Source organism: Micrasema longulum, unplaced genomic scaffold, assembly GCF_059751315.1.
Source record: "Micrasema longulum isolate JH-2025_06_02 unplaced genomic scaffold, ASM5975131v1 h1tg002775l, whole genome shotgun sequence".
NCBI lineage: Eukaryota > Metazoa > Arthropoda > Insecta > Trichoptera > Brachycentridae > Micrasema > Micrasema longulum.
Window position 1 is genome coordinate 103,561 of NW_028279901.1, and position 72,089 is coordinate 175,649.

Genomic DNA, 72,089 nt, shown 5'->3' on the forward strand with positions numbered 1-72,089 from the left:
CTGATCAATATGATCTTTGAATCAGGTAACATTTCCCCTTCATGGAAAACCCAATCCATCATTCCTATCCTTAAACCTAACAAGGACCCAAATTTTGGTACTTCCTACCGCCCCATAGCCCTCTCCTCCACACTGTTAAAAGTTGCGGAACATATGGTGAGACAACGCTTGGACTGGTTTGTGGAGAGCTCGAAAATTCTCCCAGAGTCTCAATTTGGATTTAGGAAAAGAAAGAGCACTATTGAAAGCGTATCGGTTCTGACATCCGATATCAGAGCCGCTCTGACACATAAAGAATTCCTAATCGGCGTCTGTCTGGACATAAGTGGAGCATATGATAATGTTATAATACATATTCTGGAAGCTACGAATTGGAATCCCGCGAAAGCTCACTTCTTTTATAGAAAACTTGATTCTCTCCAGAAAGGTAGAAATCAGTGTTCGCGGTCATGCTGTGGTGGAGAGAGAGTTGGGCAAGGGACTACCTCTGGGTTCTGTCCTGAGCCCGATTCTCTTCAATATCTATACGCATGACATCAGCAGAATTGTTCCCTCAGAGACAAGTTTGCTTCAGTACGCGGACGACTTCTTCATGTATGCATATGGGAAGGACCCAAAGAATCCGGAAAATGTACTAAATTTAGGTATGAGAAATATCAGGAATTGGTTAGTGGATCATGGCTTAGACCTTTCGACTGGTAAAAGTAATGCCATAACCTTCTGTAGACAGCGAAAAATCCCAACCATAAAAATTCAGCATGGAGATGAGATAGTCCCTTTTACGACCCAGATTAAGTTCTTGGGAGTAATTCTGGACACTCATCTTACATGGAACTCATACATAAATCATATAGTAAACAAGTGTCAAGCCGGATTGAATACGTTAAGAGCAGTCTCGCGAGTATGGTGGGGGAGCCACCCTTTTATGCAGAGACTTTTTTATACTGCGTATATCCGGAGCCATCTCGATTATGCCTCGTTCCTTTTAGAACCATGTTCAAAAAAGAATCTCCAAAGACTCGACCGGATTCAATCCCAAAGTCTGAGACTAGTCATCGGAGCAATGAAGTCCTCTCCAATTAACGCTTTACAGGTAGAGGCCTCTGATGTCCCACTCGGAATGAGAAGACAGTATTTGGCGGATAGGTTTTTGATAAAATGCTCCGTCCAAAAGAGTAACCTGCTCCTCAAAAAAGTAAAATCCCTCTCTGAGAGTGTGACGTCATCATCTTTCTGGTCCCATAAACCTCTCCCTTTACTTGTCAACAGCTTTAACATTAACCCTAAAGACCTTCTTCCCCTTTATCGTTTTCCATTTAAAGTTTCTATATACGCCCCAAATATTAAACTCACATTTGGAGTTGAAAGTCACTTACAGCCCCGGTGCACATTCAACCGTATTCGGTCGTCAAGATGGATAGGTTGGAGAATTATCTACACTGATGGATCTCGGTCAGATTCACCAACCCACACGTGTGCGGCCATATATTGTGAAGACGACGACTATCAAAAGTTGTACAAATTGCACAAGAATGCATCCGTATTTACAGCGGAATGTATCGCAATCCGAGAAGCTGTCAAATACGCTTTAAGCTCACAATATAGCAAGTTTCTTATCCTGTCGGATTCCCTGAGTGCCTTACAAAAAATTAAATCCCCCCATCCTCATATCCCGAGGACGAACTCTGCGTGGAAACTCGATTTCTTCTTTCTTTATCAGAGGCATCCAATAAAAGCATTTTTGTGTCTTGGATCCCTAGCCATTGTGGTATTCCCGGCAACGAGAGGGTGGACGAGTTGGCAAAGGAGGCGGTCCATTCCAGGGATCCTGCCTATAGTAATTTTCTACCACTAGGTGATCTCCTCGTTATGACAAATGAGAAGCAACTTCACACATGGCAAGAATATTGGGTAGCCTCCTCCCAAGCCAAGGGAAGACACTTTTTCCAATTGAAACCAAATGTAACAGAAAAGCCTTGGTTCTCCAAAGTGATTCTGAACAAATTTGAGACATCTTCCATATGCAGAATCCGCATTGGACATTGTTGCAATAGTTCTCATTTGTTTAAAATCCATGTCCGGGACTCTGCGAATGTCAGCTTGAGGAGGAAGATCTGAATCATGTTTTCTTTGGATGCCCCATAAATGATTGTTTTTTTTAAAAAAATTTTTTTAATTTATTTACAATTTTAAAAAACCCGTTAGGGTTACATTAGAAATTTAATATTGTCTAGTCATTTTATGTCTCGTCTAGTCTAGTTAGTTCAGTCATCATGTGCTTTTTCAGATTGATTTTAAATTTGTCTCCATTAAAAGTTTTCAAGTAGTAAGGTAGGTCGTTGTAGTGTTTAAGTCCATTATGTAGTATTTTTGACTGTCCTGTGTTTGTCTTTGCTTATTCAATATGATAGTGTTTTTGTTGTCTGGTGTTATATTTATGTATGTCAGCATTTTTGACTAATATTATGTCGTCGTCTTGTATGTTTCCCAGTGTTATTTTGTGCACAATTTTTAAGGTCTCAATTTTAGTCAAGTAGTTTATGTCAAACTGGTGTGTTTTTTTGTACAGTTCAGTCGTAGAGGTCAGGTAGGGTAGGTTGTATGTTAGTTTAAGAATTTTATTTTGTTGTCTTTGTATTCTTGTTATGTCTGTCTTGTTACCAGTTCCCCAGAAGGCGATCATGTAACTCAATTTACTTTTGACATAGGCTTCGTACATCATAATTTTTTCCTTTCTTGATATAAAATCTTTAATTTTGTAGAAGAGGCTATGTAGTGATGCCATTACTTTAGTGAGTCCGTCTATGTGTTTTGTCCATTTTAATTGTCTGTCCATTGTGGGTCCTAGGTAAGTCACATGTTCTAGTTCTTTAAGAGTTTCGTTGTTTATTTTTATGTTCATGTTATGGTTCTTCTTTTGTGTTTCGAAATGTATTATATTGCATTTCTTGGCATTTAGTGTTAAGAAGTTTTTGTTTGTCCATTCTAATAGTTTTTGCACGTCATTGTTGATGGTTTTAGTGGTTTCAATGTCATTTTTGTTTTCATATAAAATTCCTAAGTCGTCCGCATAGATTGTTTTTTTTCCCATTATGTCACTGTGTATTATGTCGTTAATGTATATTATATAAAACAATGGTCCTAATATTGATCCCTGAGGTACTCCAAATTGCATTGTTGTTATTTCACTTTTGTGTTCTTCAATTTTCGTAAACTGTTTTCTTCCTTGTAGATAGTTTTTAAATATTTTGAGAGCTTGTCCCTTAACTCCTGTATGTTGTAGTTTATCTAGAAGGGTATCTATGTGGACTGTATCAAATGCCTTCTTGAAGTCAAGTATGAGTGCAGTCACTGTATTTCCTTTATCAATTTTGGTTTGTATAAAGTTGAAAACTGATGTCATTGCTGTGGAGGTACCCTTTCTTTTTTGAAATCCATGTTGGTCTTTTGCAATAAAATTAAGGTTTTCAAGGTGTTGGTATAATCGATTGTGTAGCACTTTTTCAAATATTTTACTTAGAATGGTTAAGTTTGCAATGGGTCTGTAGTTAGAAGCTAAGTTTTTTTCTCCTCCTTTGTAAATTGGTGTTATTCTTGCTAATTTCATTACTTCTGGAAAGCTTTCGTTTGCTATATGTTTATTTATTAATTTCACTATTGTCGTGGTTATTTCTTCCTTTATTTTTTTGACTGTAACAACTTTTATTTCGTCATGGCCAGGTGATGTGTTGTCTTTGAGCTTTGTTATCCTGAGTTACTATCTGACCTCTCCAAAATCAGCGTCCTATTCCCCACTAATATTTTAACTCTCTTGTCCTCACCCAATAAACAGATATTTAAAATTTTATGTAAATATGTAGTTATAAATGGAATTAAGTTGTAAATAAGTTATATAGTATGTAAAGTGTATGTAATATAAATACTAACACACTAACTTGTATGTATAGTACTAACAAATGTGTAAATATTTCAATAAGATAACTTAAACTTGACACTGGCTAGAACACCCCAGTTAGGGGTGAAAAAAGCCAAAAAAGAAGAAGAAAAATACAATTTTTCTGCCATTTCTTTGAGTCTACTGTTATGATTCCAGTGGTAGATGATTTTTTCTATGAAAATTACTTTATTTGTGACATTTTCCTTCGCTATTTCCTTTTTAAGCAACTCCCAAACATTCTCTATTGGATAAAGGTCCGGGGAATTTACCGGCCAGTCCAACAATGAAATATTGTTCTCCTTCAGAAAAATTTTAACCGATTTAGCCGTATGACATGGTGCCTCATCTTGCATGAAGGTTTTTTTGTCATCTGGAGACTTTTTTTCATCCCTCTACCACATATCATGGACCAAATCATCACTAACGTTGAGTGATGCAGCTGGATAAATAATTTTTTTTTCACATTTTGTGCCTTCTTTGTCAATACTTGGAAAATACTTTCGTCGCCAAAGCAGACCTAAAATGCAATAACTTCATTAGCAATTTCAGTATGTTGGTGAAAATTGGTAAAAAACTCCTTCAGAAAAATTTTAACCGATTTAGCCGTATGACATGGTGCCTCATCTTGCATGAAGGTTTTTTTGTCATCTGGAGACTTTTTTTCATCCCTCTACCACATATCATGGACCAAATCATCACTAACGTTGGATGTTTAACCGTCTGAGTGATGCAGCTGGATAAATATATTTTTTTTCACATTTTGTGCCTTCTTTGTCAATACTTGGAAAATACTTTCGTCGCCAAAGCAGACCTAAAATGCAATAACTTCATTAGCAATTTCAGTATGTTGGTGAAAATTGGTAAATTATTGTTTTTAAAATGAATCTTACCGATTTCTAATCATCTTCAGTTAAGTTCCTGTCATTTTTAATTACGCATTTATCATTGGACGTTTTTCCGGCGATTTTAAAATTTTTAATATTGTCGAAGTGTTATACTCAGTTTAAAGGATAAACTATTGATATGCCACTGAGGAAAAAACATTAAAAATGAGTTTTTGTTGCACTGTCACTCGACAAAACCGTCTTGTCAAGAGCTCTTCAAAAGTAAGTATGATATTAATATCTCATCCACTGCATAATGCTTACAATAGTTTAAACTGATTAATCATTAAATATCACAAACATTATACTATTATTGAATTGAATTGATTGAATTATGTTTTATTTACAGAACGAATAGGCCGTTGATAATATATCGATATAATAAACCAATACTTTAACCCCAGAGGCTCTTATACTTCACAAAAGTTAACAGATGGAAGAGTTGAGGAAATGAAGATGTTTAAACATAGGCAGAACGCTTAATGTTATACAGTTTGTAAAGTGGCCACTTCAACCAGCCAATGACAGTACATAAGCCCAGTAAATACCTAGACTTCCATATGTCCTTCCCAAAATGTTTTCCCTATGTTGCAACAAATTTTGATTTGAATATCGGATACTTTTTACCATGAGAAATCCCGCTAGTCGAAAAACTAGTAAGTCATAAAACAGTTTTATTTATTTGTTTCAGAGTTGAGAGACAAAAGAATGCACCGGACTCTGATCTCCAGTCAATTGACATGCATTATTTGTCTTCACATTATCTGACATCACATCATATGACTTTCTTGGCAAAAATAGCCCGTAATTTTTATTATTTATTCAAAATAAATATACTGAGTAATAATAACACGATATTTTATTTAATATTAATATTTTTAAGAAGCTTCGTGTTTTTTTTTTCGTTTTTTTTTTTGTTTTTTCCTTTTATTTGTTTTTTTTTCTCAATATTTTTGTTTTTGTTTTTTTGTTTTTCTTTGCTAAATAAATCCAAACTTGCATGATTTTTTTTTTTTTGAAAAAACAAACATGCAAGTTTGTTGGATGGTAACTAGGAAGTTTGCTTTAAACTTGCCTCAAGTTTACAGAGTTGCAATCTCAAACTTGGGTCAAGCTTGAACTCTTGATACTTCAAACTTGATACAAGCTTGAGGCAAGTTTAAATTGCTATCTGGGCACGCGGTGTAAAGGTGTCGTTTTTTTGTGTCTAAAAAAGTTTGTTTTTGAATGTTTACAAACAGCATTTGTTTTTTGTGGATCTCAATCAGATTCTTTCCTTAAATTCCTTATAATTTCTACGCATTTATTTCTTTTTACTGGATTTTTTGGTAAAACTAAAATAATATTAAATTCAATACATTTCAAAAAATCGTATTCCAACATAAGTACACCCCCGTGTTGGTGAGAAAACCGAAGTTCGACGTTTGCAAAAAGAATACCATATTTGAAAAAATATTAATTTTATGTTTTGCAATTCAACCATAAACAAGTACCTACTTTAATTCAATATTTGAATATTAACAATTTTTAGTTTTGGAATTTAATCACAAACAAGTACCATTTTGGACTATTACTACAGATTTTTACTATTACTAACGATCAAACAACCTGGCCTTAGCCAATCGGCGCAGGATAACAAGGTATTACACACTTTTTTTGGTTTTGCTTTGGCAACAGCAAATCACACAATGACGAAACGAAAATATTAAAATGTCACTTAGTATATAGTTTATCGAAAATTCGAGTATCGAAAAAATGTTTTCTGAACTAGCCAATGGCAGGCAAGCTAATGTTTGGGCAGGACAACGTCTGTCGAGTCCGCTAGTATCAAATGAAATTTAATCAATAAAAAAAATAGGACAATTTAACAAAAAATATTTTCAATATACAAAGAATAAAAGACAATATCAATAATAAAGGACATTATAGTTGAATTATTCCAGTAAAATGGCTAAATAGTGCAGAGCCGATTTTACCATCTATAAAAAAAACATATTTTATTTTTATATAACAATGTAGAAATAACTTATATTTGTATGAAAAAAAAATAGTCTAAATAAAACCTTTAGCCACTGCTTACTAAACGGAATAAAGATTTCGGGTTTGAATCCCGCTTAAAACGCTTTAATTGTAAATAAAAAAGCAATCATGTTGCAATTATTTATTTCAAATTTTAAAGTGAAAATTTTGACGCTATGTTTTTAGCGATATTAATATTAGTTTACAAAATCATTAAACAATAAAAGAGAATAAATAACTATTCTCACACGGTACTTAGGAGAACACAGCATACTAAAAGATTGAGTAATAATCCGTTTTTAGAAATAATGTTATCAACGAAAACGTAATTAGTAAATAAAGACCATTTTTTTTCAATGCATAGGTTTCATGTGACTCCTCCACAAATGAACTGTTTATCCCGATTCAAAATTTATTTAGATTTATAGATAACTTTAAAACAAGAAGAACACAAAGTATTCACAGCACGTGTAAATAATGAAAGGTTTTTTACTATTACGCTAATAAGTTAGTTATGTTTGGGGCTCGCGGTCGAAATGCTGAAATAATTTTGTTCACTAAAAAAATGATTATTATTACTGAAGTATGTCAAATGGACGGCAAATTATATTACATCAAATATATATGTACAATCGCATTATAGGAGATAACGTTTTATGAGCGGCATGGAGCGGAGAGACGGGCGTTAGAAGATTCTTTCTTCTTCTTCGTTTTTTCATGGCCTTTTCACATCTCAACTCGGGTGTTCTGGCCAGTGTCGAGTATTTTTGTTTTTTATATATATACACATGTGTTAGTAATATAATATGTACAAGTTAGTATGTTAGTATTTAATATAATATATACATATAATAATAAAACATATTTACAGCTTTACACCATTTACAACTAGATATTTATATAGGATTTTAAATACACGTTTATTGGGTGGGGACAGGTGAGTAAGAATATGAATAGGGAATGGGATATTAGTATCAGATTCTTCCGGATTCTTTGGGTCCTTCCCATATGCATACATGAAGAAGTCGTCCGCGTACTGAAGCAAACTTGTCTCTGAGGGAACAATTCTGCTGATGTCATGCGTATAGATATTGAAGAGAATCGGGCTCAGGACAGAACCCAGAGGTAGTCCCTTGCCCAACTCTCTCTCCACCACAGCATGACCGCGAACACTGATTTCTACCTTTCTGGAGAGAATCAAGTTTTCTATAAAAGAAGTGAGCTTTCGCGGGATTCCAATTCGTAGCTTCCAGAATATGTATTATAACATTATCATATGCTCCACTTATGTCCAGACAGACGCCGATTAGGAATTCTTTATGTGTCAGAGCGGCTCTGATATCGGATGTCAGAACCGATACGCTTTCAATAGTGCTCTTTCTTTTCCTAAATCCAAATTGAGACTCTGGGAGAATTTTCGAGCTCTCCACAAACCAGTCCAAGCGTTGTCTCACCATATGTTCCGCAACTTTTAACAGTGTGGAGGAGAGGGCTATGGGGCGGTAGGAAGTACCAAAATTTGGGTCCTTGTTAGGTTTAAGGATAGGAATGATGGATTGGGTTTTCCATGAAGGGGAAATGTTACCTGATTCAAAGATCATATTGATCAGTGATAGGATGTAGGAGAGGGTAGGATCACTGTTATGTTGTATGAAGCTATATAAGATACCGTCTATCCCTGGAGCTAAGTCCTTAAGCCGTGTCAGAACAGTCTTCAGTTCATCTGAACTAAAGCTATGATCCAACCAGCCTCTATCTGTAAACTGGTACCAATAGGGAGACCCATTCCAGTTATTAGCAGTCTGCGGGGTTAACTTGTTGGCGAACTCCTCAACCCACCCAAGAGACTCAGGACATCTCACAGGTGGAGTGAAAGAACCTCTAAATCTGCGTATCGTGCTCCAAACGATCGATATTGGCACATCTCGCGACAAAGAGCAACAAAAGTTTTTCCATCCTTCCCTTTTCTTGTTTCTTAACAGGCGTTTTGTTTTGGCTCCTGCTTGTTTGAAAATCAATAGATTTTTCAGGCTCATGTTTAAAGAGTAGACTTTGGCAAATCTGACCGAGATCCATCAGTGTAGATAATTCTCCAACCTATCCATCTTGACGACCGAATACGGTTGAATGTACACCGGGGCTGTAGGTGGCTTTCGACTCCGAATGTGAGTTCAATACTTGGGGCATAAATAGAAGCTTTAAATGGAAAACGGTAAAGGGGAAGAAGGTCTTTAAGATAAATGTTAGATTCGAAAGATTTGTAAAAATGAAAACTGTTGACTATTGAAGGGGGTGGTTTATGAAACCAAAAAGATGAGGATGTCACGCAGTCAGAGAGAAACTGAACCTTTTTAAGGAGCAGGTTGTTTTTTTGGACAGAGCATTTTAGAAGAAATCTATCCGCCAAGTATTGTCTTCTCATACCGAGTGGGGGATCACAAGCTTCTACTTGTAAAGCGTTAATTGGAGATGATTTCATGGCTCCGACGACTAGTCTTAGACTTTGGGATTGGATCCGGTCAAGTCTTTGGAGATTCTTTTTTGAACAAGGTTCTAAAAGGAACGAGGCATAATCTAGATAGCTCCGGATATATGCATGATAAAAAAGTCTCTGTATAAAAGGGTGGCTCCCCCACCATACTCGCGAGACTGCTCTTAACGTATTCAATCCGGCTTGACACTTGTTTACTATATGATTTATGTATGAGTTCCATGTAAGATGAGTTTCCAGAATTACTCCCAGGAACTTAATCTGGGACGTAAAAGGTACTATCTCATCTCCATGTTAAATTTTCATGGTTGGGATTTTTCGCTGTCTACAAAAGGTTATGGCATTACTTTTACCAGTCGATAGATCCAAGCCATGTTCCACTAACCAATTCCTGATGTTTCTCATACCTAAATTTAGAGTATTTTCTAGATTATTTGGGTCCTTCCCATATGCATACATGAAGAAGTTGTCCGCGTACTGAAGCAAACTTGTCTCTGAAGGAACAATTCCGCTTATGTCATGCGTATAGATATTTAAGAGAATCGGGCCCAGGACAGAACCCTGAGGTAGTCCCTTGCTCAACTCTCTCTCCACCACAGCATGACCGCGAACACTGATTTCTACCTTTCTGGAGAGAATCAAATTTGCTATAAAGGAAGTGAGTTTTCGCGGGATTCCAATTCGTAGCATTTTAGCTTCTAGAATGTGGATAATAACATTGTCATATGCACCACTTATGTCCAAACAGACACCTATAAGGAATTCTTTCTTAGTAAGAGCGGCTCTGATATCAGATGTCAGAACCGACACGCTTTCGATAGTGCTCTTTCTTTTCCTGAATCCAAATTGAGACTCGGGGAGAGTTTTCGAGCTCTCCACAAACCAGTCCAAGCGTTGTCTCACCATATGTTCCGCCACTTTCAACAGTGTGGAGGAGAGGGCTATGGGGCGGTAGGGAGACCCAAAGTTTGGGTCTTTGTTGGGTTTAAGGATAGGGATAATGGATTGGGTTTTCCATGAAGGGGGGATGTTTCCTGATTCAAAGATCATGTTGATCAATGCTAGGATGTAGGAGAGGGTAGGATCACTGTTATGTTGGATAAAACTATACAGTATACCGTCAATCCCTGGAGCTGAGTCTGTGAGCCGGGTCAGAATAGTCTTCAGTTCATCTAAACTGAAGCTATGATCTAACCAGCTTCTATTTGTAAACTGGTACCAATAGGGAGACTCATTCCAGTTATTTGCGGTCTGCGGGGCTAGCTTGTTGGCGAACTCCTCAACCCACCCTAGGGTCTCAGGACGTCTCACTGGTGGAGTGAAAGAACCTCTAAATCGACGTATCATGCTCCAAACAGTTGATATAGGCACGTCTCATGATAAAGAGCAACAGAAGTTTTTCCATCCTTGTCGTTTCTTGTCTCTTAAGAGGCGTTTTGTTTTAGTTTCAACCTGTTTAATACTCAACAGGTTTTCTAGGCTCATGTTTAATGAGTAAACTTTAGCTTGTTTTTTCCTTTTCAAAACTGCCTCCGCACATTCGCTATCCCACCATGGGGCAGGGGGGGATTTACTTCTATTGCCTTTCTCCTTTACAGGGACATGTTTGTCTGCTGCTTCAACGATGCATGATGATAATGCTTCATAGCACTTCACTACATTCTCTTTCGTTGAGGTGGGTAGCTCGTTCACTTTGAGTTCAATGTCGTCAGAGAAGTATCTCCATTTAACTCTTTCTGTAATGTATCTCGGTCTTCGTCTTCCCCCAAGGGATAGGCCATATTGGCAATATTTATGGCTGGATATGAGGTTGACTACTATAGGGTAATGATCACTACCAATAGTGTCTTCCTTTATTGACCATTGCACTGATGGTGCCATTGCAGCGCTGGAGATGGTGAAATCCACTGCACTGGGTCGCTGATTTGGAAGCTGAAGGCGCGTCGCGGAGCCATCATTAAGGACAGACATATTCAGATCATCCAAGAGATCAACAATATCTCTTCCCAACCTGTCGCATGTCAGAGCACCCCACAGGGCATGGTGAGCATTAAAGTCACCAAGGATAAGGAACGGAGGGGTCAATTTTTGGAACAAAGATAAAAGTATCGATTTTGAGGGTTTGTTGGTTGGAGAGATATACATGGAAAGGATGGTCAGGTCATTAACCTTTGCAGCTGTCACTTGGAAAGGGCAGCCATTAGTCTTGACATTAATAGGGATAAAGGGAAGGGAGTTTTTGATGAGGAGGGCAGAGCCACCCTTCCCATTCTCACGATCATCTCGCAGACAGTGGAATCCCCGAAATCTAATAGTAGATCCCAGGACCATCCACGTCTCCGAAATGGCTGCAATTGAAATAAATTCTTCTTGCAATGTATGCAAGAGGTCTTCTTTTTTATTTAAAATGTTATGGCTGTTCCACTGCAGAATCCTCATCTGAGGAGCCATGGTAGTGGTTAAGTAGGGAGGTTATATTTAGGAGTTGATGGGCGACGTTGGACGGTATTTGTGGATTGTTTTGAAGGATAGATACTAAAATACTCAATATGGTAGATATAATTGTATTGTTTGATGCTGGGACTGTGCTCGGAAAAACATTCCCATTAGAACCAGATGGAAGTTGTCCATTCGGGAAATACAGAAGTGAAGGGTTATGATGAGGAACATTAGGTTTGGAAGGTAGTTTTTTTGACCTCGACTTCCTCTCTACTGATTTTTTGTAGGATATTGGCGCGGAGGGCGCAGGCATAACAACATTGATATTCGGTTTTGTCGTTTTAGAGACGATTTCTGCATAGGAAATCGTCGCTTTTCCGAACATTTTGGAAGCTTCTATATATGAAATGTTTCTGTCAGCCATCGTGTGTTTTATGTTTTGTTGCCTTTTAAGCTCAGGGCACAGCTTGCTGGTGGCAGAGTGGTTACCAGAACAATTGAGGCATTTTATATCTTCTGCCGCCACCGTGCAGGATTCCCCATTGTGTGAGGAGCCACACTTGTAACAGCGCACAAGGGATCTAGAGACAGTCTTTGTATGTCCGTACTTACAGCATTTAAAACACTGAATAGTCGGAAATACGTAAAGTTCTACGGAGAGGGACACATTGAAGATGGAAATATGGGAAGGTAGAGATTTTGAGTCGAAGGTCAAAACCACCGTGCGGGAGGGTTCCCATTCGACTACGTCACCATTACTCGATCTGTAATTCAGTCGTCGAGCCTTGATTACTTTTCCGAATCCATGAGGTACCTCGGCATTCTCCACAATGTCCTGTTTGGACCAGTGCGAAGGGATGCCTTTGGTAACAAAACCTTGTTTAGTTACTAGGAAAGTCGGAATGAAAACGTTATAATGATCTTTTTTAGCTATTTCTGATTTTACAAACGCATTGGCTTCGTTTGCCGTCTTAAACTCCACAGAAATACGGTTACGGCCGACGGACTTGATTCCGTTCCAGGCAGTCCAAATATTGTTTCTATGAAGAAATCGACCGAAGTCAATATCGTACAAGTTGGTTTGGGTGACGCCGTCTACTTGTACTTTTGTTACATGTACGATAAATGGAGCACGATCCATTCAATTGTACATGCGGGATTGGAATTTGGTAGGTGTGGTAATAGGCGATAAAGTGTTTGTGACCTCTGGAGTACCTGGATTTGTAGAAGCAGAGGGTCGGGGGCTAGGTGTTTTGTGTGGGAGGGGGCGGTCTGACTCAGAACTCGATTTCCTCTCAGAATTTATCAGTTTGAGTTTTTTTGATTTAGGCCTTATTGTAACAAATTCTGCGGGATCTGGAACAATGTCCATTGTACCGCACGACGAATCTGATTGAGATCCATCCGGTGGATCCGGAGGTTTCTCTTTATCGTTCATTTATAACAAATAAAAAAAGAAAAGTACAAAATAAGTTGTAAAAACAAAAAAAAAATTGGCTACACGTGCATGGAAAATATAATTGTTACCTGGTTATTAGGTTTCGGGACAGAGAACGAAAACAAACACAAACTACTGAAAACACTTAATAATAGATAAAATTTTATATACACCACTGTTTTTTTAACCAAATTAGTGAATTATTTCGACTTTTTAAGGAAAAACACAATAATTATTATCTAAGATAAACAAAAACGACCGCCACCACTGTTAGTCATAGACAATCTCCGGCGTTAGAAGATAAAACAGTAAAAACGACACTGGCCGGCCGGATGGCGGCAGTCCGACAGGAAAAATATGGCGTATAGTACGTATTCTTAGACTATTTGCTTCGCTTCGATATTTTTAATTTTAATTAGAAAAAACGTGAGAATTCTTAAAAAAAAACTTATGAATTGTCATCTCTTTGCTATAAACTACATTTCCATGATTTTTTAAATAAAAAAACACCACGAAACAGGCCCAAAAAGCGACTTTTTAAACTGGATCTGAAAAGAGCCACTTCGCCACTTAAGTTTTTTTTTCGAGCACCGGGCTTTACGAATTTCTGCAATTATTTGGGGTGATAATTTTTTTTCTTGCCCATATTTAAAAACAAAGAACATACTATAGTAAAATAGTTTAGTATTTGTTTAAACACACATATTTAATCAAATATTGTATAAAACATAAATATTTTTATGATCAGATGTAGAAAAAAGTTAACAAAATAATATATATTAACCGATTTCAGTACTTACTTCAAGTATAGCATTAGCAATTGTATAAATACTCTTGAGTTAAATCCACATGCACACTAAGAGAAGTTGGCTTAATAAGGTGGCGTTGTAAAAAATGGCTGTCAGGAAGAGCAGTGTTGCCAACAGCACAAAAATGCACCAATTATTAAGTGATCAAACTGTATTTTACACCTTCATATACATTAAATACAATAATTTATCACTTCAAAGTTAGAAAAAGAGGAAATCATTTGAATATTTTCAATTTCATAAGGTGGCCATAACAAATTGTCATATGACTGCAGCTATGATTCTATTATCACCGAAGCGAGAGGTGCTGGGCGTGAATTATTCGCGTAAATTTTTACTGGTTTACACCCTTTATCAATCCAAAATGTTTCACGTTTTCCTATTTGCATAATTACTGTAAATAGTCCAGCCCATTTGACTGCGAATCCAGCGTGAAAACCATGACGATCTGATAGCGGATATTCCCTAACTAGTACCTTTTGACCCGAGTGATAGGTAACGTTTGAACGAGTTTCCCGGAGCATATCCCAGATAGCAGTGAAACGTGGTACAAACTTGATTTAAGATTGGTGGAAATTTGAAAAGGAAAATTTGACGCGACAAGTTTTTATCAAAAGTTGCTGGAACATTGTTATGACAAATTTGAAGAGACAAGTTTTGACAAAACTTGCTGGAATCTTGTTATGTCAAGAATGGTATTCCAGAATCCGAAAGTCTTATAGTGGTGATCCATACATTGCCATATACATAAAAATATGGAGAGAATTCCTTTTTTTATTTTTTTAAATTTAAACTGTTATATTTAATCCCAGGACTTTTTTACAAGACCGATTTTTTTTTTGGCACCACAACAGGCCATGAGGCCCAATTACAGTGGTGAATTACAGCACGGTACGCCCAGCCTTAAGAAAATCACATTTAATTTTTGTGTTCTCACCAGGAATCGAACCCAGAACCTTCCATGTGTGAGCCAAATGTCTTAACCACTACATCACGGAGGCCGCCGAATTAAATGAGTGCATGACAAATATCCAAAAAAGTGGTTGATTCCAAACAATATTCAGATTAGCAATACTATCAAAGTCATAGAAAAATGATACATTTCACCGTTTTTGTCCGTGGGTTTCATGTCATTTTTCATTACGCATTTATCATTGGACGTTTTTCTGGCGATTTTAAAACTTTTAATATTGTCGAAGTTTTAATACTCGGTTTAAAGAATAAACTATTGATATGCCACTGAGGAAAAAACATTAAAAATGAGTTTTTGTTGCACTGTCACTCGACAAAATCGTCTTGTCAAGAGCTCTTTAAAAATAAGTATGATATTAATATCTCGACAAAAGAATGCACCGGACTCTGATCTCTAGTCAATTGACATGAATTATTTGTCATCACATCATCTGACATCACATCATCTGACTTTCTTGGCAAAAATAGCTCGTAATTTTTATTATTTATTCAAAATAAATATACTGAGAATAAATATAAATAACAAGATACTTTATTTAATATTAATATTTTTAAGAAGCTTCGTGTTTTTGTTTTTTTTTGTTTGTGTATTTTTTTGTTTCGTTTTTTCCTGTTTTTTTTGTTTTTTACTCTATTTTTTTAGATTTTTTTAATATTTTTTTTGTTTTTAGTTTTTTCTTGTTTTTTTGTTTTTTTTCTCTCTATTTTTTTGGGTTTTTTTTGTATTTTTTGTTTTTTTTTGCTAAATAAATCCAAACTTGCATGATGTTTGTTTTTTTGTAAAAAAACAAACATCATGCAAGTTTGTTGGATGGTAACTATTAAGTTTGCTTTAAACTTTTTTTTTTTTTTGTAGTTGCAAATTATTTGTACTTTGCTTTTGTTATGTGCAAGGTTTTATCGAATACATTTATCTTTAATTATATTCCTTTGACTTCAACATTTTTCACCGTAGACTTACAATAATAAAAATAAAGCAGAATCAGAAAAAACAAAATAATTCTAGAAATATTACATTAACAAATAGTAAAAAATAATAAATCGTAAAAGTTGGACACAAAAAACAAAAGGAGCTAGATACCACCATTGAATAACTTAGCCTGCTTGATCGTCCCTGTAATGAATCGAACAGTCTCTCTTCGTGTATCATTACAGTTCAGGAGCTCAGCTAGGTTATTAGTCGCAGCAATCCGAGTGTTTATTTTGCATTCAAGCTCCCACCTCGGTCTATCAAACATTGGACAGTATACAAGAAGATGTTCCACAGTCTGCTCAGTGATGCCATCACATGGACAGCAACTATCGTCTCGCAGCCCAAAGCGATGCAGATATTCCCTCATGCATCCATGTCCCGAGTGAGCCTGAGTTAATTCATATGTAGGCGTTTCATGCTTCCAAAATGTTTTGGCCTCGTCTGTGCTTCTCAAAAGTTGCTTGATCCACTTATTGGCAGTTTTTTCTTCATAAATTTTCCTCCACTCATTTAATTTATATTTTGAAAGGGACCACCTTACATGGCTTATTGGGACTTCATCAAAGTTCGGCCTCATTTTTTTGACTGTAGCAGCCTTGGCTAGCTCATCTGCTCTCTCATTTCCGATTTCTCCAACATGAGCTCTAACCCAGCAGAATCGAACATATATGCCTTGTATGCTGAGAGCATAGTGAAGTTTTTGAATGTTGCTTATAATGGCATTCGTGGAGTAAACAGATTTGAGCGCGAGCAGTCCAGACATACTATCGCTGTGAATTGTGATAATTGCGGGACTAGTTATTTTTCTTTGTATCCATAATATTGCACTTTCAATACCAATCAGCTCTGCCTGGAAGACTTAACACTCATTTCCAAGTTTTAGTTTTCGCTGGTCTATCTCCTTTTGTTCCTTGTATACAACAAAGGCCGCTCCAACATGCCCATTTAGTTTGCTGCCATCAGTGTAAATATGGATAAGGCTAGTTTGAGTAAGTGATAGCGTATTTGTATTTTCCTCTAGATTCACTTGTATATTACCACACTTAGCGGGATGTGGTAGTGAGCAATATTCAACTCGGCGCTGACATACACGGTCATTTGGAAGTAATTCGCTTACTCCACTACGTTTCGTTTCATCTAAAGACACGATTTCAGCAATTTTGAGATCTATGGGCTCAAGATCTGCAATTATCAGAGCTGCATAAAAAGATCTCGTTCTATATCCCATGCATATTTGTATAGCAAATAGTCTTTGTAAGGATCTGAGTTTTGAAATGTTTTTTTTACGTTTTATCGCAGAACCCCATACGGCAGCTGCGTACGTTATTACAGGAACTATTATCATATTATATATACATCTTAAAATATTCGGATTCAAACCCCAAGTAGATCTTGTTGCTCTTGTCAACCGCTGAAATAATTTGTAGATTTGCATATAAGGTATTTAATATGTTCATTCCATGACAATTTTCTGTCGATCTCGACTCCCAAGAATCTGAAGTTTGAGACAGTTTGTAACGCTTGTCCTTGCATGTAAAACTTAGGCGTTATACCACGGTGTCTCGTACAGATCATGACATTGTTTTTTGCGGTGCAAAGTTTAGTCGAGCTCGATGTCCCCATTCTACTAATTTATTAAGAGTGTCATTACCCACATATTCCAATTTGTCAGTGTCATTGCCAGATATGAGAATAATAATGTCGTCGGCATATGCCTGTATGTGAACATCTGGATTTTCACTATTGACTTTCAAGGCTTTGTTAACTACGGCGTTCCATAGCAGTGGTCCGAGAACGGAGCCTTGAACACAACCTATATTATTTTTCTTAGAGCATACACTATCAGATATACTCAATGTGATATTACGATCCCCAAGGTAACTTATAATTATATTATACAAGTTTTTAGGAATTTGAGCTTCTTTCAATTGTTCAAAAATGTAGGGCCACCAAGCATGGTCAAAGGCTCCTTGGATATCTAAAGATATCACAACAGTTGATATTTTGTTTTTTGTATTGCTATTTATTCGTGTAATCACCTCCATTAGTGCATCCGTTGTACTTTTTTGTGGCATAAATCCAAATTGGTATGATGAAATGAATTCTCTTTGATGGAAGTGCCATAAGATTCTTTTGGAAATGATTTTTTCAAGGATTTTTCCAAAAATTGATAATATCCCAATAGGGCGATATGATTTCGGTTCGCTTGGGTCTTTTCCAGGTTTTTGGATAACGATGATTTTTGCGATTTTCCATTTTCTCGGAAAATATCCCAAAATCAGGCATTTATTAACAATACTGTGATAAATGGATAAATTCGTGTTGATGGCTCGATGGGAGATATCTGCAGTAAAGAAATCTTCTCCTGGTGCCTTTTTAGCATTGAAAGATGACACAGAGTTCATGACTTCTAATTCAGTAATTTGTGGATCATCGGGTATTTCATTTTTTCATGCAGATTTTGCACCAATTCTAGTGGTCTTTTGTTCATCTGTATCATCATCGGAATTATCATCGGGGAAAAAAGTGTTCTGCAATAATTCGGCTGTTTCCCTGTGAGTTTTCGTGTAGCCATCAGAAGTTTTGAGTGAGCTTGGGGTGTGCCTAGAAGTATTTGAAAGTATTTGCTGTACACCATTCCAAGGATTTCGGTTATCAATATTTTCGCAGAATTTGACCCATGAAGATATTTTTGCTGTTGCTATTGCTGTTTTGTATATCTCCCTATCCACTAGTAACCTTTCAATTAGAAATGGTCTTCTTAAATCACTGGTGTTCCTAATTTTATGTTTCAGTTTAAGCAAGTTTGCCTTCAGTTCGTTTAGGTTATCATTCCACCATGCACTGGATTTATTTTTTGTCTGTTGTTTCAAGGAAGGGATAGCAGCTTCACATGATTCACGGATTGATTCCTCATAGTTATAAATGACACCTTCTAGCTCATTTTGGATGAAATCTGGTTAATGTTATCAACATTTAAACCATATTCAATAAATTTTTTCATAAGAATTCCGGTAAATTGGTTCCAGTCAGCTTTGTTGGTGTTGTATTTTCTAGTTTTACGTTCAGGACCTTCACTCACTTTTTGGAAGCTTACTCTAAAGGTTATTGCATTGTGGTCAGACATGCTAATGACGGCACGATTAACAGACCAGTCAAACACTTTTTCTGTCATATTACCAAACGTCACATCAATAATACTGCTAAGAACCAAGGACCCCCTAGTAGTTTCAAAAGTTGGCGTGGTTCCCTGGTTTGCAATAAACATATGATTGCCTGCTACGAAATCATTTATTTGATTTCCTCGTGAATTGTTTTCAGGACAACCCCACCAAGTACTTCTTGCATTTAGGTCACCACCGATTATTATTTTCACGGGTTTCGAATGTAAATACATCTCAAGAGGCCCTAGCAACACTTCCGGGTCAGTGGAAGGTGTTATATATTTAGAACAAATTGTAAAGGTTGCCCCATTATTTGCAGGAAGAGTCACTAAAACTAAACATTTGTTCATATACTCACTTATACCGACCGATTTCAGTAGGGGGTTGAAAATAATGATGGCAGATTTGACAGGATTTTCCCGCGACGCCCCATTAGTATCTTGAAAATTTTTTTGGCATTTGATAGAACAGATTCCGTTATTTCCCGTGTAAGGTTCTTGTACAAGCGCCACGTCGAAATTATTATTCAATTGTTCAAACTCAGAAGTAGCCGCCTTTGACCTTTGTAGATTTATTTACAAATAATACATAATACATTACACGCAAATTACTTCCAATGCTGCATTTATTTGAGTTGTTTTCATCCTTGGCTTAACAAAAGTAGCTCTGGGAGAAACTGCTTGGGTAGTTTATATTTTCACGGCTGAGCTAGTCAAAATATATTCTTGTTGGGCAGTCATGACTAAACGCATTGTGTTTAGCCTCTTTTTTGAACTTGATACAGTTGTGGCAGGTTTGTTCTGCTCCTTTATTGGGACAATTCCAGGTATTATGGTCTTCCGCACAATAACCACATCGAGATACACCTGTGCAGTACTTTTGGGTATGTCCGTATCCCATACAGAAATAACATTGCACCAGGGGTGTCTCGTCTTCGACAGTCACCCTCTGGTATCCGATGTTGGCCTTGCCTGAAGATGTTATAGTTAACCACGTGTCTGGTGAACACTCACAAATTATATTGGCAAGAAGAGGGTTTCTATGTCTTTTGTTGTATAATATTTTAATTTTATCTTTAATAACAAAGCTGGAATTTTGTTTTACGAGTGACTCGTTTAGATCTGTTTCAGATATTCCTTTGATAGCTCCTTTAAATATTATTAAGGGATTTTTCTTTTTGCCATCAACTGCCAACAGGTTTGGGCATTTATTTATCTCGTTTTGCATAAGATCTTTATCCTTAATAATGGGAAACTTTACAATGACACGCTCTTTGTTGATTTTCTTCATCGTTTGGATGCCTATACCTTGCATTCGAACGTTTACACTCTTTCTTATATTGTTGCAGATGTCTTCGCTGCTACTGTTTAAGTTTTTGCTAGATACAATAATTGAGTGCGAACTTAAAAGTTGTCGTATTGCCGGGCCAAGTTTAGGCCATCCAGATGTGTTTACTTGGTGATGGGGTGGAACGACTGGATGATGATGAGGAACGGCTTTGTTAATAAGTTCAAGTTTCTCATTCTGAGCCCCAATAAGATCCTCCAACCTTTTATGAAGGTTCGGCAGAGCGGCTATATGTTCTGACTGTTCTTTGATAGCTCTCTCGATATTAACAATACTAGCTGTGGACTCATTTGTTACAGTTGTAGCCAGTTTTTTAATGATCTTCTCAAGGCCCCTCAAAGAAGCCAGGACCTGCTCGCGGACCTCTTTCTTGAGTTTGCTTACTGTGTTCAATGAATTAACAGCTGCCTCTATTAGAGCTGTGGATTCCTCAACTGGAAATTGTATATTCGTTCAGAAAACTTTTCCCCCCAAGGTTCGGCGAGGCATTACGAGATCCTGGTGCCGATCGAGATCCACTAGCTGGAATCTTGAAGCCGAAACTCGTACGGAGAGGTTTGCTAGCCATATTGAGATAAGAGCTGATTTCGCTTGAGAACTCGAAACTTTAGGACGTAAACGGGCGAGTAATTTCGCTAGGGCAGACGCGAAACCCGAAAGCAAGAAGGACTTGAAAGGAGGTCAGAACAGAAAGCTCGGAAAACTCGGTTTCCTGGATTTCCTCGAATTTTTCCTAGCTTTTCCAAGAAAGTTAAACTATCACAGATTTCCCTATTTTCCAGGAGATTTTCCAAATTTTCCAACTGATTTTCCGAGCACCAAACTATTTTCACTAAACACTTAAAAACAGGACTGAACACGTCCGCACTGACTGAAATGCTTTAAACTTGTCTCAAGTTTACAGAGCTGCAATCTCAAACTTGGGTCAAGCTTGAACTCTTGATACTTCAAACTTGAAACAAGCTTGAGGCAAGTTTAAAGTGCTATCTGGGATTGTTCTTGGTACGCTTGCTGTGTCTAATGAATCTCTTCATCCATTCTACTGTGGTCAAATTGGGCCCTATTACGATTTTCCTCCGTTGATCGCAATAATCGCCCCTCACCTGGGCTTCGTGATTCATAACCGTAGAAAGCTTGATTAAGAGTGAAACCCGTCTCATCGTTTTGCCGACTGCGTAAAGATCTCATGGATAGCCATACAATATATAGGCAAACTTTTCGGAATCTCCTGATTCCATCTTTCTACAGGATTCGCTCGCGGGTGATGATTTGCGGTGGTCCAGTGCGACGTTTGCCATCGTTCCATAGCTTCGGTCTATTCGGTGAGAATAGCCGCAGGATATCCATACCGCGGAAATACGTTCGCCTCACATGTTCGAAAATAATGTGTGAGAAAATTCTCTGTTTATGAATATTTTGGACATTGAAGAGGAAAAAAAAATGTACGCTCCACCCATTACCCATGCTTGAATAGACATGAACTACAATGAACGTATGAACGTAGCCCTAAATAAAATAATTTTGACAGCAGCTGTCAGCTCATGTCAGCTGTTGGCTTTAACTCGCGTCCGCATGTGCCGTACCGATATCTTTTGACTTTTGACTCTGGAACGTCTTCCTGAATTCTTCATCATTGTTGATTTTGTAGACAGAATGTTTCGTTTTTAGACTGTGCCATTGAGAGCAAAATTCAGCTATTTATTATTAAGTAGTCAGTGTTTTGTAATATCGTTTGCTGTATCTTCGTTCTACGGTAATAACTGAAAGTTCAATGTTTTTACTATTCATATTTGTCGAAAACGTGCGTTTACTATTTGCTTAAAGTGAAGAGCATGTGTTGCATGGATTATTGGGATACTTTATGATATAAAGTTTTAAGGAAACCTTATCTGTTCCAAAAGCTAACACCATATTTATGTTTTTTTCCTACAAATCCCGAATTGAAATAATACTGAAATGCCTCTAGTCATCATGTGTGGTATTCCCAAAAGCGGAAAGAGCACTAAAGCTCTAAAGATTAAGGAATATTTAGAAAGTCATAATAAAAATACTTGCATTATATCAGAACTCGATGAACTAAACAGAGCTGGTTTTGAGAAGAACGCTTTTTATGCGGATTCTCAGAAAGAAAAACTCATTCGCGGCGTTTTGAAATCTGAAGTGATGCGACTGATTGATAAAGAAGATGTTGTTATTTTGGATTCCGGAAATTATATTAAAGGTAGGTCGCATTATGTCAATAATAAAGTACTATCAACTTTTTTTAATCTACACAATATATTTCAAATGATAAAAAAATACGAATTTGTGTTTTACTTAATGTTGCTACCTATCTACTAAATGCAGCAAAATGCTCATATTTAGAAAGAGAGATAAAATGAAGAAGTTAGTATGGGCAATTTATACACTTGCGTTGCGTTGCACTGTGGACACTCAAATTATAAGGAAATCTGTAAAATAGTAAAACCTGTATTACAAGTTACACTTTACCATACAAGCTATTATTAATTATTTATTCACTGAAATACTTGGTACGAAATACTTTGAAATGTATCAGTTTTTATCATACTCAAAAGGTGTTTTAAACAATCACAATTGATAATCATAAGTAAGAAAAATATACATGCCGAAACATTAAAGAATAAGATAGTATTTTTGTCCAAATAATTGGATGGGGATATAAAAATGACACACTGATCAAACGAATACGCTAAATCAATACTCACTTATAGATTCAAAAACTACTCTTACACATACAAATAATATAATCACTAGATCCTCAACACATAGACAACTTAAACAAATACAAACTAATACCACTTTCGGACAAAGGGATTTTGAGTATTATTCAATTAAAATCTATAACCTACTTCCACTATCTATTAAAACAATTAGTAACAAGAAAATGTTTAAAAAGGCTATAAAAAAATGGATAGTGGAGCTAGGTAGAAGTAAAATGGATTGTCTCATTCGCCCATACCAATATTGAATCAACTGCTCCACAACTGTATAGCTTATGTTAGGTTTTTGTTATTTTCATTGTGTGTTTTGTAATATAAATAATATAGGTGTACATAAATACTTTGTTTTTAAAACTATCTGAATATTTGTTAATTATGTTTGTTTTTTAAGTTAGTCTTCTTTGTTTATTCTTAAATGTAATTTCAAAAAAGTATATTGTTAAGTGTCCTCGGCACGGAAACTCCAGTGAGGTCACATTATTTTTATTATTAAGTATAGTTTGTAAGCAAAAAAATATGAATCAATAAAAACAATTGCACAAAAAGCTTTAATAAAAAATATCTTAAGAGTCCTAATCAGAACTAGCTCCCTCGGTATATTCGTAAATCTTCATGTAACATCTATAAAACAACTTTACGTAAAAGCTTTGTTACTATATGCACACAAACATTATTCTCTACCTTCCATAACTCCTTTCACAAGTACAAGAGTTACTAGATACTCCATCCTGATGCTGCAAGAACAATTAAAGATTAATACAACCTTCGGTCAAAGAGGATTGGCCTACAACTCGGTTAAAGTGTACAATCTACTTCCATTATCCATAAGGACAATTAGTAAGTACTCACAATATAAAATTGCTATTAAGAAATGGATAGTGGAGGTGGGTTGCGCACGGATCGATTAGTGGATCAAGCCAAATAGGTAAAATTTGTGTGCTGTTTATGAAATTCGATCTACAGGTCTATATGAGTTGGTTATGTTTTTTATGATTATTTTAGTTTATATTGCTTATTATGTTAATGATAATTAAGTTAATTAGATTAATTACGTTTTTTATTTTATTATTATGTTAACTAACTAATTTAAGACATGTTTCACTTTTTGTAAAATGTCTCCCTCGGCACGGGACACCCCAGTGAGGGAACATTATTCTGTATAAAAAAAGAATACAAACGTTGTAAAAGTGTAAATAAATTAAATCGGGACCTGGAATAGCTGGACGTGGAGAGTGCTCTTTTGTGGAATGTCGGGATTCAAGTTCCTATCAGAACAACTTATTTAAGATTTTTTAAAAAAGATTTATGTTTAACCCACTTCCTATTTCTTGTTCAAAAATGTTTTTTTTTACTTAATGTCTTTTTTTAAAATATTCGTTTTGAGTCGGGAAATATTCTAACTGAAGAAGCCGCAAGCATTATATTATATAAGTAATTATTGAATAAAAATAACCATTCTTCAGAATGTGCCTACACCACCTCTGGTCATATTTTTATGAATATTTTAGCAGCTTACCTATCTAAAAACCACCATCATCTTTATCATAATCAGCCCGTGTTGGTCCACTGCAGGACATGGGTCTCCCAGTCTCTTCCCGGTTCTGCGCTGTCCTCGTCCACTGCTCGCCGCTAACCAGTCTACATATTATGAAGTATCTGTGCACACACTGTACCTTGTATGCATCGAAAATGTGGCGGGTTTTGATAGTAAATGTAATTTTTTGTCCCAAATTATGCTAAAATGTACCGGAGATTGAAAAAATAAATTATTGAATCAAGTATTTCATTTTTTATTAAAGTGAATCTCGCGGAGTTTAATACTAGGCGACAATTCATTTCATCACAATTTTAAATGAATGCATTTTAATGAGTAATTATAAAACTACAGGTAACCCAAAAGGGTAATAGAAATAACAAACTCTCTAACAACATGGTTTCGCTCTAACACTGCTACATGTAGCAGCTTTACAGAAAAGCCAATTACAGTTTTTTTGGTTTTTTTTTTCAATACATCTCATATACCTATCTTTTATTTTGGCATGATTTCTACATGACTGAAATAAAAGTTTAAAATTAGGTTTTTTTATTAATTCAAAAAAAACTTTAATTTTCTTTTCTGTAAAGTTTACAACATGTTGTTCCTTAGGGAAAGTTTTTCATTTTCACTGTCGATATTATCATTCAACAGAAAAATCATTTACGGTTAGTTGTATCGAGCAGCGATGAGGAAGAAAATAATTCAATCGAGATTTAACAAATTGAAAAAGTCATTTTTTACTGTTAGACAAATAAATATTATGTTAATTTTTTATTAAAATTATATTAACCGAAAAATACTTTTGTAATACTAAATAATTTTTTTGGAACCTAACCTCCTTTTTGTACATATTATGAGTAGCTGCGAGTCTCATAAAACACAGCATTTTATAGGAACTTATCTACCGTGTTGCAGTAGGGTTACCATTAATATTTGAATAATTAGGCTTTGTAGGATAAAGCTAAATGTTTGTAATAAATATTAATATTTTAAAGTTATTTTGAATTGAACAGGTTTTCGTTACGAGTTATACTGCGCATCAAAAGCTGCCAAGACTACCCAATGTACTGTATTTTGTATTGCAAACATAGATGTTGCGTGGAGCAACAACGAGTCCATCTCCCCGTACAACAAGGAGGTTTTCCACGCTCTTGTGAACAGGTTTGTCCATTTCTCTATTACTTTAACACAGTCATGCAGAGAATCTGGCTAATGTCGAGCTTCTCCCGTTACAATTGCAGGTTTGAGGAGCCCGTTGCGCAGCACCGGTGGGACAGTCCTCTGGTCGTGTGGGGAGAGGAGAATGGGGAAACAGAGCTACAAGCGCTTCGACAGATCGACGCCGCTCTCTTCCAACGGACACCGCCCCCGCCTAATCTCAGCACACAGAATGTATATACTTTTAGCTATTCCGTATAGTGGTAGTGTAGTGGCTTTCTGGGTTCAGTTCCTTTTTGCGTATTTAGTATTATTTTTGTAAAAATGATCAAGTTTAAAAAAAATAAATATTGTGTCTTATTGTGGGCATGGAACTAGAGTTGTCTAGTTCGCGAACGACCCGATCATACTGACAAGGTCGGAAACATCGAACTAGAGATACGTTTCTCACATCTCGTTCGCGAACGAGAAGAGTGCCGAAATAAATGCATCTTCGTATCTGCGTGTCATTTGTATCTCTAGTTCATATAGTTCGTTCATTGGCTATTGTTGTGTCCTTATCTCCGCGGTAGATTAGGTACCTACATATACGTTCTGTATCTTTAATTGGTACTTACATGCCAATGCCGGCTTCTTAGTTCTTGATGACAATATACTAAATTAGTTGTTAGAGCCTTATACCCGTATGCAGAGACAAACCTTAAGGTGAGGAAAGTACATTCTATTTTCTTCAACTTCGAGTTATACTCTGCATTTGAAATTAGAATGTACTTTCCTCACTTTAAGTTTTGTCTCTGCATACGGGTATTATTTTGTAATAGTAGGTATTCATAGCTATTATTAAACATTGATATTTTTTAATAAACAAAAATGTAGGTATGCAGTTATTGCAAAACAATGTGAAAAAAATAGTGTTTATTTATTATTTAAAAATTTCATTTTTTATAATTTAATTTATTTCCAGTCATCAGAATAATTTTCATTTCGATATTACGAACTTAGCTAAATCTGTAAAACTGACCCATGGGTTGCAGGTGTTAATTTTACAGACCATCTAGACAAATGTAACTAACTAACTAACTAACCATCACGCCATTTCCCTGGAGGTGTAGGCAGAGAGGATAGAACGCCACACCACTCTGTCCTGGCACACTTCCTTTGCTTCCTTCACATTCATACATCTTCTCATGCACGCACGTCGATTATTCCGACTTTTCACATGACCACTTTCAAGAATTTGTTGTACTTGATCATGCCATGTCTTTCTCGGCCTTCCTCGACTTCTACAACCAGACACATTCGCATCATAAATCTTTTTAGCCATTCTTTCATCATTCATTCGCTCCACATGACCGAACCATCGCAAAAGACCTTTCTTAATTTTGTCGATAATGCTTAACTCAGCCTTGCATTCTGCTCTAATTTCGACATCAGGGCACCTATCATACATTGTTTTTCCGCACATTCGCCTGAGGGATCGCATTTCAACAGCATTCAGTCTACTTTCGTCCCTTTTTTTCCAACTCCATGCTTCGCTTCCATACATTAGGGTTGGTACCAGAACTCCATTATGAACTGCTAATTTAGCCTCTTGCGATAGACACTTATTTGCTACGACAGACTTTAAGGCACCATTAACTCTTTTACCGGCACTAACCCTCCTTTCAATATCCTTGTCCATATTTCCATCTCTAGTAAACATACTACCCAGATATACAAATTCTTCGACCTGTTTCAAACTATCTCCATTTACTACAATATTACATTCAGTCATAGTTACATTTCTCTCAAAGACCATGACGTTCGACTTTTGCACATTCATTAGCAAATCACTCTCCTTGCACACTTCGTAAACCTTTGTAACCAAGGATTGCAGTTCCTCTTCGCTGTCAGCTAGGAGGACTGCGTCATCGGCGTACAGAAGGCAACTGACAATAAGATTACTCATTTTCGCTCCCACATCCATACTTTTCAATTCTTTCATACATTTATCCATGTATATGTTGAATAACCACGGTGACATTACACATCCCTGTTTGACTCCTTTAGGGATGTCAAACCAGGAAGTTAATGACCCATTTACCCTTACACACGCTACACTATCTTTGTACAAGGAAGCAATAGCGCGGACAAGGTTGTCACTCACTCCATACTCCGATAGAACCATCCATAATTTTTTCCTATCAACTCGATCAAATGCTTTTTGCAAATCAACAAAAGCGCAAAAAAGCTTCTGGTTTTTCGCCAAAAACTTTTCTGTCATATTGCGTAATGCAAATATTTGATCCATACATCCTCTACCATTCATAAATCCATTCTGTATATCCCATACTTTCTCCTTGGTCACGTTTCTTACTCTTTCTATCAGTATTCTTCCATACATTTTGCCGACAGCGCTCAGAAGACTGATAGCTCTGTAATTCCCCCACTCCACCTTAGAACCCTTTCCCTTGTATAACGGCATAACAACTGCCCTCCTCCAATCAGGTGGAGTCCTTTCCTCCTTGAGACACAAGTTAAAAAGTTTATGTAGCCATGTGAGAATTAATTTGCCACCCGACTTAATAAACTCTGCTGCAATACAGTCATACCCTTGCGCTTTACCATTCCGCATACATTTGACAACACTGATAATTTCTTTCATACTAATCTGACTTACCTCATCAAGACAAATGTGGCAAGACAAATGTGGCAGACATTATAGCATGCACCGAGCTCGTGTTGTGCATGTGGGTGAAGAGAGAGTAAATTAGAGTCCATAATTTTTTTAATAGGCATCTACATATCGTCGACGGGTAAATACAGTTTTATCATAAAGTGACTTTATGTTTGCAAAGCTATTAGACACAACTAGAAATTACACAATCATAAGCACCTTTTTGGATCGCATAACGGAGAAAGTGTTTTTTTCATTCTTGGATGAATCTCTTGAGATTGTTAAAAAATAAAGAACAGTAGATTTATGGTAGTGACATAAAGTCACTACCATAAAGTCACTAACATAAAGTCACTACCATAAATCTGCACTTAATGAGTTTTACCTGTCAACCGATGATATATTCTAATGGTAAATAACTAATCTGAATACAAATGAAATCAAAACATTCCAGTTTTATTGCAAAAAAAAAAAACACAGATTTGGAATAACCAATGAGCCAATGACTAGTTTCATCGCCTAGTCTCGAAAATGTTGCAAAAGCGATGAAACCGGTTACTTATTCCAAATTTATCAATTTAAATTTTTGTTGTTTAAAATTCAAATAATTTTTTGTGCAAAGATAAATATTTTTAAGCAGAAATAAAAAAATTAAATCATAAAATAGAAATCAATATAAAATCTTCAGTGGTCTACTATAAACTATAACCCAATACAAATTATCATCAACAAACCTAAGGATTTTGTGTAAAGAAAAGTAAAACCTGTATTTAGTTGTATGGTTTTCTGATGTAATAACTTATATTTACATATAAGTTATTAATTTAAAAAATACTTGGTACACTTCCACTTATTTATTTTGACCAATTAGCGCTTTCACCCTTTAATGGGCATCTTCAGACTGGTGAATATTATACAGTGTATGGATAATTTATATAACACTAAATATTATCTTAAGTGTAGGTACATTTAAAAATAAGTTGAAAAAAATACAATACGCAATATTGCAATGGAATAGAGTGAGACAAATGATCGAAACACGCGTTGGCGGTGTACTTTAAGAGGATATTCTATGTTATGAAAAATATTTATTGTTTTATTACAATGTACAGGGTCTAACTAAGGGGGCTAATAAGGGTGAGTTTTTAAATTCTATCTGCTGATTTATTAAAATTCTATCGCTCTTATTTTTTATTCTATCGCTATTATTTTTTATCCTATTTATTTCTAAAATTTCTAATCTATCTAACTTTTGACCTTTATTTATTTTTTTTTATTTTTATTTTCTTTTATTCAGGAAACATACAGTACAGTTACAAAGTTTAATATTTTACACAATTGGACTTAATTCTAATGGACCAGTGAAGTTTCCATATTAAAAAGCAATTAAATCTAATGTTAATTATGAAAGTATAAAAAAGAGAAGGAAAAAGAAAACATAAATGAAAGTTGTTTAAATATTTAAATTTAAGTGAAAAAAAAATATATTTTAAGGTTTGTAGTTTGTAGTGACTATTTACAAATGGAAATAATATTAAAAATGAAGAAAACTTGTAAGAGTAATTAAGAATTAAGAATGGAAATAAAGAATGAAAAAAATACTCAGATGTAAAAATAAAATAAAATAGTAATAACATTTTTTTTTTTTTTTAAAAAGGAAAAACATAAACACATATTTATTTTAAGAGATTCAAAGAAACGATGAGAAGAATCTTTAAGTGAAATATAAGACAGTAAATTTAAATTTAGGTCAATTTAAAAAACATCTTCAAAATTAATGACACATTATAGTAAGAGCAGCAATATATTGATTTTATTAACATATATAATATAAGTAATTAAAAGTAGTTTAAAAGTATAACAAGTATAAAAACATGCCAATGGCAGCAGAGAAAAAAGAAAAAATAAAGAAGGAATAACAAGTATGGCAAGTAATCATTTAAAATTTGAAAAAGCAATCTAAGGAGAAGATTTTAAACCAAGAAAAGTCGATAAAATTTCATTAAAGCGATTTTAGAAGTAATACAAAATTTCAAAAGAGAAATTTAATTTATAATAATAATATGAATGTATGTAATTTGAGTGATATAAGAGAAAAAGGGACCAACCGGAGTTTTATTCAAAAGTTTTCAATACACTATTTTTAAATAATTGTAATCCTGTATGATATATATCTATATGGTTAAAAAAGCTGTTAAAAGTGGAACACGATCTGTGTAAAAACGAATTCTGGCAATAGTTCGTATTGACACTAGGTATTCTAAAGGTTGGGTGATTTCGTAGGGCACGTGATGGACAGTTAATTTGAATTTTATTTAGGAGCTGGGATGAATCAGCTAGACTGTTAATAATTTTATAGAGGAATGTGAGGTCCATTAATGTTCTCCTTTTTTCGAGGTTAATCAGTTTGTGAAAACGTCCAGATAAGTCATGATTTGGAAATATAAGAGAGCATCGGAAATTCAAATGTTTTAAAAATTTGTTTTGTACTTTCTCCAGCCTGTCAATATAAGTAATGTATTGTGGATTCCAAACGATAGACGCAAATTCAAGATGGGTTCTTACATAACTATAATAAAGATTTTTTATTGTTAGATCATTTTTAAAAGGCTTAGATACTCGTATAATAAAACCTAACATTTTATATGCTTTTTCAATAATTTTATCAATATGTGATTGAAATGTCATTTTTGAGTCCAGAACTACACCTAGATCTCGTATTTCTTGGACACGGTGCAAGACTGTACCCGATAGAGAATACGAATAATCTATCGGATTTTTTATTCTCGTAAAGGTAATTGTTTTGCATTTAAGCGGATTTAATATGAGCTGATTATTTGCACAGTAAGTAGAGAAGTTTTCAAGATCTTCTTGCATATCAAGACAATCTTGTAGGGAAGTAACTTTCTTGTATATTTTTGTGTCATCGGCAAATATTTTGTATTCGGAAAATTTAAAGACGTTACCCATATCATTAATATAAAGAATAAACAATAATGGACCCAAGTGGGATCCCTGGGGTACACCGGAATAGCATTGTTTAAATGAAGACTGATAGTTTAATAGTGCAACTGATTGGAGGCGATACTTTAAATAAGATTCAATCCAACGTAGTAGATTACCGTGAAAGCCATAACATTTTAATTTGTGAAGAAGGATTTTGTGACTGATTTTATCAAAAGCCTTGCTAAAATCTGTATACTGAGCGTCGACCTGATGTCGGCTGCCCATTACGTTTAGAACCCTATCTGTAAATTCAGCAAGATTAGTAGAAACATTTCGCATTTTAAAGAAACCGTGTTGGTTTGGATCAATGAAGTGCTTCACCGCTGGAGAAATTTGTTCAGTGATGATTTTTTCCATTAATTTGCTAAAAATTGAAATTTTAGATATGGGTCTATAATTTTCAATATTGTGTAGATCACCAGTTTTATGGACAGGAGTAACGTGAGATTTCTTCCAGCACATTGGAAATTTACCTTCTTTTAATGATAGGTTATAAAGATATGACAACGGACATGCCAATTGCGTTGCACATCTTTTTATGAAAAACGTAGGAAATCCGTCAGGTCCTGCGCCTTTTGAAGGATCTAGATCATTTAAATATTTAAGAACTAATTTAGAATTAAATGTTACAGTTTGAATGTCAATGACATTTCTAGAGTCCACAATAGGTAAATCAATGTCGTTATTAATAAAAACAGACTGAAAGAAGGTAGAAAATAACTCGCAACTGCTTTGCACGTTATCACTCTTTGTATCATGAAGAAACATTTCAGTTGGATAATAACTTAGAGATTTTTTCGATTTAACGAATGACCAAAATTGTTTAGGATTTTTCTGAATAGTTAATTCAGTTTGATCAATGTATTGGTCATAACAATTTTTGGCTTCTTGTTTCTGGCGTGAACGGAGAAGAGAAAATGTTTTATAGTCTGCAAGGTTTTTATAAGTTTTCCATTTTTTATAGTATTTAAGTTTTTCATTTATTATTTTTATTAGTGATGCGGAATACCAATTTGGAAATTTTTCACAAGATTTCACCGTCTTAGTTGGTACAAATAAAGTCACTGCATCATTAAGTATGGAGTAAAATACTGATGTCGCTTTTTCTATATCTAGTCCCTCAAATTTATCGTTCCAATTTACTTCCGAGAGTAGTTCATTTATTGCTATATAATTTGCCGAATGATATGAAAATTTAAGTCTAGAACCACTTTTTGCGTCATTTGATTCTATTCTAGCAGTGATATCAATACAAAGTGATTTATGATGAACATCTTCTGTAACGAGAGGATCGTCGCAGGTTATTACATTGCACAGGTCACTGTTACTTAAAATGAGATCAAGTATGCGATTATTACTATTATTTTGGGAATTAAATTGCTTGAGATTCAAAAAGTTTATTTTATCAATTAAATTAGTGCTAAGTGAATCGTTAAATTCACACGGAGAAAGGTAATTAACCTCAGAATTAGATTTCCAATTTATATTAGGTACATTATAGTCTCCTAGTAGAATGAATAAATCATCAGGATATTTGTACATAATACTAGAAACATTCTCAAAGTGGCGTTTTATATCTTCAAGATGATAACGACAGTGGGGTAAGTATGTAGAACATATGAATATATTATGTTTGGAATAAGTTGGAATTGAAACCCATAAATCTTCATTTATAGTTGACCAATTTAAATGACTGTCTGGTAAAAGAATCTTTCGGACAGCTATAATCACGCCGCCACCAAATTTTTGACCTGTTTCTGCATAATTTCTATCTCTCCTAAAAACGGTATACCTATCATCAAATGTTTCTCGGTTGCTGATGCTACTGCATAGCCATGTTTCTGTCAGTACTATCACATCATATTCATTATTTAAAATTGAGTTGAAAAGAAGATTAGTTTTAGTTCGTAGTCCACGAACATTTTGGTAATATAATTTTAGAGTCGTGCCCTTTGAGATACAAAATAATAGTGTAGAACAAAAAATTGAAAAGAAATCAAGATGACCTTTTCAGTTAGGAATAGTAATATTATACAAAATATGAGAATCAATAAAAATAATAAGGTTGTAATCACTTCGTTATGAGGAATAATTCGAAATGTTCCACATAGGTGCATGAAATATGAGTATTGGATATAAAAAATAATTAATAAAGTGAAAATATATGTGTGATGAACACTATCATTATCGTTTGACAATAATAAGATACATAATATGATAATGAAATTAATCAAGAATGAGGATCCATGTATAACATTATATTTTTGGAAAAAAGAGGGGAATTTCCTTTTTATAGTTTTATTTTCTCCATATCTGAAGATTTCGTAATTAAATGTAATGGAGAAGTATCGTTTAGTCGAATAAATATTTTGGAATTTTTTACCCAACAAAATTTTATGTTTTTTTCTCTTGAAAACGTTTTCGCTTCCTTCAATAATTGTTGGTTAATAGGGGTCAGATGGTCAGAAAAGTAAATTTTACATTGTTCACCAGAGATGTTAAGATCCGAGGTAGTTATTCCTTTCTTGGCTTTAACACCTGATAGAAGATCTTCCTTTAAATATCTTTTTGTTAGTTTTAATAGAATATTTCTTGGTTTATTTCTTCTAGTTTCTCCATCTGAATCGAGTTTTTTAGGGCTGATTCTAGTGACAAAGTCTATGTCTGATTTTAGTAGACTGCAACCGATGACTTCGCTTATGTCCTACATGTAAAATTTTTATGTTTTTTTCTTTATCAAAAGTATGTTTAAATTCATTTAAATGTGATGCATAGTTTGATAAGTCATTATTTAATCTATGTGAAGCTAAATGTTCTTTCACTCTATATTTAATAGCTCTCCCGCTTTGTCCTATATACGAACCAGGACAAGTACATGTTAGTTCGTATATATGAAGATGCCCATTAGAGGGTGAAAGCGCTAATTGGTCAAAATAAATAAGTGGAAGTGTACCAAGTATTTTTTAAATTAATAACTTATATGTAAATATAAGTTATTACATCATTACAATGGAATTCCATCAAGAATTGCCAATAAATAATTAAAATGAAATAAAGTATGGTTTTCTGTTTGAAAAGGTTGATTTTGTCTCGGGTTTCTAGATGGTACATTTAAACTTATAAAACTTAGTATGTTGTAGTTCGTAGTGCCGGAGAATTAATCTTGAATGATCAGATTTCTTTTGATGATCTATTGATTTTACTTTTCTACTGATGATTGCCGACATACATTTTTAAAATTATTTTTTATTTAAAACCTTTATTAGCATAAATAAACAATACATTCAGGAAAAAAATGAAACACTTAAGGTTGAACTTGCCAAAAAAGAGTCTGGCTCTTGTGTTTGGCAAGTTTACAAAATAACATAAAAAAGAAACAAAAAATGCAAAACAAAATAAAAAATTAAGCAATTTAAAAAATTGAGAAAATATAACACTAAAAAATATTAAATAAAAAATACATGTTTAAATTATTTCTTAATATTTATAAGTGTATTAATTTCTGAAACAAGCTTTCTCAAAAAATGATCTTTATGATGTGCAAAAAATATTACTGCATTAATTTTGACAGATTACTTTAAAGTAAAACTAACATACTACCAGAACTTTGCTTTCTGTTAACATAACCAAATGCCATCTAAATATAGTACGGTGTTAGTGTCATTTGGTGACGATCCATTTCAAGGTATGGGATACGAACAAACTTTTTAAATGATGCGAAAAAAAACTCAACATGCTTTGTGTGTACTTGGCCTTCATATTATGATCGTATTTGGCTACTTATTTAAATTATTTTCATATAAAAATGAGTAAACTACTGTTTTAATATTCCCCAACCACTATCCCTATGGTCCCATATAGAGGCAGGTAAGACCCTGTCACTGAGAGGACACATATCACATGATCTGCCTCACCAAAGTGACCAAATCTTTTGAGTAGTTCAATTCAATGAATGTATCTTTAGCTCATTCGACTCATTCGGGTCATCATATCTTTCGCATCTTCGTATCATTTGTATCTTCGTATCATTCGTATCTTTGTGTCATTTGTGTCTCTAGTTCGTTTCGTTCTTTTGTCTACTTGCGCGGAGTGCGTACGAGCTGAGAGGGAGAACACAGATGAAACAAATAATTAAATAAGCTTTGGCTGGTTTATTAACATGATTTTCTCTTATGGATTTTATAATAATGTTCTTTATACATTATAATATTGCACACCTGCAGAAAACAGATAAATTGTTTTATTTACAAAAAGATGGTTAATACTGTAAAATATTTTTTTATGGAACAATTGGTAAGTTTTACTTTACTTTGCACAAGTTTTTTATTTATTTAAATAAGAAATGTTTTAAACGCCCTTAGCGGGTTTTAATTTATTTCTAAAGTAAGTGTTTATATTTATAAACTGTGAATTTACACAATACATAAAAGAAAAAAATGCAAATGGATAAAAAAATACAAATAAAACAAGAATGGACCAGACCTCTAACACAAAATGGATAAATGACCTAATCAGTTATTCTACAATTAATTATTAATAAAGTTATTACTTTAAATTTTGGTATTGAGCAGCAAAAGACATGATATCTAATAAACTCTAGCGAACAAATTAACCTCCTGTTCACGTTTGATTTTGTTTACGTCTCGATGAAAATAATAGTTTGTAAATTAGCATTTTTATATTTCACATTTTATAATTTATTAGTGCTTTTCCGTCACATAAATATTAAATAACCGCGCGCATAAGAGATTTATAAAAACTATAACTAACTATAATAATGTTTCTACAAAAGAGTAGGCAGGGAGGTTAGAACGTCATACCGGTTATTTTTTTTTTGTGTATTCATACATCTTTTCTACATTTGAAATTAAAAATCAGTCAAAAAATCAAATCAGACAAACTGTTCATTTTGAACGTATTTAAAAAAAAAAAAAGCATCTTCAAAGCCTTATCCGCACCTGATGGATCGTAAGGCGCTGTAAAATAAAATAAATGCAGCTAATCGCTACCATTTACTATAAAGTAAGGCGATTGGTCTTATGCTTTAGGTGCTAGTTTAATAATAAAATATTACAGGGTGATACGATCCTTTAAGCAATTGTTTCATGTTGACCATATCCGGAATTCAGCTCGGGGCTTTTATCCAATGGCGAATGATCAATATAAGCGATTATGCACGACTTACTTTTATATTTTATTATGGATATTAATGTTTTATAAGGCATGTTTCACTTATTGTAAAATGTGTCCCTCGGCACGTGAGGGAACATTATTCTGTAAAAAAAAAAAGAATTCAAACATTGTAAAAGTATAAATAAATACTAACAGTATTTATGGAAAAAGAAACAACATCATCGCCAGCGATCGTATTTAACTCGAAAAATAAATACAAGTATCGATAAAGTGTGTCCAATCCGTTTCTAGTAAAATAAGAAACTAGCCGATTACAGTAACTTATTTCTCCATACAAAATGTCACTTTATTTTATATCTTGAACATTTAAATATTATTTAAAGACTTTCTTTTTAAAAAAAATACTGTTTTCCTTTTACAGAATACGGTTAACATATGACCACCAGTTATTTCATTCGCCTGATTTAATGTAGAACGCGGCATCTTTGATATATCAAGAAAAAAATATACCGGCATTTACATTTTAAAAATATTTTCATATTATTTTTATATAGTTATGCTTAGTAGCAGAAAGGGAAATAAAAATATTTTTGTAAAGCTTAAAGTACTCGCTATACTTTTCCATTTTTTGCTAATTACTGTTTTTAACGACAGTCGTGCATGCAGTCATCTAACAAGACGAAGTCGTATCAAAAAGAGTGATGAATATGTTGATAGGTTTTATCGGTAAAAGTTTTCATTAAAAATAAGTATTTTGTCCTCAGCAGAAGCAGAGTGATGATGTTGTATCAGACTTGCCATTTTATATTGCTTATGTAGGGACAAATTAACGAACACCTAGCTAACTGTGGCTTCTATATTAAAAATCTGATTAAATTTTACATAGAGAACTGTATTTTTATCCGCCCGTACACTGAACAATAGGCTGGATCGTTTTTGTTTTTTTGAAATGGCCATATTCGGGAAAGATGTTCTATAAACACACAATCTGATATGTGTAATTATTATTTTGATATTCTTACTCTAAGTATGGCCACAAAGGGGACAAAGTTTTAAAGTATTTTAGGCAATATTTCAAATTACAAAAAACAAAATTAAAACTCATATTTTTAATACAACAATGCTTTTACTTTATTTGAAACATTACAAACAATATTTTAAAATTAAATAAAAGTACTAGTAACATATAAATTTCAAGAAATAAACCTATGAAAAGTACCCACGTATTTCTAAATTACCCTGTTTGGTATTGTTTTTTTGTCTCAAATACAGGCATGATATTGCTTGATTTGAAAATATTTTTGATCAAACCATCATATCTCATGGGTCCACAAACAGCAACCGAGGCTTCAGTTACAATTTTGACGCATCTTTCTGTAGCTTGAGTATGACAAGGATATTTACTAATTTTGGGTAGTATGACTTTTTCTAAAACAGATTGGTCGGCAATAGCATGCAAAAGAATATCATCACAAACAAATCTAATTAGTGGTGCTTAATTTATTATACTCAAGAATATTAAATTGACATAATCAATTGCAGAAAAACCAAGTACAGAAAGTTCAAAGATATGAATATCTTTTGAAGGCATATTTGTTTGCCAGGCTTTCAGAGTGCCAACTTTCAAATTTGTTTGCGACCATCTGCTAACATCGCCAGAAAAAAACATTATCAGGGTGTCCAAAATATCCATTTTCTTGTATAACTGGATCAATTATTTCCTTTATATCACTAGAAAAATAACGAAAAAGCACAATTGTTTGATGTAAATGCTTGGCTCCGAAAATTCCGAGTGGTTTAGTCTTAATGTTAAACCACATAAACTTTTAAAATAAATGTTATCAAGGTTAACAGATTTCAGATGGTTTAACTGTTAAAATATAAAGCATTATTTCCGATTTGCAATAGTCAACCATCTAGAATGTACGATCTTACCAGTATTCCTCTTTGGAAGGTTTTCATTGCTAAATCCGGAGCTGATAGCCTCACACATTTCCAGTAGGTACAATTGATCTTTAATTTCATCTAAGGTCTTTTTTATTTGTTACTGCAGGTAATTCACAGTTAATGGAATCAAATAGAACGGCATAAAGTTTTTCACAGCCATCTAGAGCCTTTCCGAGGTCCAGTCTTCGTTCCGTCAATATGCCGAATAAGGTGACGCAAAGTGAGCTCATTGGCATGTAATTGGCAGATTTGCCATTGAGTTAGATGTTTTATTTCTAGATGTTGAATAACACCTCTTTTGGTTCCTGTATTGACTGCCGTACCATCACATCCAACAGCAACAATTTTTTAATAGCAATCTCCTTCAATGAAAAAAAGCAATACTTTTTTGGGTTATTGCTTCAGAATATCCGACATTCAATGAAATGTGGCCAATGCATTCGGATCTTGGTTCTTTGATGAGGATTATATGTTCTTCAATCCATATTTTTTGTCATCCATCAACCATAGTCAATGTTTTATCCTTACGGCCATAAAAATACAAACCTAAATTATTATCATCTATTGATAATGACTTCGATGATTGAGTTAATCTTTTCTTTGCTAGAGCTCGACGAATTTAGTTTCTGTCTACAGCATTGGATGTATTTTTTGTGAAAGTAATCCTACATCTTGAAGTGTAGCAGAAAAAAAAGCAGCTCCTGCTCGACCGGAAACACCGTATCTGTCTAGTGTCCTGGCGGCAGTAGAAAATATGGCATTTTTGAGGTTTGTTTAAAAATTTTTAGGAGGGGGTTAAAGAAGTATAACTATCCAAACAATTTCTTTTATTATTGGAAAAAGGTAATTTTATGAACATTAGGAAAAAAACGTAATTTTACTTCTTTTTTTATAAGTTCAAGAGCTTTGTGGCCATATTGAATGTAAATGTTTTTTGATTATATTTTATATTTGCGATAAGCACATGACAGAGAATCCTCCCCGCATATGCCCATTTAATTATTTTTATTTTTTAATTCCCATACATTGACCGATTCGGCCTAATGACCAATCACAATAATCATAAAAAATATTTTATTTCTGCACCTAATAGTGTATAGGGCACTACATTGGTACATCAATCGGAGCGCATCTCGATTATTTTTGTTACGTAAGATGGTCAGTCTTACGCTTCAGGTACCAGTCCAGGGACTATGAAATATTGTAGTGTAAAAACATATTTTAAATAAATGTTTCATTTCAACCATGTCGGAAATCGAACCCGAGACCTCTTGCATAGTAGGCAAGCATGCTGACCATTACACAACTAAGTTGACATCACAATAATATCCCTTCATTATAAACTCACCCATAAGGATTTATCAAATCTCTGTTTTGGTCTGGTATATTAAATTGTCTATAAAATTACGCATTGTACGTATACCTACTAACTTAAATCAATAAGTAATTTAATATTATTTCTTTTACATATTATTTATAAGAAAATATTCAATATTAAAGTCTTTTGAAAAAGGAGCGCAAGAGATATTAATAGTTTCGATTGAAGAACTGGGCCCTTTTGGTCACGTGAATTTCAGCCATATTGTTTGTTTACATGGGAGCTGACTACTCAAACACAGATTATAATATAAATTACTTCAAGGTTAAGCAAGTAGTTATTGGTGATTTGTATCTATCATTAGAATTCGTGATTTTATTTTAATAAAAAAATAAACACTATTTATAATATATTTTTTGCATATAAATGAATGAACTTTGAAAGTAAAGTAATTGAACATTACTAGGCTCCTCTGTCTGCCACTACGTTCCTGCAACGTGCGGACGGCGCTACTCGCGAGGTTTGCCAACGGGCGGCACGGGGGTCTTTAGAGGGACTGGACTCCGCCGCGCCCCCGCCACCCGCTCGCCTCGCACGCCTCAGGAGGCAGTTCCTCATCTATGCCAAGCAGACGCTGTCGACGGCCGACCCCGACACTATCGCTCCGCTGTTTGCGCAGTATTTAATCACCAATCTGAACATCTAATTTTAAATTATCTTTAAATGTTAAAGCTGATTTTTCTCATAAAGAAAAAAAGTCGTAACTATGTGTTTTATTTAAATAACTTTTATCGCTCTGCAAACAAAATATTGTCACCATGTAAATCCACAAATGGTCAAAAATTATATTTGTTGCATTTTCTGTTATGACTTTAAATATTCTGTATGTGTGTAAAACTATTGCATTATTAAACGGAAAAAAAATATTGCTACTGGAGTAAAACCTGATTTTATTCTACCCCGAAAGAAAAGAAAGTTGGGGATTTATGAGTTTTACAAATTAGGCTAATGATATTTTGGAGTTCGTTCAAACCTCCGTAGACATACACCCGAGAGTTTATTAAGATTGAAGATATCTAGTGGGTTAAATTCCGTACTAGTCAAGAGGGATGAAAATGTAAAAGCATTTAGTGTTTCCCAGCAGGTGAAATAATTTGGAACCCACATCAAATAAAGGTTTCAGTTCTTTTTCACGAAAATCAAGAATTAAGAAATATGGATGTACAAACATGAGCAGAATGGTGAATGTAACAGTGTTCATTGTGAAGCCAGCCAATCTTAATCTCTGTTGTGTTATATAAAGCTTTTGAAATATTAATCGAGCAATTCCTAGGATGGCACCTTTACTTATATTTGCTAAAAGTAGTGCCTGTTACCTTATTATTGCAAGTGATGGCATTTGAAGCAAATAAAATACACAGTGAATGCGCAAAATATATTATCTACAATGACTTGTTGCACAGCTTGACACGCTGGTCGGTCGGTATTCTTATAATCGCAATTGTAGATCATCGCAATAATTGAATAAATTTATTAGATTGTCATTAATATGTTTTATATACTGTCAGTACTTAACTTCCAAGGGGAATTCTAACATTGGTAGGCACTTCTTATTTGCCTTAATCCCCTCTGATGAGGATTTATGTAATTCAGACGGTTGAATTTGTGCAATGGAATTATCAGATGGAATATTGGAGTAGGTACTATAAAAATACAGATGAAAAACTGCTAAAAAGTTTTTTTATTACAAAAATATAATTTAAAAAGTAACAGATACAGGTGGTGAAATATAGTATTTACATTTGTCGGAAGTCAGTAAAGTATTAGGTCACATTACTCGGGACTTGCCCTGGCTTACGACACAAGAGGAAAACAGAGTCATACTCGTGTTGAAGCATAGAACACGGGTTGCTGAAGTATTTCGTTTTCACTCCAGTTTGTGATTTCTGAAAATATTCAATTATTTTATTTGGTTTATTACTCCTAGATTAGTCAAATAACAAATAATAATATTTAAAATAAAAATTGGACAAGTGGTAACCTTTAATTATTCTTCATCTCTCTACTGGGGTGATATTTCATTGATTATTGTTTAGATCAAGTTTTAGTTGAATTTTTTAATTATACTCGTATAAACTTTTGTGAATTATAAAATATCTAATCTATACACATACAGGAACTCTTATTTGCAGTGAATAGTGTTCAAACGTTTGTGTTGTGGGCCGGATATGGGATAAGCCTCGAAACAATTTGGCAGGACATACGGCAATCTGACAATAGATCGCTTAATGATTTTTTTTTTCTGTTCATAACAAACCTATTATAAATCAATGAGTATATTGAAACAAAACTGAATGTTTATAAATATGAAAACAAACAAAGTTTCAGCCATCAATCACTCCAAAAGTAGAAAGAAATAATGAATACCTTAAATAAACACACACAGGTGTACTGACAATGAAAGATAACTACCATTAGACAGTATATCGGTATACGACAATTGACTTTTAAGTCGGCCGTAATGCCAGCCGGGAACATGATGCTCAGTGCTAAATAAGCTCCTAACGCCATTGCGACCTGAGTGGGTCCTATTGTAAAAAAGGCTAGTATAATAAAATGTACTGACAATGAAAGAAAACTACCATTAGACAGTATATCGGTATATGACGTTAAGTATGCCGGCCGAAAGATGGTGGGGGTCAGTGCTAAATAAGCTCCTAACATCACTGCAAACTGTGTAGGTCTATTGTGATAAAGGCTAGTAAAATATTTATTATTTAATATGTTTTATATTTTATTTTTTACAAGTGGAGTTATACGGAGTGGCTTTTCACGGGTACGAAGCTTTTTTTCTTATTTCTTTTTCTTTGCATTGTAAATACTTATATATAGAAAACTATAATTGGCCTACAATTTTGGTTTATTTGTAAATATCTTTTTTTTTTTTACAATGGCTGTTGTATTTTAATAAATAAATAAAATATAATAAGAAAATTTACTGATGACTTAATTAAAAGGCATTCAAGTGATACAAAAAAGAAAGTTTTAACGGTATATTCTCAATAATGCCGAGAACATAATATTAGTTTAAATGGTTGATAAAACATACCTCTATGGTGAATCCTACTTCCTTAATAATATCACACAACACGTCGAATGGTGGTTCTATACTCCCGTCCGTGTCGGTATCACTGCAAATAAAAGTTATCGATCGGGTAGTAAGCAAGCAGCAAATTCTATATGAACCAGAAAACGGCCCTTAACCCCTTAACGGTCTTTGGTAGTACGTTTTACCACTCGCTATAAGGGTTTGCCACTTTTTATATTTCGTGGCAGTCGGTTCATAAAACTTTACAAAGTAAATAAAGTTCATACATAAATGAACATTTAAAAGTGATCATTGCGTTATACCAGTGTGCATCTACTCTATCATCGCAACACATTTTTGACAGCTTGTGCTTTAGACTGTTTTACTTGTTAATTGGAGACAGAAAATGAAAGTAATTCAATCTTGTTACATTATTATTTATCTCTATAATATAAAATACTTTTTTAAATACTTATATAGTAATTTTTTGATTGATAAAAAAATGTCTCCTCAGTGACTAATTTATATGCTAAACTATAGCCACTTTTAGTTGTAAATAATCCCGTACATGACCATGTTTTCATAAGACATCTCATTTGTTATAACTTTTGGATTTCTTCTTAGTTTTTTTTTGGCATTTTTCACCCCTATCTGGGGTGTTCTAGCCAGTGTCAAGTTTGAGATTGACTTATTTAAATATTTACACATGCGTTAGTACTGTACATACAAGTTAGTGTGTTAGTATGTAATATTACATACACTTTACATAATATATAACTTATTTACAACTTAACACCATTTATAACTACATATTTACATCAAATTTTAAATACATGTTTATTGGGTGGGAACTTTTGGATTTAAATGACCATAATTTTCAATTTAAAAAAAAATTAGGAAATTCATGTATTTAGTGATATTTTACTTCTTCAAACGTTCTCTGGTAAAAGGTTTTACCATCGTGTCTTATCCATCGAATCTGTGGGGTTCATAGTCCATAATCGATGACACACGTGTGCTAAAGCGTTTCACCTGAAATAGTGTGAAGACCGAAGAAAGCAATGTCATCATTTTCTGTAGAATCCAATATCACATTTAATGCAACTCTATCAGTATTGGACATGAAATCGGGATCATCGTTTTGCTGTACATTCTCATCGTCCCTACCATGAAGAAATGAACTAAAAAGGAATGTGGTATATAAAGAGACCACAGGACGCAACGCCAGTCAGTCCAGTTCGACGACGTCACACAGTTCCAGCATGTGGTTCAAGTGCAGTCTTTTCAACCCATCGTTGCCACTACGCTCGCGCTACACAACCAAGTGCTGTACCTTATTGGCCATGGAATAAATACGCATTAAACAATCTGTCAATCTCTATCTGGGGTAGGAACTCCAACCCCCAACAACCTACAAATATATATGAACGCATATAAGTATTAAGTGCTAGTTCAGATCTGGGACTCTCAATGAATATGAGCAAAACTAAGCTTATGATCATTGATCGAGCTAATAAAGTAGCGCTATTATCCTTACTGCGCAACTTAGAAAGAGTCAACAATTTCATTTATCTAGGTTCTCTCATCAGCGATGGCGGTGGGTGTGAAGGTGAAATACGGCGACGTGTTGGTATTGCCAAAAGTGCTATGAGTCGGCTGGTGAAGATCTGGAAGAACCGCAGTATAACCATTAACACCAAAAAGAGACTGGTGAAGGCCTTGGTTTTCTCAGTGTTCATGTACGGTGTGGAGTGTTGGACACTGAGAAAATCTGAAAAGAAAAAAATCGAAGCTTTCGAGATGTGGTGTTGGCGGCGAGTGCTGCGGATTCCGTGGACGGCCAGACGTACGAATGCATCTATTCTCCAGGAACTGGACGAAGACTGGAGAAAGACTGATATCCATGTGCGAGAAAAGAATCCTGCAGGTCTTTGGGCACATTTCCAAGGGAGACTGATAGTTTGGAGAAAACTATTCTCCTGGGAAGTGTCGAAGGGACAAGGTCGCGTGGACGTCAACCGACAAGATGGAGCGGCACAGTCACTGAGTTATCAGAATCATCACTGACGAATGCCTATAGAAGAGCACAAGACCGTTCCGGATGGAGGGAGACTGTCCACAGACGAGCCATGCCTGGAGTCAGGCGTAATCACCATCCTCAGACATGAAGCACGGATTGAAGAGATAAGTATTAAAAAAATATATATCTAAGTTCCCCAGAGTATTGTCCTATATTGTATTGGTAAAGGTTGAAGCTTGAGAAATCCACCATTCTATACATTGGCCCAAAAATCCCAACTTAAGATATACTGTGGATGGACACCAAATATAAGCAGTGAATTCACAATATCTCAGAGTTATGATAACTTGTGATCTAATCACATATATCACAATTGTCAAATGTAGAAATTCCCTTCTATACCTAATAAGGAAAACATTCTCCCACATTACCCACAACCCGTTTTTTGCAAAATTTATGAAACATATTATTATTATTGATTATAAGCGAGCAGCTTAAAGCTGATATGCTTAAATCTATTTAAACTAAAGTTAGTTGTTGGCGCACTTTAACTTTTCCCAAACAAATCTAGTTCATTTTTGAACCCATTGAGACTACACATTGAGATCAGCTCTTGTGGCAGCTTATTCCAACCATCAACAATCTGTTTGAGTATGGCTGCCGAATCTGGAGTACCTATTTTAAGAAAGACATGGAGTTGTTGGGCAAAGTCCAGAGACAGCAATTCAAATTGTAGTTTCTATAAGGATTTAAATATATTACGCATTCCCGAGTGTTCAGTGCTAGAGAGTGGACATATCGAGTGCTAAGGGAATCATACAACAATAACATTCAGGTAAAATCTTTTCAATATTATTATTTTTTCTGTTTAGTTTACTACTTACTGTTTGCTGGCAGGGTTGCCACAAATATCTTTGCGTTTCTTTTCTGTTTATTTTATAATATTTTTCTGATTATTTTATTAATAACTTAGGGATCGTTTCGTTCTTTACAATTATTTGAATATGGAGGGGGACATTATGCCTCCTCGCCCTCGGACCCCGGATATATGTTTATATAAAAACAAGAAAAATGGACCATGCCATGGTTACTGATATTCCACTATCGTCTGAAAATAAGTCAAATGAAACTACGTCTCCCCATAACCCCCCCGTCTTTGGGTCTTAAGGAATATTTTTATCCCCAAAGTTCTTGAGGTCCTTTCAATGTGATTATACAACGTTGTGAAGAGAGCAAACCTATCTTCCCCATGGAGTTTGGCAAATGTTTGTTTTCAAGAAAGGTTCCCAATATAATCAACAGGTCAGTTTAGGCCGAGGGACAGTACAGAATATCGATGGAATTTATTAATGCACCTGCAGTGAACTCTTTCTTCAGAAATATTTTTGTAATGTCTAGTAGCCTTTAAAGGGCCTTTATCCACTCGCATGTTTCTTAAATGGGGCTAGTCAGAGGAATTTCTGCTGACATTTCTGACAAAGATCTTGTTTCCGCTATCAATATGCCTACCCTCATATCGGTCGCGTATTAAAGTACGGAGACAACTAAAAAAGACAAGACCGGGTAAACCGTAGTGTGGAAGCTTTCAAGATCAGTGGTAGTAACATTCGAAGGTCAGGAACTCGCATTAAACGTTTACTTGTATTATAATTATTTTATTGTTGAAACATATTTCTACCAAACTGTACAGTGCTTTTGATGCTGTAAATTTGGTCACACAAAAAGTGATTGCTGATCTTCCGAGAAATGTTTTAACTGTGGGGGGAGGCATCCTAAGTGCTTTAATTGCAATAGACCTAATAAGGCCATTAGCCTCACCTGCCTAGAATATAATAGACAGATAACACAGATTAATTCTCTTTCGATCCTCCAATGGAACTGTCGTAGTGCAGTATCCAATAGAGATGACATAAGTCTTTTAATTCATTCTCACAACATTGATATTGGTATACCTTCTGAAACCTGGTTCTCATTCCCTGGTTTTACTTGTCTAAGAGACGATCGCTTTGACGGAAAGGGTGGTGCTGCTATTTTTTATAGACACTTGCTTATTGGGTCTATCTATTCTATTTAGTGTTCAGCATTTTCTTTACCTGAACTGTCCTATGGTCAATAGTGTAATAGTCAAACGTTTGAAAAAATACAGAAAAAACGTTTAATACGCGATTATATATTTTTACAAACTAAATTAATAATGAAATTAAAATTATGTGTATTAAAATTATTTTTCATTAACATTTTTTTGTTCAGCCTTGTTCTATAATGTAGTTTACTTGTGATCCGCGCCTTAAATATTGTCAACTCTTTCGTTAATAACTATAGCAACAATAACTTTGGTAAACTAAGGCAGGTATCACTCAAATTTGGGTGCTTTGCCGAGAAAATAAAAAAACATACGATGACTATTTGAGAAAACTTGGTTTAAGTACACTGGAAGAGCAGAAACATCGTGGTGACTCGACTGAAACATTCAAAATCTTAACAGAGCAATATAATGTAACCGAGTTAAAATCAATGCTCAATATGAATAATAACAATCTCGGAGGGCATTCATTAAGATTACACACTAACTACACGAAGATTTCCTGACAAACTGAGTTGTGGAGCGATGGAAAAGCCTTCCCGAAAATGTGATTGGTACACGCTCGGTCGATGCGTTCTTTAGCGAAAGAATTCAAAGGATGGAATGACGGGAAAGATTGTTAAATTTAAAGACACACCACTGTGTGAAGAGATAAATAGTATCGGTAAATGGAGTGCAAATATATTATTGAAATTGTACCTACATATTTATTTTTATGAAAAATATTCACGTTATCATTTACAAAAATATTTCATTTTCTAAAAGTCATCCTGTGCTAGAAAAATGAGAATCAAGTTGTGGTAGAGCGGGGTTTGAAACTCAGACCTCAGATCCGTGAGACTGCGATACTACCACAGGACCACATGCCGATTTTAGCAAGCTATTAATTATAATATACTAATGATGAATTAAATATAAGAAGCAATATTAACAAACCAGGAAGAATATTGGGAAAAAGTGATAAGCTGGTATAAAATTTTTGGTATCCGAGTACATAATATCTTACCAGTAGTGATAGAGGAGAGGACCAATGTTGACCCAAATTCCCCCCGGCTTGAGGATTTTGTAGATGGTCTCTATGAAGTCTATAACATTGGGAGCGCAGTCTATGAAAAAGCATGTCGCCACACAATCCCATTCATTTTCTGTGGTGTAAACCTGCAACAGTACACAGTGACAGTAAGAGTATCAGTAGCAGCCACATATGAGAAGGTGCAACATCAAACACGTATATCACTCACCTCCACAAAGTCCCCGGCCACCATAGAGAACGCTCGGCCGTGCAGCGCAGCCGGACTCGTGTCGGGGAAGTGCACCGCGCGCAGCTGCTCCTCACTCGACAGGTTGTTCACGAACTGGTGCGCCCACGGATGGATACTGTGCTTGTTAACCTGCAATGCACTTTTGGAAAATTCAAATATCCGATATCGCTTCATCCCCTTATCTATGCAATTTTAGCTAACCTACCTCGTGACACTTGTTCAACACGAAGTTACTGGCGAAGAGCATAAAGAAGGAGAACTCGTTTCCCTGGCAGGTGAAGCCTCTGATGGCGATCTCGAAGGCCAGGCGGCCCAGCCCGGCGCCGGGGACCAGCACGCTGACTGCCGCCGGCGCGGGGAACTCGGCCTCGATGGCCGCCAGCAGCGGCGAGTAGCACTGGCGGCGCTCCTCCTCGCCCGCCGCGCTCCAGTCACGCACCACCTGCTTCAGCACGTGCTGCACCTGCGCATCGTCTCGCATTAGCCAACGCCGGGTACATGGGGAGGGGACGCAGGGGGGACTCGGACCTTATCTATGTCGTTCTGCTTCGGCGTGGGGTCGTCCGCGCGGAAATCGGCCGCGAGGTCTTGGCGGGGAACGTTCTCGAAGATGGCGGCGGCGTCCTCCACCAGCGAGCAGATGAGGTCGTGGTTGCGCAGGACGGCGGCGCGCGCGCGCTGCAGGCCGAGCGAGTAACGCGAGAGCCAGCGCCGGTGGCGCTCGGGCAGCATGGCCGCGAACTCTTCTCTCCGCGATATTCTCTGCATGGCGGCCGTTCTGGACATGGAAAGATCGCCTTACAGAGGATCGGTACAGTGACAAACATGGAAATATATATATATATTTGATTATCAGATATGCAAAAGGAGGTCTATGTTAATTTAATTGATAAGGACGCACATCTTATGGAGATAAGGCGTGTTTAGATATTTGCGTTACCGTTTTATCTGACTCAGTATCCCTATATATATATATTATCTCCATAAGATGCGCGTGCTTATCAATTAAATTAACATAGACTTCCTTATGCATATCTGATAATCAAATATTTAAATATACATCTGAAGGAAATTCTAATGAAACAGATCGTCACGATCGTAGAGTAACGGCGGGTGTGATTTTCTTCAACTTAACATGAGAGCGGTTTAAATAAATGTTTGATGTCACAACTTGATAAGTTCGAAAGTATATCATTTGATACTTGGGTTAGTTGTTTCATACATTTTTTTTGAAACCTGGTATTCCAAAGCCTTTATATAATAACCTTTTCGAGATCGAATGTAAAAGAAAGCCAATGTAGCACTTTTTGCATATCCGTCGTTGTTTTACGATCACGACGAAATTGTAAAATTAATTCTAAGCACATACTTGTAATATTTGAAGGCTGCCAAAATAGAGTGGAAATGCTGTTTTTCATTTTCATCGTTAAATGGATTATCAGACGAATTTTCATATTCGTTGAAATCGTTTTTATAGTTATCAATATTTGAATCCATCATCGGTAGTAGAAAAATAACCTACTACAAAATAGATACTGTCAATTTATTTTTATGATAAACAGCGATTAGCGAAAATAGAGTAATAAATATTTTTTTCGATATTCCTTTAAATCATTTTTCACCCGCAGATTATTTTTTAGGACAACTGTTTGAGCTCACTATTTGGCATAATTTGTTATGAGTATTAAAAATAAAAAGTAAACACTTAACGACTTAACTATCATCACAGAATCACCATAGAATTGCATAGAAAACCGAATACCAGTGCTGCGTACATCCATCAAGCGAAAATAGGTAGATTCTAAAGAATAATTCGGTAAATTTTGAAGAATAAATCGGTAAATTAGATATTAGCTAGCAACAGCTTCACTAAAAATAACTAAACTGTTACATGTGACGAGCGCTATGCTGCCAAAACTATTGAAAATAATAATTTTGTTTTTTAAGAATCCGTTATTTAAGAAAAAGTTTAGTTTTTTTTAATTTTCAACGAAAGGACCTATTTCACATTGCCAGCCTGATTTTTCGTTTCTCTGGGATTTTACCACGCTAACAGTTCAAGCCGTTCACCGTGGAGAGGAGATGACTGCCGTTATGTTAAAATAATTAAAATGTTTAAAAATCGGTAGAATTTCCATTGAATTCGGTAGATTGCTCCCAATATCGGCAGAAATGTAAATTAACATAGACAAAGGAACCTGGACCCAAAAGTAAAAAATTAGAGTTTGTATTTTGTTTCTGTTAAAAAATATTTTACAAGCCATCAAGTTCTCAACGTCCTCCACAACGGACTATTCGTAAGTGGTTTATGGTTCATGTCAGAACTACGGGACGCGAATCTGACTCGGGTGCACAGCTGAGGTGACAGCCGACAGAGAGGACTGTGGGCTCTTTATGGACACCATAAGCTCCAACTAGAGAGTGTACATGGAATGCTGAATATATAGGATATATTGAAATGAGCCTTTTCAAATTAACTAATAATAAATAAATAAAATTAAATTCACAATAAATAAATTGTTGGAACGTTTCGATTTTTTGAGACATCCTCCATATGGAAAATGCGCATTGGGCACTGCTGCAATGGTTCTCACCTCTTCAGAATCCATATACGGGACTCTGCCATTTGATGTTCTCCTGATTTCCTAACCGACTTCTCCTGTTCCCACCCAATAAACATGTATTGAAAATTCTATGTAAATATCCATAGTCCTTAAAATATAGCTTGATTAGAATGACAGTTGTCAGCAAAAATGAGGACATAACTTTGTAGTAACGTCTAAGGAGTGATTTATATTGACACACGAAAAATCTGGCATGTTAATTAATTTTTTTGATACAATGCTTGACAGATAAATCAACATAATTATATAAAATCAGCTTTAAAACTAAAAAAAAAACAAACCTAATTATTAACGACGTTCTTGCAAAGTTACGCCATTTTGCAAAAATGGTAAAGATAGACAAATTGATAAACGTAAATCGATCAAAAAAAAATTCATTTGTTCCCTTTCATGAAAAAAAGTATTTAATGTCTTATTTTTTAGTAAATAATTGTCTTAAACACACTATCATAGACTTGTTTTTGCATTTTTATATCAATTTTCGGAAACAAAGTCTCATGTTTGCACGAAAAAACTGATAAAATCGATTGATCGGCACATGTGCCGATCATGATCAGTAATCAATAATTTCCACAACTAGTGACATTAGTTTGACAGCTGTCATTTTAATCAAGCTATATTTTAAGGACTATATTTATAAATGGTGATAAGCTGTAAATATGTTACCTATATTATTATATGGATATAATTTATTAAGGGCGTTCCTCACATACATTTTATAAAAGATTTTAATAATAAGGTATATGAAAAAAATAATGTTAAAAATTGAAACAGCAGGTTTCTGAAAAAAGAATATTAAAGTCGAAAATTTCAAACCACGTTTTAAAAATGAAAAAATGTGGATTGACGAATTTCTTCTTTTTAATAAATATTTTTTTCAAAACACGTGACGTGTTGCTGATAGTTATTTAATATATAACTAATTTAATTCATATTTTTAACAAAAAATAAAAAATAAAATTTGAAAAACATCAGCAACACCCTGTTTGCATATTTTTTATAAAATTTGCTTTTGAAACTGAAATTGAATTGAAAACAATAGAAATAAAAATATTACGGAGTATTAACGCATCCGTTTTCAAAATCATCCTGTTCTGTCCAATATCTTCATTCCATTTGCAATAATTCTCCTCTTTGGCGAAACAAAAATCACCCTGCTCTTTCGATTAGTCACGAGCGTTTTTCCTATTTTACTACTAAGATTTTTAGATATCATACTTTAGCACTTTATTCTTCTCCATATTTCAGTTTTTTCTCAAACGTTGAAATTCATCTCGATCTTGGCTTTTCAAAATTTCAAACCACTCACAAATCGATTTCTTCTATTAATATTGAATTTTCAGAAATTATTAACTGTAAGTGGCCCAATCACAAGTATGTATTTACCGATGGTTTGAAATCAAATAATGGCGTTGGCGCTTCCTTTCTTTGTGAACAAGACAATTTATTTGGTATTTTTAAACTCCCTTCTTTACTTTCTAATTTTAATGCTGAATGCATAGCAATTCTGGAATCTTTAATCCATATTGAAATAATGAACTATTCGCAGTCCCTTATTTTTACTGATTCACTCAGCTGCTTAAAATTACTTCAGTCATCCCCATTCAGTTCTAACTTTTCAATTATCATTTGTAATATTTTTGCTTCTCTTTTTAAATTATATCAATGCGCCAAAAATATTGTTTTCGCTTGGATTCCAAGCCACATTGGAATATCAGGTAATGAAAGAGCGGATTCTCTTGCAAGGTGGGGATCTGAAGTTGGTAATTTAAAATACGACCGGGCGGATTTCTCAGATATTTCTAATTTGATTAGAGTAGTTAATTTCGATGCTTGGAAAGTGGAGTGGATTTTTCTAAATTGTCAAAGGGAATTTTTTATAGTAATATCCAGCCTGATATTCCCTCCAAACCTTGGTACAATAGCGCGTGTAAACTCAATAGGTCTAGGATTGTAACTTTTTGCCGTATCAGATCTATCCGTAGACCGTATCAGTTTTGTTCTGTTGCAATCCGTCCCATCTTTTTAAAATTAAAATTTGAGACTCCAATGCCTGCGAATGTGGGGGTATTGGAGATCTTAATCACATTTTTTTTACATGTCCTTTAATGACTGGGAGGAAAAAAATATTTGATATTTTACTTATGTTTTTTATAACTTTTCCAATTCATTTATCTCATTTTTTTTCTTGTACAAATTGTTAATTGATCAATTCTGTTTATATTTTTTTAAGTTCAAACTGTTCCCTATTATGATTTGTAGTAATTGTGTCATTGAAATAATAATGTTTAAATTAATTCTTTATTTTTTTACAATAGGTTTACCTTACATTTTTAGGTTTATGTAAAATATTTTGTCATTATTACTTACGACGTTTAATTTTTAATTTTAATTTTAATAGTTATAATTTATTATTAATATAAGATTAAGTTTGTTAATATTTGTATTATTCTGTTGTAATTTTTCTAGTTATTAAGTTCTATCTTCCTTCTAATTTTACTGTAAGTTTCTGTTTTCTGTTAAATAGGCACTATCAGGTTTTGGTGGGTTTTTCTGTTAGTGCCTATTTCAATTTATGTTGAAGTTTTTATTGGTTTGGATATGTGTTTATTATTACAATTGATATTTTGATGTTATTCTTGTACTTATATTTTTATTGTTTGTATGCATATTGTTATTCCTGTCTGTTTATGTTTTTCTTATGTTTATAAATGTAACTTGTTTTTGGCCGATGTTATCAAGTTTTGGTAGTAGGCCCTAATAAAGGAAAAAAAAGCACATTTTTTAATAATTTAAAATTATTCAACCACATGGTGCTGCCGCCAATGGCGATTGTGGGAAACTCTAGAAATAATCATTAAACTTGACAATCCGTTGTTTTGTTTTTGGATGTAGTCATCAAATATTGCTGTGTACCTTTAAAAAGTATATTACAATTGTACGTCTGTTCTGTAAACCATCCTATAATGTTTTACCCTTTTTGTGCTTAACTGCATGCACTATTCAGTGTTTTTGAACATCGCGTACATGAATGTTATGGGCATTATATTATGATAAAAATCACAAAATATTTTTTACTCTCAGATTGGACTACTTGTTGCCGACGTAACGCGGCATATGTTAACTTGGCGGGCCTTCCCGGGGCCTTTCAATATATTTTTTATCAGGAACATCAGTATGGGTATGCGAGGTACCACCTCCCCAATAAAGACTAACATTTGTCGCTTTCGGGGGTGGTCATCGCCATACTACAGCACATATATAAAAGAATTTAATAAAATATTATTGCGACTGCCTATAAAATTATTTACTGTGTCATAGAGAAAAAATATTCTTTATTCTGTTTGAATGTTGACCGCTGCGCGGTCGGCGGGGAACTGCGGCCGGGTAGCGGGAGGGGGGCGTAATTATACGTGGGGCGAGAGAGACCGATAAAGCGGGCGAATGTGCTCGCTATCTCTCTCGCCGCGTGATTGGTCAACCTAGTACCGCCCGCTATTGGCCTATCATCGCCGCCGCACGGCAAAATGTATTGTGTATATAGCCCCGCCGGGCAAATAATAAATCAGTCAATCGTCAACACCATTGAGGGCTTTTATTCTCCACTTCGTCTCCCTGCCTCGCTTCAACCGGACCTTGCCGCCCCCTGGAATATTCAACCGCCGCTACCCCTGGACTTGGAACTCGGATACTCTTTGGATTGGATTTTGGACCCTGGATAATTTGGACCATTGGTTACTTCCCCGGAACACACCCCGCTGTTCCCGCTGACGGAGAGATACCGGCCTTACAACCCGGTTGCCTGCTTCAGGATTGCGGCCGCCAGTGCTACTCACTAGCGACCCCGCAAAGGATCTCTAGGCAGCGATACCTCCCCCAGAGCTTATCGTTCGTTGGCCGAGGCCTGCTTACGCCCAGCCACTCTGCGTTGATATCAGCCCCTACAGTATATAGTTTTTGTGACTGGCGCGATTGCTACCGAAGCCAGTGATCCGCCGCGTCTGTTACACTACTAGTATATTAGGATAAACTTTGTTGTGCTCGGATCGTTTTTATTTGTATGTAGTAATTCTTTATTATCTTCATCGAACCGATGATAAAATATGATCTCACCGTCACTCATCCGGATGGAAAAAAACGATAACGTGCTGTTTTAAAAAAACATATTTATTGAAAAAGAATCATGACAAAATAAGTATAAAATTACAAATAGTTTGTACACACATAATTAATAATAACGTTTTTACCTCTCTAATAAAGTTAAAACTTGTATGCAAAGAGGGAGTTTGTTTTACATTTATTTTTATTTTTACAGTGTTTATATATGTATTTACATATTACATACATAAATAGATATGTATATATTTCATTAACATCGCATTTTACCATAAAAAAACAGATACCTTAAAATTAGACGTTGTAATATATTGTTAGAATAATTATTTTTATAGCACTTTTAACATCATGCAAGTTTGGATTTATTTAGCAAAAAAACAAAAAAAAAAAAACTAAAAAAACAGAGAAAAATAGAAACACAAAAAAACAAGAAAAAACAAAAAACACGAAGCTTCTTAAAAATATTAATATTAAATAAAATATCTTGTTATTGTTACTCAGTATATTTATTTTTAATAAATAATAAAAATTACGAAAAATTTCACCTGTCAACTCAGGTGTTCAGGCCCGTGTCGAGTTTTTTGTTTTTTTTTATACATACTTACAAATGTGTTAGTAATATAATATTTAGAAGTTAGTATTTAATATAATTTATATATGTAAATAATAGTATGACACATTTACAGCTAAACACCATTTATAACTAGAATTTAAATATAATTTTAAAAACACGTTTATTGGGTGGGGACAGGAGAGTAAGAATATGAATAGGGAACGAGATGTTGATATCGGAGAGGTCGGATGGGAACCAGAATAACAATCATGAAGAAGAACGTTTTGATTTATGGATTACATGCAATCCATTCTGTGCAATTTCTATGGCGATGTCAGCTGTCAAAATAAGCTTAGGGGGGCGAGGGGGTGTCATAGAGATTAAGTGATTTGTTTCTTGTTTGATTTAAATATACGAAGCGTTCATATTTTTAAAAATTAATATCGTTTAAAATGCCATCACCTATAGTAGAAAACGCAACATTTGAATTAGAGGGTAATTATTTTTGTTAAGTATTTACATTAATTTGATTCCGCTGCAATCTTACATAACCTATGAGAGAATAATCTAAATTAGATCTTTTTATATAGTATTTGTATGACGGATTATTTTTGATAATATGTAGGCATATCCGCTTAGTTAATTTACAATGAATATGTTTCGAGTGAAATTCTGAGACCCAAGGAAATTTGAGACATTTAAAAATTTGTATCAACTGGACTAGTTTATAATAATCTTTCACTTACACTTTGAGAAATTATGAACTAGGGTAAAAAATAAATTCCAAATAGAAAACTGCTGTGTCTGTGCCATCTTTGACATATTGTTAATATGCAATGAATGCGAATCCTTCCTAATTCACAAACTGTAGCTCATAACAACACAAGTACCCGTTATCGTCGAATGGTTTCCATTTACATAATGCTTTCTGTCATTTTTATTTATTTATTATACATACGGCCCGAGCCGTAGCCGAGCTGATATTCGGGCTACCACCCTAGCCCTAGTTGCCTTCCCGATAGATAAATTTTGAAAGATGTTGATTTTTTTTGTTTTGTAACATTGAAAACATTCTCTATATATTACAAATTATACATTTTTATCTTTTGATTGATTATATAGAAAAAAAGTCAAATAAAATGAACATACATATTACAATCTGGAAATTGCCTTCCTAAGAGAAATCCCATTGTCGTGAAATATATCAATATCCGAGGCGATTCGATTGCTGTACCTACCTGATTGTAGGTAAAGAATTTCTACAAGATTGACATGGATAGAAGGGTGAATGTTCTACAGCGCGTAAATGCCCAGACTTCCGTACAACCTTCTCTGAGAGGTTTTAGATCTCTGTTGAGATTATCCGTCGTAATCCTGATTATTAAATTTTTATAATATAATGTGCAGAAGAAGAAAAAATGCTTTCCGCATCTTGTAAAATATAATTACATTTAATCCCGCAGGCAAAGCTTATTGAAATCAGACTTATTTGAAGCCTAATGCATTATTACTAAACTAAACTTGTGCATTCTTTCTATTCTACTGTCAGGATTTATATTGTTGTGCACGTAATTGGTGCTGTGACGTTTATACATATCGCGGGGTGATTAATAGTAATAGTTGTACCACTAGTTAACTTCGAAATCAGCATTTGTGAGTTACCCACTAAAAACACATTTTTGTATCTCCCTCCATAAATGCTACAAATAGACAAGTCTTGATTCATTCAAATCATATTATGATGATTTTAATGCATGACCTGTCTATTTGCAGCATTCATGGAAAAGGATAAAAAACCCACAAATGCTGATTTTTTAATGAAATAGTTATATTAATTACCTAGTGTTATAATGATATATTTTAATTAGGTTGTAACGCTATTTTGGAAATATTACAAATATTCTACTTATGCACTGATGATTGGTCAAACAGTCAAAAGAATATATTTTTTGAAAATAGCTTGTAACATAAAGTCACACCCTGAAGTAAATTATGAACGCTATCTTCATCTGTACATATCGAGACGGTACACTTAATTTCTGTACTATCTCTATCTACCTCGGTATGTTTTACCGACTTGTCGCTCGATGTCATGATCGAAAGACCCTGAAATTTTAGTCTGCGTTCCTTACTTCATTAAAATTTAAAATAGTTCTCATTTATATTTTAAATAGGCTTTTGTGATAAAAAGTGCCCACTTTGAGGCGATTATAAACTCCAATAAATCCTAATTCAAGCAAAAAATGCTCACTTGTACATGATTTTTATATGACTTTTGACAATTACCAAGACGGTATGCTTAATGATCGTCTGTATTTATCTACTGAGCGATAACAAAACTGGCTCCTTTAATGTCTCAATGCGTACACTCAGGAAGATAGCTAAACAGAAGGAAAAAACATAATAACTAAATTTGTTTTTTATAGTGACGACATTTTGACACCTATAGTCCTTAAAATATAGCTTGATTAAAATGATAGCTGCCAAACTAATGTCACTAGTGATGGGAAATTACTGATCACTAATCATGTACCGATCAAATCGATTTTATCAGTTTTTTCATGCAAACATGAAACTCTGATTCCGAAAATTGATATAAAAACGCAAAAACAAGCCTATTGTAGTGTATTTAAGACAATTATTCACCAAAAAATAATACATTTATACATTTTTTCATGAACAACATCAAATGAATTATTTTTTTATTCGATCAATTTACATTGATCAATTTGTCCTATCTCTAACATTTTTGCAAAATGATGTAACCTTGTAAGAATGTCATTAATAGGTTTATTTTAGTTTTAAAGCTGATTTTATATATTTATGTTGATTTATATGTCGAGCATTTTACTAAAAAAATTAATTAACATGCCAGATACTAATGATTTTTCGTGTGTCAATATAAATCACTCCTTAGACGTTACTAAAAAGTTATGTCATCACTTTTGCTGACAACTGTCATTCTAATCAAGCTATATTTTAAGGACTATAGATGCTCTTATACTGTCAGTTATGTCGGAATTTCATTAGACTTCAAAATTTACTTCTCATGTTTTTGATAGGCTTTTAAGAAAAATAGTACCAATAAGTCGTAATTCAAGGAGAAATTTCTCGGTAGAATAAATTTTTTGCCACTTTAATTCGGTCGGTATTAAAATTGTACTTAGATCAAAACTTGAAGGTGAGGGTTCTGTAGTGTATCTTTGTAATTGCTCGGGAAAATTTATCTTCAACTATGACGCCATAATGAAGCTATGTCACTTTAGTGCGTAGATATGTGTACCGTGACGTACGCTTCCCCTTGTTACATATCGATGTACCTACCCAATACTTGAAGGTGAATCATAATCGCAGCCCAGATCTTGTCCCGAGGTCATTATTTTTTTATGTAGATACGATAATATTGTATTTACTTACATATAGAAAATTACCATTGTCAATAATTTTGGTTTATTTGTAAATATTGTTTTTTTTTATTGTTACTATGGCTGTTGTTTTCTTTTAATAAATAAAATATATAAATAATCCTGTACAGGAGCAGAGCCCTGGCCGGAAGACGCGCAGCTATTCCAGCCATATGAGGTGGAACAGATTCTGCTTCCAGACAACGCCAACTGTCTCGCTGTGCAAGCCTTCTTGCGCAGCCTGGGGTTACATTTCTCCGTAGAGATGCGCTGGAATGCCGAGTGGATGGCGCCCAACGGCCGAGTGCCCTTCCTGCGCGTGGGGGCCTTCCTGGCTCCCGAACTGGAGGGGGTGGCGGGGCTGCTGAGTGAGCGCGGCTTGCTGTCGCCCGCGCCGCATTCGCAGCGCGCAGACACGCGCGCCTTCTGCAGCACCATCCACAACGTGCTGTACCACGCCGAGCTGTACGTGTGCTGGTTGCATGAGCCCACCTTCCTGAAGGTCACTGCTCCTCGCTACGCCTATGTATTCCCGTGGCCACTAGGCTGGCTGCAGGCGCGCTCCAAGCGCCGCGCCGTGCGGCGTCGTCTTGCGCAGTTTGGCTGGTCTCAGCGTTCGCTTTCTGAAGTTGTACAAGAAGTAAGATTATTCTCGTGCCTCTATCGTATATCTTCCGGCACGCAAATAGCTAATATATTTATTTTTCAGGTTGACAAGTGTTGCCGCGCCTTAACTGAGCGTTTAGGAGATAAAGATTATTTTTTTGGATCCAAGTGAGTTCTGATTATTAATTTAAAATTTAATTAAAGAGGGAATACGAATTATTATTTATTTATTTATTTTTGCACCACAACAGGCCAGGAGGCCCAATTACAGTGGTGAATTATTACATCACAGAACACCAAGGCTTGAGAAAAATCACATTTTTGATTTTTTGTGTTCTCACCGGGAATCTAACCCGGAACCTTTCGTGTGTGAGTCAAGCGTCTTGACCACTACACCAGATTATGAAACAACATTCTTACATTTCGAATATGTAAAGTTTTTTTTTTAAGTGATGTATTATAAGCACCTGATTTATTGTGATAAGTTGTTGTTTTTCAAATTTCACCCGGCCTGCGTAGTTCTTCAAAGAACCAGGGCTGCTATTCTAAACGCTCTTGCGGCCATAAAGTAGGTTGCAAGAGCATTTAGAATAGCGGCTGTAGAAAACGCTTTTATAGGTAAAACGCGCTATGAAAGCATTTTCTATGGCTGCGAGCGTTCAGAATAGCAGCCCAGGCTACTAAGTAAGAGCGAGTGCTTTTACGTCAGTCTATGACCAGACTAAGTGAGGGACATGTTCTGGTTTAGTAAGCAACTAAAATGATTGTTTCAGGCCCTGTGAGCTGGATGCGCTCGTGTTTGGTCATGTATTTGCTCTTGTTACCACGGAGTTACCGTGCGACCTTCTTGCAGCCACTGTCAAGCGTTATCCTGAATTATTAGCTCTCGCAACACGAATTGAAAATGATTACTTCAAGAAGAAGGACTCCGGCCTTAAAAATAAGTAATTTTAGTAATGTTTTTTAGCACAAACTAATATTATTAAGGTGTTACTGAAAATATAAAAATTCAAGAACTCTATATTTATTTCTTTTAAAATCTGCGTATGTCTATGTGTGATGGATTTAAGTAATATTATTCGATGCAAACATTTTCTCAAATTGTATGATATTTCCGTACATACAGTTTTTCACAAGTGTGAAGAGGTTTATGAGTAATTATATAGGTGTTTGGTAGAGGCAGAAACAAAAGGAATTGTGGATAGAAGAGGATATAAGCTACTAGAGCAAATTTGCTAGACTGAAAGAAATTGCTAGCGGCAATATGTCCGCCTTTCAGTCATGTATGGCTTTGTTTTATTATTGTTTATACAAATTACAAAATAATAGTATATTTTTTATTTTATGTTATTTTATTGTGTATTATGTGTGATTAATAAATATTTATTATTATTATATAGAGGTGTACAAATTAGTTTGGTCCATTTTCTAAAGATGGCTTTGGCAGTTATGGATGTTTCATAGTGACAGCTGATTTCAGCGAGGTTAACCATCTGTTAATAATATTCAGTTTATATCGCTTTGAGTTTCATACAAAAACACCGTTTTCTACTGTGTTGAATAATATGTCAAATTATGTCTTAACTAAGCAGCATTTGCGGGAGGTTTTAGTTTTCTGCTTTGATCGGAAGAAAAGTGCAGCTGAAGTGCATCAAATGCTTGTAGAAGTTTATGGTGCTAATGTTCCAACTGATAAATCATGTAGGGAATGGTGATTTCAGCGTCGAAGACAAGCCTCTGGACAGCCAAAAAATTCAAAGACAAAGAATTGGTGGCATTACTCCATGAAGATTTGAGTCAAACGCGAGAGAAGCTCTCAGAATCAGTTATGCAATCCATGGGAATGATTCGCAAGCGAGGCAATTGGGTTCTTATGAACTGGAATCGAGAGAAACATCCTTTTAACAAAAAGGCGATTTTTTATTTGCGAGCAGCTGAATTAAGAGCTGAAAAGAAATCATTATTTACATCGGATTGTGACTGGGGATGATAAATGGATATTCTACGACAACCCCAAGATGAATAAATACTACGCTATGCCCGGTCAATCGTTACCATCAACCTCAACATCAACGCCAATGCCGAATATTCATGGTTCGAAGGTCATACAGGTGGGACCAAAATAGTTTTGTATATTATGAGTTGCTACAACCTGGCGATTTCGTTACAGGTGATCGATATAAGCTACAACTGATTAGTTCAAAAAATGGCCGGAATACGAGCAAGATAACGCTCGACCTTATGTCGCAAAAATTGTAAAAAAATATTTGGAAACTCTCTTAGGTTAGGTTAGGTTTCCCCCCCTCCTTCTTTATTGATACTACGCTGCTTATTTATACAAGGTTTTAGCTTAAAATACATACATGTTTACATTCGAAATGCAGAAATTTACGTAATAGTGATAGTTATTCAGAGAAGATGAAAAAGGTATTGAGTTGCGTTACCGCTTAAGTACTAGAAGATTAACAGAATATAGAAAGTAAGTATTAACACTTATTACATGATTGTTTTAAAAAAAATTAACAAATAGAAAGATAATTAATTCGCACCCTTAGTTTTAGACTATGACAAGTCAAAAAATAGCATTCTGAGATAATTGAATTCTAAGATTCATTTCTCTGAAAGAAATCAAACAATGTGTTTAGTTAAACGTGGTTTTTTGTAATTTGTTTATCAGGATTTGTATTTTAAAGTGCAATGTTTTAAAAAATAAAATATTATAAATAAATTGTGTTTATAGTCGTGTTTTTGAGATATAATACTCTACAACTAGACCAATAAAATATTTGAATCAAGATTTTATTATTTTATATTGCATTGACAAAAGTAGGAAATGAGATAATTTTTCTTTAAGATATGGTGCAAAATAATAATCTAGCATTAATTTTGAACAATTTAATTTTTTATTTTTGGCCAAAATAACCTATGAAAACAAAGAAAATAACATAGAAACCATCTCAACAAATTTTAATAGTTTATCAATGTAACAGAAAAAAATAATAAGGACTTTCAAAGTCTCTTGCCAAATTACAAAGGTTTATAGGTGCAAATTCATCAATTGGAATAATTTCAATCATCGTTTTCTTCATAAGTCGATGGATTTTCTCTTTGAGCGTTATTAACGACTTTTAGATTATTATTATTAGGAATCAAATTTTTCTTGCATAGACTTAAAAGATATTTCTTTTTTTTGTTCAGTTATTCCTGCTCGATGTAAGCATTCTGAAAAATTATTGAATTTAAATTAACCGGTTGGTCCCTCGTGCGATGTCACTATGAATTTCTTTGTAGGAAGGATCATCAAAATTGGTTGTGATAAAAAAACTATGTTCAGATTCTTTTTTGAAATGCATAATTTTGATTGCTTCCCATTTCACTTTGTTTCCATCGGTTGGAGTAATATATTTTTTTCCTAGTGAAACAGAGAGCTGTTTTATATCTAACATGTCATTTGTTGCCATTTCTTTAACTTTATACGGGTTTCCATTTTTTTTGGCCGTGGCTATAATGGGTACCCATTGAGCTGGTATAAAAACTGGCACCCTTTTGGACATTCTCTTTTTTTCTTTTTAATGAGTGAGTGCGTTGCATCTCCTTTATTTTGAGTGTGACCCGTGATCAAATATTGTTGTGTTATGGAGTTAATATTTTATGTTGCTAATATGTACAAATACAAAGTAACTACGTATTTATTTTTATTTTGGCCAGCACATTTATCTGACCAAAAAACCACAACATTCGTGTGGTGACATTCATTTTTCAGGTAATGATGTATCAGTTGTATGTATCAGTGTATGAGTTGTCTGTAGACAACTACCAATTACATTTGATCCTCTTTTAGCAGTCATCTCGTTTCAGACATAACAAAATACTTTTTTATGTACAATGTAAAAAATTGTAAAATTAAAGGGTGCGAGTTTTCGGGTGTAAAAGAAGTCTAAAACTTCACAAAGCGATGAAAAAACTGCCTGTAAATTGAAGCATGCGACTATTATATCTGAATTGGGGGTAACAGTATTTGCTCCGTCATTTTTTTTTCTCGTCTCGTGCTCTTTCTTTGTTTCATTAAATTGATAATGATTTAATGAAATGAAACTTATTGTTTCGATTTTTGCGTCTCATTAATATTTGAATATGATGTGCACGTTGCACATTGGTCTTTTTTAGGTTGGAAACGCCCAATGTTGAATTCAGTATAAAAGATTGTAGAATACTGCAACAACTAAACAAATGATAGATTATTTTGTTGACACTTTTCTTTGTATGGTCTATATAGTGTTGTCAAATTCAAAGACCCATTAATGAACTCTCTGGTAGTTTGGGCTCTCAGAAAGTGGGATTCCACCCTTGGGATGCTATTGATGTGATCCCTAACATATTGTTTTAATTCAGCATTAATTTTTTTTATGATTGTCATGTCTTCTAGCCAATTCAACAATATATTTACTTTTAAATTAACTCATCTTGAAAAATAAACGAATACTTAAAGTGTATAAAAGTGCTTAAAACGAAATCTCTGTAAACAATATAGCGAGCGCTTCGAAATAAACAATGACTCAAAATTTAATGTGGTAACTAAACTCAAAATTAAGTCATTAATTTGTCTATTCGTAAACTATGATAATTCAAAATTTAATATTCTAAAATTAAAAAAAATGTTGTTTTCTGATTCAAGACTATAGCAACTCAAAATATCATAGTCTTGAATTATCACACAATATGATTTAATGATTTAAATTGAGAACAGTTCATTTAGACTTGTGATAGTTTTTGACCAGATAGTTTATCATATTATCAATACTTCTACATTATTAACTTAAAATCTCACTTTTTTGACTTGTCATAGTCCAAAACTAGGGGTGCGATATATGTGTTTTCATCGATCTTCTAGGGTTGCATTCGAATGAAATGCATATTCCAAAAAAATTGGAGTTTTTTTGTAAATTAAAAAAGTTTACAAATATCAATTATTTTCAATGGATACTGAATTAATAAATTTCGTTTGAAATTAAGTTTGAAAATAGTTTTTAACCTGCCTTAAAACTAGAAGATTTACAGAACATGGAAAAATAAGAATTTACCTAGGAGCATAGAATGTAGAATCATATTTGAATACATCGGACTGTGTTCAAAAATCCCCCCACTCTACCCAACTTTCGCCGCGCGCATATGAAGTCGCCGCGTGATGTTGCCACATCGCGAAAAATATAACCGTAACACAAATGTAAAATAATTATATTTAAAAAAAAAGCAATTTGTTAATTTCTCTAAAATATTGTACACGCGGAAACATTGATTGACACAACAGAGTAGATAAGTAAAGGGTCATTTAATAAGAGTAATCGAATTAATGAACTTTGAACTTAAAAAATAAAACAAATTTTATTTTACTTAAAACGGATGCCTTTATGTCATGTTAAATAATATTTTATGTTTTAAAGATAATTTCGGTCAAATGTCCACCATGGCGTTATTTAATACGAGAGGTCAAATTTTCGTTAGTTCTCATTAAATGAGCAAAGTGCTAGTCCACGATTGGAAAGTTATACTAAATTCTCAGATAGATACCGAGGTGCCGGGTTTCGAAGAATGTTGTATAAAAGGGAAAGAAATTGAATGTTTATGCCCTGTCCAAAAGATAGCCATTTTAACTATTTTCGAGAGAAAGACATCAACGATTTTTTTCGAATGAAGAGTTCAGTAAAACTTTTTACCAATTTCTTCATTCCTATAAATAATGCCTTTTTAATAAAAAAATTTAAAAAGTCTACCCGATAAATTTAATTTCCCCTTTGTTGAGTAGAGTAAGCTATTGGTAATATTGCCTTTTAAAAATCGAACTAATCTATTGATTGAATGAACTTTATAGTTATATTTAACTATAAAGTTTACATTTAGATAAATTATCTTGTGTGTCATAAAAACGTTTCTCCTCAAAATGCATTGAGCAAATTATCCTTCGCTTTTTGGTTCCCAAAACTCATCTCGCTGTACTCTGTGTATTAATTTAAATTTAAACAAATATATTTTACTTCAAACAGATTTTTTTATATCATGTTAAATAATATTTGATGTTTTAAAGATAATGTCGTTCAAATGTCCCCCACGGCGTTGTTTAATCCGAGGTCTAATTTTCATTAGTTCTTTCATTAGATGAGCAAAGTAGGAAAAAAAATTACTACCCTGGCAACACTAACGAAATTTCCATTTTGTTTTCTTTGCCAATCTGACAGATGGAAAAATAATTCAATTTGTAAGTAATACATTTACTACTTATACATGCATTTGCTAATTACACATGAAATGTTATCTCATCCGGTTTCTTAAAGATCCCAGCAGTATTTCTACACTTTAAAACGACACAACATGGCATCGTTGAGTTTAAATCGGGAGCTGCGTACTGAGCGACGTCTACAAAGAAACTAATGGGTAAAAACGTAAAACTACTATTTTAAGAAAGAGTAGTTTTACGTTTTTTAAGAAAGAAGAGTTTTTTAGAGAGATAAATGGAAGAAAGATTAGTTTTACGTTTTTACCCATTTTACGGCGACTTAACTTCTCTTAAGAAGTTAATTCGCCTTCTGTTTGATGCGCGTATGCGGTTTCTGGACTATTCTTAATTCTATGGTTAAGGGGGTTCCTCACATATACTCGTATTTATAAAAGATTTTCGGAAAACAAGTACTGTATGTTGGTAGATGGTGTAATGAGGTATATGAGAAAAATAATTTTTAAAATGCAGTTTTGAAAGCAGAAACACAGCAGTTTTCTGAAAAAAGATTATTAAAGTCGAAAATTTCAAACCACGTTTTCAAAATGAAAAAAAGGTGAATTGACAAATTTCTTATTTTAATAAATAAAACAATAAAAAAACATATGACGAAACAAAGATGAAACATATTGACAGTTATTTAATATTTAATAAGCCTGCAGAGCCGCTAACCCACATTTACTATCACTATAAATGTTGATAATGTTCCGATGTGTGTAGTCATTACTCCATTTGACAGCTTCCTTTATGGCCACCAGCTCCGCTTGAAAAACACTACGTTCGTCAGCCAACTTCAATGTTTTTGCTCGAATTTCACTATCGTTTAGGTTGCCGACGTAAAGCGCCTATATCAACTTGGCGGCCCTTCCTGGGGCTTTTAAAATAATGTAGCATAGGAGCTTCAGTATGTGTAAGCGAGGTACCACCTCCCCAATAAAGACCGGTATTTGTCGCTTTCGGGGGTGGTCATCGCCATACTGAAGCAGATATAGATTAGGAATCGTAATAATATTATTGTCTGCCTATGTTACATATTATCGATTATTCTGTATGAGTGTTGATCGCCGCGCGGTCTGCGGGGAACTGCGGCCGGGTAGCGGGAGCGAGGGGACCTTATACGTGGCGCGAGAGAGACCGATAGAGCCGGCGAATGTGCTCGCTATCTCTCTCGCCGCGTGATTGGTCAACCTAGTACCGCCCGCTATTGGCCTAGCACCGCCGCCGCACGGCAAAATATATTGTATATATAGCCCCGCCGGGCAAATAATAAACTAGTCAACTCGTCACTACTAAGGGCTTTTACTCTCCACCTCGTCTCCCTGCCTCGCTTCAAACCGGACCTCATCGCCACCTGGAATATTCGAACACCGCTACCCCCTGGACTTGGAACTCGGATACTCTTTGGATTGGATTTTGGACCCCGGATAATTTGGACCCTTGGCTACTTCCCCGGAACACACCCCGCCGTTCCCGCCGACGGAGAGATACCGGCCTTACAACCCGGTTGCCTGATTCAGGATTGCAGCCGCCAGTGCTACTCACTAGCGACCCCGCAAGGGATCTCTAGGCTGCGATACCTCCCCCGGAGCTTATCGTTCGTCGGCCGGGGCCCGCTTACGCCCGGCCACTCTGCGTTGACATCAGCACCGACATAAATACAGTTCTTGTGACGGGCGCGATTGCTACGGAAGCCAGTGATCCGCCGCGTCTGTTACAGTTTACATAGGCAACGAAAGCTGCTCCAACTTTTCCGTCAATTTTACTCCCATCTGTGTAGATATTTTAGGCTGAGCCATCATCTTCTAGAGCTTCACCTGGGAAATAAATGTTAGGTGGTAACCTCTTTGCAGTGTGTCTTAGAAAAGCTTCTAAGCAAAAGGGACTCTCCTACAAAGGACAAGTACAAACTTGTCGGTCACTAGGTAGTCCTTTGATGGCACCAGTAGTCTTTGTATGGTAAATATCATGGAATTCTTGTATTTTTATATCCACTGGCACAATTCCAGATATAGCTAGAGCAGAGTTGGTTGATATTGTTCTTTAACCCTTGCAGAGCATTAAAGCAAAATACCTTTGTGTGGCAATGAGCTTTTTTTTGTTAACGATGCTAAGGTTGTTGCCCTAAGCTCCTGCTCCATATGTGATGACTGGAAGAAAAAGTGTTTCATAAATAAGCCTGCAGATTGTATCAATAATCCGGCTCGAATAATCCGTTTATTCAGATTTAAAGCCTTGCTGCATATTTGATCAACATGTTCGTTCCAGTTGAGTTTATCATTTGGATAAATTCCCAGTATTCTCAGGTATTTGACTGCTTTAACTTCAATATTATTCATGAGTATCTTTGGATAAACTGTTTTGCCGGGTTTAAAGAATAAAACATTCGTTTTTTCGGGGGCAAATTGAAGTTTAGCTTTCATGCCCCATTTATGTACAGTATCAAGAGTCAATTCAAGGGTTGCACCGTAATCTTTGCCAAGGGAGGTCACGTTCCGTGAGCTCCGTTAGTGAAAAATTTACAAACAGCGATATTAGTGGTTTTTTCTGCGTTTTTTTATATGTGTTATACATCGTTCGACTCGTGTTTTTCATGCGCGTCTAACAGTGTTTTTAGTTTTTATGTACGTGTTTTGTTTTGTCAAAAAATAGTAAAAAAGTGTTTTTTCGCGTTAAAAAGTGCCGTTTTTTAGAACGCTGCCCTTATGGTAGCGTTTTTCATAAATATTTTTTGCTCATTTTGTGCACCGTCAAAAGACCTTTAAAAAAGTCCGCGGTAGATATATACTACCACCTACCGTTTTCGAGACAGACTGTTTTTTCACTTTGCCACGTGGTTGTGAAAAAATCCGTTTGTCACGCAACATAGTGTTGTGATATATAAATCTGCGCGGATTAGTAAGACGAACTCAAAACTAGTTTCATAACTTAAAAAAAGTGAAATTTAGTGACAATACTGTGTAAATAACTAAAAATTGACCTTTTTTTGCTGAACGCTCTTTTTGTGGTGAAAGATAAAATTGTGCAATAAACACTATTAGACGCGGCTCGACCAGAGGAACATTTAAGTCCGCGACAGCACATTTTTATCTTTTACGGTTCGGAAGTTATTGCGTATTTTCGGTTTTATACCTACGTTGGTTGAGTGAGAAACCACCTGTGGGGTCCCACAGGGTAGGAGGTTTGGGTGCGTTGTTTCCTGGGGCGTTCTCTCGACTGTGCAGTCGATTCTTCGTGTGCTTGAGGAGCGTCCTTCACTTTTGTGCCCTTCCCTTCCCCTTACCCACGGCTTTCGAGCACTCTTCCGTCACGTAGGTGGCACTCCGCGAACCTGAGGACCAGCTAGCTTTTTCCGGCTGTGCATCGACGCCAACTAGAGGACTCACCCCCTCTTAGCGGGTGTTCGGTGTATCAGTTGCGGGCGGAGGGTACGTGAGCGAGGGAGTTACCCCCCAACCTCTCAAACCACTTCGCTCCCGGGGTAGTGTCAGGTTTGTCCGGCTGCGGGCGGGGTTGCCGGGGACAGGTCGTCGGACCAGAACCGGTTATATTTCGTTCGCGGTTGTGAGGCTATATCCTCCTCGGGCTAGGGTTTAGTTTTTGCGGCTGCCCCCGGTTGGCGGGAAGGAATTTATTTTTCTTCTGGCCATTCTCGAGGTGTGGTAACGGGTTGGCGCGCAGGTGTCGAGTACCCACTCTAGTCCTGCAGTGACCAGCTTTCGCTTAGATTAGATTCACCGGTCCTCGTTAAGGTCGCATTCCTGGTCGACCACCTCAGCTGCTTGACCTGTTTTTACTAACAGGATCAAATCAGCGCAGGTGATTGGACGGTTTCCGTCGAGCGTTGTTTTACCTCACCCGGAATCTCCGAGTGAGGGTGTAGACACTCCGTCTCCAGCTTCCAGCTGAAGAGGGACGCCGACGTCCTTCCAGGTCCAATCCCGACCGCAAATCAGCAGCTGGGAATGTCGACGCCGGAGAGAAAGGCCACGGCGACGCCTTCGCCTGCAAAGAACCCCTTCGAGACGTCAATTTTGACGCCTCGTTCTCCCCCTGTCATTATTAGATCGAAAAGCAGCCCGGAACTGAAGATCAAGAAGGACCAGCCGAAGAAAGGAAATCCCGTCATGGAAAAAAAGCCCGAGCAACCCAAGAAGCTGCAGCAACTGAAGAAATCGACTCGCCAGACCCAAGCCAAGGCAAAAGAGGCAATCCCGAAAACAGCCGATACAAAGGAGCCGACTCCCTCTTGTTCTGGGACAACGTCCCAAACAGCACCAAGGTCAAAGGTACCAACCCCTTCGACTTCGCTAATCGCTTCCCAGAGGACCCCCCCGCTCACTTCGAGCCAGAAAATAAGCCAAGAAAGTAAGTCAGAAGACATGCCTCTCGACGCCATGTCTTTGAACATGATAACCCTTTCGACCAAAGGCTTGCGCATGGTGGACCCTTTGAAAGGGAATATTACAAAAGAGACCCGCGAAGGCCTGATGAATCTGTTTACAGACATCATCGATTTGGCCTCCGTGATGTCCAGAAAATCCCAGCAGCAAGAGACGACTTACTTGAAAGAAAAAATCGCTCTGATGCAGAGAAGTGTCTTCGCCAATGCTCCACCTTCAGCCAGTCCGAAAAGCTATGCTTCCATGGCAGCATCAGGATCCTCCCATGCTGTCATCATCAGTTCTTCGGACAAATCCAAGACGAGCTCTGATATCATGGCTTCATTGAGACAGGATGTCAGACCATCCGTCTTGAAGGTCGGAGTAAGTGCCATGATTCCAGCTAAGGATAACAAGGTTATCATTAAGCTCCCAACGTCCAATGATGCCGAAACTATAAGGGCTGCTCTCCCAAGGTTGACCAAGGGAAACCTGGTCGCCAAGGAGGGCAAAAGGTTAATGCCGACAGTCCTGCTGAAAGGCATTGAAAAAGAAACCCACGATGAAGACCTGATCGAATACATTCTCCAGCAGAATGACTCGATCTTCGAGGCCGCGGGGGAAAACAAAGACGTTTTAAAGTTGCAAAGGTCATTCCGCAACAAGAACAGTGAGCGTTTGAGAAATGCCGTCCTACTTGTGAGCAAGGAGGTGAGAGAAGCCATGATCAGCCAAGGCCGAATCAGCATCGGTTATCAGAGGGTGCAGGTCGAAGACAGCTGCCCCCTAATGCAATGCTACAAATGCATGGGCTTTGGTCATTCTGTGGCAAGATGCCTGGAAAATAAAGACCGTTGCTTGCATTGTGCAGGAGACCACAAATCTATAACCTGCACCAAGAAGGACAAAGAAACCGATTATCGATGCTGGAACTGCATCAAGATGGCTAAGGGTAAAACCGAGGCATCTAAGCACAGGGCCAACGATAGGGAATGTCCCTATCGAATCAAAATGATGATGAGAACTATGGAGAGAGTCAATTATGGCTAGCTCCATTCTGACAACCACAACCGGGATCCATTCACACATCGCCGGCGCGACTAAAGTTATACAATGGAACCTGGGCCGCTGCAAAGCGGCACAAGAAGAAGCACTGGCCAACAGACGGGGGGCGGATATACTGCTGCTTCAGGAGCCTTACACGGGCAACACAGGCAAAATTAATGCATCGGGAATTACCGTCTATCAATCGGTAACATCATCGCAGCATGTCTGTAAAGCAGCGGTTATAATCTGCAAACCCAATTTAAATGGAATTCTGTTGAGTAAATACAGTGACTCTAATACAACGCTGGTTCAAATAACAACTGACGCCGGACCCATGGTAATCGGATCCATGTACGTGGAACCAACCTCGGATGTTGCTCCCGCACTAGATAAACTCAGGCTCCTGGGAGATGTTCCCATTCTCATAGGAGGTGATCTTAACGCCAAAAATGTGTGGTGGGGAAGCGCAAGAACGGACCGAAAGGGCGAAAAAGTTGCAGATTTCTTGTCTGAACTTAATTTGCACACCTTGAATGAAGGTAATCGGCCCACTTTCGAGGCCTTTCGCGGTCACCTCCACCTCAAGAGCGTTATTGACATAACATTCTGCTCTTCAAGTCTGATAGACACCGTCGACAGATGGAGAGTGGAGTCTAACAATAACCAT

The 72,089-nt window shown here is 35.5% G+C and overlaps 3 protein-coding genes across 3 annotated transcripts; 2 read left to right on the plus strand and 1 right to left on the minus strand.

Moving 5' to 3' along the window:
• The first annotated feature begins 21,935 nt into the window (after window positions 1–21,935).
• LOC148271602 (protein KTI12 homolog) lies at window positions 21,936–40,730 on the plus strand. The gene is made up of 4 exons (XM_088241193.1): window positions 21,936–22,694; window positions 25,765–25,912; window positions 25,993–26,143; window positions 40,436–40,730. The coding sequence occupies exons 1-4, from the start codon at window positions 22,430–22,432 to the stop codon at window positions 40,673–40,675; spliced, it is 804 nt and encodes a 267-aa protein (XP_088097319.1). The 5' UTR covers window positions 21,936–22,429; the 3' UTR covers window positions 40,676–40,730.
• Window positions 40,731–41,692: 962 nt separating this feature from the next.
• On the minus strand, window positions 41,693–50,159 carry LOC148271603 (protein-L-histidine N-pros-methyltransferase CARNMT1). The gene is made up of 7 exons (XM_088241192.1): window positions 49,792–50,159; window positions 48,951–49,200; window positions 48,628–48,885; window positions 48,402–48,551; window positions 48,167–48,318; window positions 43,079–43,160; window positions 41,693–41,915 (listed from the first exon to the last, which is right to left on the minus strand). Exons 1-7 carry the CDS (start codon window positions 49,920–49,922, stop codon window positions 41,793–41,795), a joined length of 1,146 nt encoding a protein of 381 aa, XP_088097318.1. The 5' UTR covers window positions 49,923–50,159; the 3' UTR covers window positions 41,693–41,792.
• Window positions 50,160–56,024: 5,865 nt separating this feature from the next.
• On the plus strand, window positions 56,025–60,748 carry LOC148271604 (metaxin-2-like). The gene is made up of 4 exons (XM_088241186.1): window positions 56,025–56,210; window positions 59,251–59,759; window positions 59,829–59,893; window positions 60,499–60,748. Exons 1-4 carry the CDS (start codon window positions 56,168–56,170, stop codon window positions 60,671–60,673), a joined length of 792 nt encoding a protein of 263 aa, XP_088097312.1. The 5' UTR covers window positions 56,025–56,167; the 3' UTR covers window positions 60,674–60,748.
• Window positions 60,749–72,089: the final 11,341 nt, after the last annotated feature.

Excerpts from the sequence above, each read along its gene's own strand:
- LOC148271604 (XM_088241186.1), top strand. The coding sequence starts at position 56,168 with ATGCCATCACCTATAGTAGAAAACGCAACATTTGAATTAGAGG. Across the intron at positions 59,760-59,828 it reads TTTCTGAAGTTGTACAAGAA|GTTGACAAGTGTTGCCGCGC; the intron begins GTAAGATTATTC and ends TTTATTTTTCAG. Across the intron at positions 59,894-60,498 it reads GATTATTTTTTTGGATCCAA|GCCCTGTGAGCTGGATGCGC; the intron begins GTGAGTTCTGAT and ends TGATTGTTTCAG.
- LOC148271603 (XM_088241192.1), bottom strand. The coding sequence starts at position 49,922 with ATGATGGATTCAAATATTGATAACTATAAAAACGATTTCAACGAATAT. Across the intron at positions 43,161-48,166 it reads CCTCTCCTCTATCACTACTG|TGATACCGACACGGACGGGA; the intron begins GTAAGATATTAT and ends TTTTATTTGCAG. Across the intron at positions 41,916-43,078 it reads AAGTAGGATTCACCATAGAG|AAATCACAAACTGGAGTGAA; the intron begins GTATGTTTTATC and ends GAATATTTTCAG.
- LOC148271602 (XM_088241193.1), top strand. The coding sequence starts at position 22,430 with ATGCCTCTAGTCATCATGTGTGGTATTCCCAAAAGCGGAAAGAGCACT. Across the intron at positions 25,913-25,992 it reads TTCCACGCTCTTGTGAACAG|GTTTGAGGAGCCCGTTGCGC; the intron begins GTTTGTCCATTT and ends TTACAATTGCAG. Across the intron at positions 26,144-40,435 it reads CTAATCTCAGCACACAGAAT|GCTCCTCTGTCTGCCACTAC; the intron begins GTATATACTTTT and ends GAACATTACTAG.